The 72,089-nt window shown below is 39.6% G+C and overlaps 1 protein-coding gene across 1 annotated transcript; it reads right to left on the bottom strand.

Moving 5' to 3' along the window:
- Nucleotides 1-31,579: 31,579 nt before the first annotated feature.
- CNR1 (cannabinoid receptor 1) lies at nt 31,580-54,769 on the bottom strand. The gene is made up of 2 exons (XM_004580395.3): nt 54,609-54,769; nt 31,580-34,125 (listed from the first exon to the last, which is right to left on the bottom strand). The coding sequence occupies exon 2, from the start codon at nt 34,060-34,062 to the stop codon at nt 32,644-32,646; it is 1,419 nt and encodes a 472-aa protein (XP_004580452.1). The 5' UTR covers nt 34,063-34,125; nt 54,609-54,769; the 3' UTR covers nt 31,580-32,643.
- Between the last annotated feature and the right edge of the window lie 17,320 nt (nt 54,770-72,089).

The following is a 72,089-nucleotide window of genomic DNA, read 5'->3' as shown; positions in this document are numbered from 1 at the left end:
ATTGAATTTTTTTTTATTTCTGACACATAAAGAGTCCACCCCCCATCTTTTTCCCCCCTTTAGCTCAGATGTTATAGGATACAAATGGTTCATGTCTCCTCAGTAATGATTTAACACATGTTGAAGGCCATATATTACCCTTGCAACTGGTTCCACATGCTAGAGTTTTATATTGGCTGTGGAGCACACTCAGCTTGCAGGGAAACTAAAAATGCCAGACAGGCAATGCCTTACCATCTCCCCAAATGCATTGCCTAACCATTGAAAGCTAAGGACTTGAGGGAGAAATACCTTAGTTTCTTCATTGCTCAGTTGGGAAAACTTAGACATGTTCTGTTAAGCTCTGGTTGCTCACACTGGTAATCTATTTGGTATTACACTGTATAAAAGCTTTCTCTCCTTTCCCATGATTCTGCTTCCACTGATGATGCTTCCTTGGGCCATTGCCTAAATAACTGATCAGCACTCAAATCTGTATCTCAGAAACTGCTTCTGGGGTGCAGACAGCATCAACTAAAATATATCCTATATATTACCTGTCATCCCAAAATTCCTCTTCTGAGCATATATTCAATAGAAGGATGGATAAATGTATACCAAAAAAGTGAAAATATTTATCAATACATTCATAAAAGTCCAATATGAAAAGAACTAGAATGTCTAGTAATGATAAAATGATGGACAGATAATGAAAATTCCCACAATGGAATATTACACATAAAAATGAATCAATGAGCTACCACAAAATATAACAACATGGATGATTCTTCCAAGCATGTTGGATGAAAAAAGTATGACTCCAGTGTATACATTGTTAATTCACTAGATTTCTTTATCATTATTTTGGTGGTGTGTCATTATTGGGGGTAATAATATGCAATAAGGAGTACACTGATAAAATAAACAGAAAAAGAAATATCATATAATAATCTAAATAACTTGAGCAAAAGTTTATCTGAATTTTCTTCTCCTTAAACATGATCTATATTGTGCATTATGGTGTTTATGAATACATTGTTGTATGATTTGAGCCTTAAAATTTACAATACTTTCTTATGTACTGGATGTGCTTTATGGTGTTAATATCTTAGTTGTCCTTTTATTCTCAGCCTCTGGTTAATTACAAGCATACAATGACATCCATGCTATGGATGTGACTTTCATTTTAATTGATGTAATTAAAAATAATATGGCACAGATTTCTCAAATTTAACAAGCAGATATTAATAAATAGATGGTTCACATTTCTCAGTGATCAACATATCAAAAGGTAACCAGGGCAATTGCAGGTAACTTTTGGATGAGACAATTGGTTTGCCGTTCCACACTGAACCCTGTGGGGTCAACAATTTCTTCAGTATCCGTATTAGCATATTTTAATACCTGTTGAATCTGGAGACTCACTAATATGTTTAGTAAATGGAAGTACTATTTACAGTTATTAACATATCAAATCCTCATCCTAGATATAAGATTCTGAAAATAATAACATTTCTTTACAATAATGGAATCCCTGTGAGTGTCTAAGATCATTTTGCTGCTGAGCAAACAGGAAAATATACTCCTCTTTGCAGAGAGAACACTTAGCTTATAGATATATGCACCTATGAGGGTACAATAGAGTTATCTCAGTGTGGGCACAGAATCACATTGCATGAGCTTGCATTGTGAGCCCATTACTTAGTAGTAGGTCAATTTCAGGCTAGCTAATTAAATCAATTTCCTCAAATGTAAGATCAGAATAATAGCGATATAAGCTATTGTGAAAAACTGGGCACCAGCCTTAATCCTAGTAAAAATTCAAGAGAGGAAAAGACCTCTAGGAATTCCACCCCTGTAAATTACATTAAGGTGGGTACAAGAAGCTCCCTTTAAAGAAAAAGTAATGTCAAGAAAAAGGAAGCTATCTCCTCGTTCCTCATTCTTTATGTGTTCTAATTCTTTCTCCATTTCTCAAAGCATGCTTCCAACATGCCTAGGACAAGCATGGGCTGCATATATGAATATACCCTGGTGTAGCTATGTGGATTTTTAAATAGTCAGAACTGTAACTATGATATATATGGTCAGTTACAACAAAATATCTTAGCAGCGTTTTGAGAAAATTATAGAAATAAATTAGCCAAAGGGTTTTGCAGGCATCTCCAGAGGACATGGAAAAATTTAATTGCATCTCCTTGTCAGTGTCTGGCTTTTGGAGAATAACATCAGCTGCTTTTTGAATAAGAAACATTCCACACTCCATGATTCTCCAGGTAACTGGCCAGTTTCCACTGCTGAATTGATTTTGTTCCAACTTCTCTGTGCATATTAAATAAAGTGTGGTGACTCATTGTCTCTCAAGTTGTTTAAGGTTCACAGCCAAGACAAATTCCTCAGTTCAAGTCAATATGATTCTGGAGCCTGTCTTGCCATGTTCATGGCTGTGTTGTCCTTCTGTGTCTTGGGGCCACACATCTGGAATCTGTACGTCTCTAGTTCGGCCCTTCCTGACTGCATTCTGCCTTCTGTCAGGAAGCTGTGGACAAAGGGTCTAATGTGCATGAACACAACCACCAAGAACATTTTTGTTATCTCAGCCATTTACAAATAATTTAACAATTCAGGGATTATTTAAAAGCAATCTGGGTGGAATTCTCCAAATCTCCAATCATATCATGGTGCTTGCTATTTTCTCACTATTGGCTTTTTCCTATTGTCTTCCATATCAAATTCATGTCTGCCCAACCATAAATTGTGTGGACAACATGATTATTTCTTTCTTTATTCCTTCCTCTGATTTTGCTGTTTCAACCAGAATTCCACTGCAAATTACTTTCTCTTACCACATACCCTTCATCTTCGTCCTGGCTGCTCCTTTTTCCTTAGCTCAAGGAATAGCAAGTGCTATTCTGAACATATCTGAATCTGCTATATCTGAATTTGCATCTTCTGTCCCACAAGCACATTGCATTTCTTGCCTAGTCTTTGCTGCTAAATATCTTTCTCTCATCTCCTATCATACAGCCATATATTATCTATGTTTGCTTTTTTCTAGATCTTAGATTTGCTTTTGATCATTCAACAAAATCTGCTCTTCCTATCTCAACTATATCTATGAAAGGAATAAATGGAGGGATGACATACAAATGCAACACAAAATAAATTCCTCACTAGTGAAAATTCTACTATGTCTTCATGTAGCTACACAAGTACTCTTTCCTTGTGAGGACCCTTAGTCCATTAGAACACAAGGATGGGACCCACTGGTCTATAGTAGTGCAATATTAGCTTTGCACTTTCTGAGGAGGAAGAGGAGAAAGACAAGTCCCCCTCCACTTCCTAAGGCAGAGTTGTGCTTCCATCAATGTTAAAAGAACAAGGGATAGAAGATAGATAATTTACACATTTAAATTTACAAGGAGTAGACTGCAATGACTTCAGATGAAGAAACCTCAGCGTCAGAAATCTAATTTCTCATTCTCCACAATTTGAAAAAAAATGCTCTGTTTTGAAATTACTCAAGGTTCTGTGGAGACTGGTCTTTTTGTTGTGTGTATGTGTAAACTCTTGCTCTCAGAAAGTTGAATATATCTGAATTCAGTAAAAATGAAGAAACTCAGACTACATCTGCAGTTCCAAGTTGCCTCAGTTAGGGCTGCTCTAAGTAAGAACACAGGAAAGGCTGATACTGCTTTCTTATGGTTCTGAAGAGCGGAGAAGTCTAATATTAGGATGCTAACATGGCTGAGTTATGGGGAGAGCTCGCTTTCCAACTGATTGGTGATCATATTATTACTGTATCTTCAAGTGGGAGAGTATGATCAAGTGAGTTCTGTAGTGTCTTTTATTGTAACAGCATGAATCACATCATGAGAGCTCCACTTTTGTGATTTAATTATTTCCCTACATCTCGATCTCCAAACACCATCAGGCTAGGGAATACTATATGATTTTATGAATTTTGGCAGAGTACAAATATTCAGTCCATAACACTATCTCCCTGCTTAGGCTATTTTCACTGCCTGCTGACTCAGAAAATCGGGACTTTCGAAGCTGTCTTCATTCTACACATCCATCCATGCTGTGGCTGGCCCTGTCTGCCATTTGACTATCATATGACTGTCTCCCTAACACCATGTTTCGCTCTATTTTGTGCCTGTTTTTTCTCTATCTTGAAAACACCCTTATTTGTAACCTCACTTCCACCCCTACACCCACATTTTCTCTAATGATATTTGCAGCCAAACTTAAAAAACAAAGTTGTACACAACTCATCACTCCTTTCCTCTTTGTAACTGCAAACCAACCAAAATGATTCTCCGAAAGATCACAAAACCTGCTTGTCTCCTTACCTGATGGTTTCTACTCTCTCCTGCTGAACTTTCTGCAGCTTTCAGTGCCCTTGAGGGTGCTCATGCTCTAGTTGGCAGTCTCTTCTTCCAGTCCAGCACTCCCCTTCTTCATTCCACCTCCATCTTCTGTTGCCATCTTCCATTCTCTGTATGACTCTCTCTTCAGAATTATTCCTCCTCAAAAGCTCAAACAAGACTATCATACAGAGGGCTTTGCAATTTATATGTGATTTCTAAATACTTCCACCTACATCTCCCAAAGATCACCTTGAGTCAGTTTCACATCAAAGAAGTAAGATCTGTCCAGTGATGACCCTTCCTCATGTTCTCACATGAGATAATAGCATCAGGATCCTATACGTTTCTAAACTCAGTCTCAGACCCCTTTAGAATCTCTTTTTATTCCTCAGTGATGTAGAATTTCCCTTGATGACATCTTTTCTATATATAATTTTCTTTGTGTTTTCACTCATGTCTGGTGATTCTTCTATGATCTAGCTTTAGCTTATTTTCCTTTGTGTGCTAAATTCTTTTCACATGTTCCCCATCACTTCCTAGCTCATCTTGCTGAAAGACTGCCCCTCACCTTCTTATAAACATTTTCTGTCCCCTCATTGCCAACATAATGCAGCCCACCTTTCTAAGCCTTGCATTCAAGATCTCAGCACCAACATGAGATTACCTCTCCAGCTTTATCTTCTGCTTCTTTCATCCACAATCTCTATATACCTGAAATTTCTCTGCTTTTTACTTTTCAAAAGTACCTTGCACCATCATTCTTTCCTTGAGGAATCCTATTCCCCACACCTTTCAAGCTTCTTCTTCCAAGAAATGTTTCATGACCCTGACATCTGGAGGAACCTTAGTTCTATGAATACTCTAGGTTTCTAGGTATATCCCCCATTTAAATGTTAATATTATGTACATGGCACAACTCCCTCTTAAGTGGTCTCTTAAAATGGGGATTTGTAAAAATTCCTTTTCTTCCCAGTCACCCTGTAGGATCATATTCTCCTTAATACTTAATATATAAACTTTCACTTATAATTTAGTAATAACAATTTTGATGCTGTGCATACTAGGAGAGGTCACACAAAAGCCTTCATTCAGATATAAGAAGAAAATATCAGAAGTTCAAACGATTACTTGATCATGTTTATTTAAAACTTAGATTTTGTGAGTGTTTTCAACACAAATTCAGTATAAACATATGCATGAGGGTTGTCTGTGGTTGTATTCACCAGATGCAGCCTCAGGTGCCGAGCTGGATTCACAAAGACGTGTGGGGAGTGCTCTGCAGAGAACATCTTTGGGAATGGAGTAGGCAAGACCAGGCAGAAAGAGAAGATGATCCACTAGAGATCTCTGATTCTGGACTGGCCTTTTGCATTTTCCAGAATTAACATGAGGATGCTGGGCCTTTGTATCTTTGCACTGGCCAGACATTAACCAAGGACCACCTCCAGCAGGGACAGTATCTTGGGTGAGACAGCTGCCCTCAGCTTATTGCAGTTTCCTGTGAAGGCTATGACTGTGAGAATCAGTGTCCCACACTCTTGGCAGTGAGGGCCAGTGTGTTCTGTCCCTAAAGAAGGATATAAGTGTGGTACGACAGTATCCACTACAATGGCACATTCTCATATACTATTTTCTTTCTCTTTTGACATAGTGGTGGTGCTATCAGAAACTCTTTAGAGACTCGTGGATCAGAGGAACACTCGAAAAAAAAATGGAGTAGGAATACTAACATCGATTAATGATCTCTTTGTATTAAGTACCTTGCCAAGCATTATACATGCTCTGCTGTTCTACTTCAAAGCCTAAAGGGCAAAAAAGTATAGCATGATTGAGATTCCTTCAACAAGTTTCATGCTGCCAAGAAAAGTAGACTAGGCATTGAATTTGGTTTTCTAGTGATAGAGCTATATGATTCACATGGGGATGACTCAACAATGAAAAGTATTTAAAAGAGAGACAAGGTCCATTTGTATCAGTGGCTACTTCCCGAATTGTAAAGAAATGACCAGAATCAAAAGTATTCCCTAAAGGGGATACTGAAGTATTCAGTCAGGTGTGATTCAAAAAGCTGGTTCTTTCTACTGTGTGAGGGAACAGCTAGTGAACTGGAAAGTGTTTTCTCTTTTGAACAATTACAGGATCTTTTCATGTCCCAATCTTTTTATTCTATTCATTTTAACTTACATAACTCTTCAATCTCTATTCCAGTTCATATTTGGATAGGACAGTATAACATGGGGTTAGAGTGGAGACTCCCCAGGGAGATGAGCTCAGGTTTTAACTCCTCTGTAAATCCTGAAGTGGCTAGTTGATTTCTTTCATGACATTTACTAAGCTGTAAAAATGGAGAGAAGAGTAATATGTATCTGGACATCTGGGCCCTGCATGGTGGATCAACTGGCTAATCCTCCCCTTGGAATCCTGTATGGGTATCAGTTCATGTCCAGGCTACTCCACTTTACATCCAGCTTCCTGCTTGTGGCCCGGCAAAGCAGTGGATGGCCTAAAGCTTTGCAACACTACACCTGTGTGGAAGATCTGGAAGAAGCTCCTGGTACCTGGCTTTGGATGGGCCCAACTCTGGCTGTGGGGGCACCTGGAGTCCACATTGGACTTGATGCTTTCATTTCTTTGTTGCCATCCCCGCTCTTCTCCTCCCCATGAAACAAAAAGACACATCTCCTCTCATGGCATCCTTAGGTAGACCCTAGAGTTCATACCAGACACACTACATACAAAGAAAGTAAGAGAGAAAAAAGGGAAGACAGAGTAATTTTAAACACCTTTGTAGCTGTTGTGGAAGTTCCCTCAACTTGCTTGCATCTATTTTACAACTTATGCACCCTGGTTTCCTTGGTATTGTCTTCTCAAAACCCTTCCGGGGGGTGGGGGGGCGGTTAGGTTCTTATCAAGGTCTTTCAAAGCCTAGAAATCCAGAAACTTATGAGAATTTCCCTTATGATCCTTCCAAAGTGGCCAGCAATCCCGTGGCATTAACCAGATATCTTGTTCTGGTGCATTTATCAGAATACTTGTCAGTTTCATTCAGGAACCAGGAAAGAGGAGAAAAAAAATTCTAGTGTGAAGAACAGCCGTTAACCAGCTCTTTCTGACCCCCATTGGCCTCACTGACCCTGGCACACGTTGGATAGAGATGCATTGGACAGAATGCGCACAGACATTTGTCATCCTCCCAAGGGAGATTCTTAGACCCTTTGAATCAGGAAAACAACCATCTTGATCATCTTTTTAAAATTGATATACATCTTCTTCACTTTGTGTCACCTTACTCACCATCCGAACTATAAAAACATACAATTACCTAGGAACCTTGCTGCACTTTAAAAACAACATCTAATTAGAAAACCTCTACTGGGTGTTTGTTTAAATGATACAGTTGTAGCTTTTGTTTTAACAAAATGTTCAGTTCTTTACTGTTTATTGTCAATGCAATTTCCTTCACATAACACAAATTAATGAGGAGAGAAAAAAAGCAAATTTGTTTTTCATTAGTCACTAATTTAAGAATTTCCAAGCAGATTAATCAGAGTTCTTTCTACTCAACCGCCCGCCCCCTCCAGCTCCCATGCACGCAACTGATAAACCAGTTTTCTTCCAAGAATATCATTTGCAGTTAAGCATTTGCTTTTATTACTCAATCCATACTAATTTTCTATTGGTCTATATGTCTGCAATTGTCACAGTTTTCATTTCTCATCTTCTCTCTCCCACCTAACCACATTGTGTGACAGAAACATACAAACCCTTTCTTGCCCATTTCTTTAGCAAACCGCTCTTCTTTCTCATCTAATCTTTTAAAATCACTCTAGTCTTTTCTCTCTCTTTTTTTCTACCTTTGAATTTAGCTCAGTGGCCTCGAGGGAGGTATCTTTCAATTTGGAGTTATCTTCAGATATACACACAGGCAGAGATGATAGTTTTCTGCTGCTGGGCAGATTATTAACTGTTCATACAACTTCATCACAGCATTTTCTGGTGTTCTGACAGTTGATTGTGGAATTTGTGTTTTTCCTCAAGTTCTCCAGCAGAGTTTCTCTGATCCTCATGTATCTTCTGTTTTATTAGGTCCACAGGCAGACCCCACTTATTAATTGTGAAACACACAGGTTCCCAGTAGGTAGAGATCTCTTTACTTTCAGAGAAATGTCCCAACAAGGAATTTTCATGGGCGTGGGACCAGCACAATCTCACAGGGCCTGTGCCTATAGGGTCCCAAGCTTGATTTTATACTCCATTGTTATGGTCTTGAAAATGTTAATCATTTGTAACAAAGTACCCTACGTTTTCATTTTGCACCAGCCCCCATAAATATGTACTCAGTGCTTCTTCCCAAGTAGTAATCACTTCTTCTTCCAAATCAAATGCAACTCTGATGTGTGCAGGGCCTGGAATTCCATGTTACAAATCAACGGAAATCAGCCTGGCCTTCTGGCATCTGTGTTCCATGTAGGAGAAATAACAGGTTTGTTCTATCCCGGGAGAATCTCTGCTGAGTCATACAGGCCATGATTAACTTTTACTCCAACACATCCTTGTCTTTAGTCTTCAGCCTTGGTTTTTCTCTCCTTAGGATACCTCCTTTGAACTTTGTCTCACCCACTTCCGTGTTCAGGCAGTTTAACTTTAATAAGTGATTGGTAGTGACCCAAACCCAGTAATTCCATGGCAGAGAACAACAAACCTATTTTCAAAAACCTCTGAACCTGAGTTCTGAGCTCAAAAATACAATAAATCCTAAAAAGGGGGGAAGAGGATTCCTGGTAGTGACAAAAACACTGTCTAGAAGCGACAATAACCCAGAGGTGAACAGAGGGGACAAAATAAAACCAATGTTTAATAAGAAAAGTATTAAAGGGTGATTTAACTCCACAGAAATCATGAAATTGCTGGATCTAAAAAACAGGCACATATGCATTGCTTGTGAAGATCTATACAAACAAGCATACAAAACTAAGTGAAAAGAGACAGAGACGGTCTCCCAAAGAGCATAAAACTGATTGAAATGTCAACTGTCATCTCTGTTATTTATGAGCCTGTTGTGAAGAGAAACCTAACACCCCAGTGGAAAATAAATCAACAAGAATTAGACTCTTTCTCTTTTACACATACACACGCATATACACTCACACATGAATGCACACACACAAACACTAACAAAGGCAGCATCATTCCACTGACTTGTTCCGTTAGACAACTACTGTGTAGATCACAGCCTGTCTTTTTCTCTTAAGCACTGCTCTTTGTTACCGTTTTGAGTACTTGACACGCATGTGTTTTGCATGTGTTTTCAAAATACTTTATCAATTTGTGACCCTCCTTCTTCATTGACAATGACATACAAATGCAGATTCTAAAAGATTTTAAGAATACCAAATTTGAAACAGATTGGATTCAAATCTTTGCTTTGCTCGAACCAGCCCTGCAGTTTCTGACACATAATCTAAACATCTCTATGCCTCAGTTGCTCCATCTATAGAAGGGTTGTTGTTAGAATTCAGTGGGTGAATATACATAAGGCATTTAGAATGCCTAGCACATCCTAAGCACTCAATAATTGTCAGTTATTACCATTGTTGTTGACGTCCTTCTGTGTCCTGTGGGAAAGCAGGTTTGGCATCTGCAGGGTGTAGTGAGGAATTCTGTCCTGGGGTGCCAGAGCCACCTTTCTCGCTTCAGGCAGGGGTCATATTTCCCCCAGGGCATTGCAGAAGAATGGAGCAAAGCTTGCCGAGAACATACAGCTCAGAATACTCTTCCCCAGCTCTTTCCCTTCTTATGCAAAATTGATATAGCCCAGGCTTATTTCCTGAGGAGATTCATCAGGAAGAATGATTCTGACTGCTTCCATTCAGAGCAAATGACAGAAATATGACTGTGCCATGGGTAATGTGATTTCCAGGTATTGATTAAGCTGGTACTGTCATGGATGAGACAGCTTAATGAAGATGATATATCCAATACATAAGAAAATACAAAACCGAGTAAACTTGAAGAAAACTTCTCAAAGCAAAGAGAATCACCTTTTCCTCCGTCTCTCCCAGCCCTTCAAAGCAATAAAATTCAACTTATCGCACAATGATATACTTAGAATATATCATATTTTATTTTAACATGCTAACACAATGATAAACCTTGGCATTTTCTACTGCTTATAGTTTCCTTGTGGAAGCAATTCATCCCATTAGGTGCCAGCTCTCCTTGATACTAAAATAACATTTAACCTCTCTTCTTTGTTTCGCATACAAACCAGAGACATGTGTGGCTCACTTTCATAATGTCTAAAGCACTTGAGTTTTTAATTGATTATTTTTTTAGAACAGCCAAGCTTTCCATGAGATTTCTTTCAATTTTCAAACAAAGCCCAATGCCACAGAAACCCTGAAAAGTCTCAGAATAAAGCAATATTATATCCTGAAGAAATCATTTGATTTCAGAAGCAGCCAGGCTAACAGTCATCAACAGCCTCCTTCAGTGCCCCCAGTAGACAAACAAGAGTCGACTCCTGCTGTATGTAATTGTCATGGTGTGTGACCTTCCAGCTTTTTCTCCACAAGAGTCAGAGTTCCTGAATGTGCTTACCCACCAGAACCAGCGAGATCCCAAAGAAAAAGCCAAATTATCAGAAGGCAAATAGCTATGTGTAGTCGGTGGAGAAGATAAACAACATTTACGTCCTGTCTTGGCTTCCTGTTACAATGTCCATCTGAAGGAATCAGGCAAGAAGTCAGGGAGATGTTAACAGCAAGGTAGAGCCATCCAAGTCACTTTTGCTCCTGGAACACATTGCACTGTCAACAAGTAAATAGGCAATTGCTTAATCTATGCTTTTTGAGTGTTTTTCTGATGAAAAAAATGATCATAGTTTAAAAGAATAGCTTTTGATCCTCACATTCCCTAGATCACACTTGGGTGAGCCTTTCATTCTTTTTGGTGAAGCAGCTCATGATGATGAAGAGACGCCAGAGATACTGCACGCTGTGGGAGAGTAAGTAACCCCACATCATGTGACACTATGGAATACATTGCAAACATACTGATAGCAAACTATTCGCATGAACTATCCTTTGTTTCTAGCAATCATGCTATGACAAGTGTCATATTCAACAAGAAGAAAATTCTAAACACTCTATTTTGCTACAAGCATGTTTTGTTACTGCACAGAATTCTGTGGAAAAAAAAAAAAAACCCAAACCAATGTTTCTATGTAAAGTTGCCTTGCACACATTGACCTAAGGTAAGAGGAGCACAAAGACTGACTCACTAGCAAATGTTCTGAAGCTTGTACTTAGGATTACCTCTGCTTCTGACTTCCATTTGTAAATATTGTCATTTTTCTCTATAATGTGATATGAAGCTAGTGAGACTTTTTATTGGCTTTAGTAGTTTCATTTTTTAAAATGTTTGTTTGAAATGTAGATTTTACAGAGAGAGAAGGAGAGACAGAGATCTTCCATTAAGTGGTTCATGCCCCAAATGACCACAATAGCCAGAGGTGAACCCATCCAAAGTCAGGAGCTGTTTCCAGGTCTCCCATGTGACTGCAGAGTCCCCAAGGACTTGGGTCATCCTCCACTGCTTTCCAGACCATACGCAGAGCGCTGGAGAAGAAGTAAAAGAGCTGAGACATATGGGATGCCTGTTTCACAAGCTGAAGGATTAGCCTGTTGAAGCACAGCACCATCTGGTTATCCAATCATTAGGACTGTTGGTCAAAGGGCCACCTTTGACTAGTTAGGTATTAGTTGAACTGTATAAATCTATGGACATCAGTTTGTAGAATTTCAGGATAATTTAGAAGATCTGAGGGTTTTAAAACATTTGTATTCATATAAACAGAATAAATTTAATGTATTTCATAGGTACAATTCTGATAAATATTTCCCTCATCTACTTCTGATCCAGCTCCCTGCTTATGTGCCTGGAAAGATAGTAGAGCACGGTCCAAGTGCTTGGGCTCTTGCACTCATGTGGAAAGCCAGGAAGGAGTGGTTGGCTCCCGGATCTGGCCTGGCCCCTCTCTGCCTGTTGTAGCCATTTTGGAGGTGAACCAGTACATGGAAGATCTTCCTCCTTGACTGCCCTCTTGCTCTTTCTATAACTCTGTCCTTCAAATAACTAAATAAATCTAAAACAAAACAAAACTTAAGTGGGACTTCAAATAATATGGCTGATTGAGAAGACCAGGCACTCACACTGTTATAGATAGAAATGTTGAAAAAGCAATTCTTCACCAATTATTTAGTATGTAGATTTACCCAAAAAATGGAAAGGATAGCCTGAGTGGTAGAAATTGAGATAAACCCAAAGAAGACCAGTAGTAGCAGCTGACATTATTTTTCCCAGTGGGTTTCAGATTAGACACACACCAGTACCCAAAAGTTGTGGAATATATGTGGGCTTGGATCTGTGTGAAGTAGGGAGTTTGGAAAAGAAATTCTGTGCATCAAGTTTTGAATGACAAAAAAAAAACTTTCTTTTTTTTGAAAGAATATCTGCAAATACTTTTCTTATCAACTCAGAAAAATAAAGCTTCTTGTTTGTCTAATGCCTTGGAGGAAGAGGGGAGAGTTGCTTTTGAGGAATTTAAAACCATGTGTGGGTTGTGCCCAATGCAAATGTAGAGTCTGAATTTATTTACTAGGGAGGTACAGAAAATTTAAGCCATGAAATTAACATTAGAAGTGGTTTGTACTACCAAATGATTTGAGAGTCCCAGGGGAAGCATATCTGAAACAACTGAAAACTGCTTTTTTTTCCCCCTCACACTTTCAGAACAATCAGAATCTCCAGGGAAAAATAGGCCTTGCAGAAGATGAGTTCACAAATTAAAAAATTACACGCCACACGAGGAAATGAATCACCAGAAAGGAGATTTGGGACACAAAGACAAATGAAATTAGCTACCCAAATCTTGAGCACAATAATTTGAGATTAGTTAGACCTGAACTTCTGGAAATGAAGTGACTAGAGATTAAGATTTTTAAAATATAAAGAGTGTAAAATTTAATGTGACTAAAGGTTACATATAAAAAATGACATTTTAAATCTTATGAGAGTAAAAATTATTATACTGACATTTTATGTAATATTTATTAATGCCCTCTCTGAAGATATATATTAATTCCTAAAGATCCAGGATCAATTAAACCCTCCCAGTTCCTGAACTTACAGTTTTATTTAGGGCATAGCAACTGTAGTGCAAGCCAAAAGCATTAAAATGGTGCAGAAGAAAAGGGTACAATGAAAGTATAAATGAGGAACATCATGTCATCTCCTGGGGTTGGGCAGAGGAAAGCCAAAAAACTATAGAGTAGGTAATAGTTGGGATGAATCTTGAAAGTTCAGCAGGTGTTTTCTGGACACGTAAAGAAGAAAAGATACTAAAATAGAAGATGCATGCTAAGAATATAAAAAGTGAAGACAGGTTGCAGTATACATCTCTACTCCCAAATGAAAAAAGACTCCCAATGAAATAGTTAAGTATACCTTGACAGTATGATAGTATACTTTCTATCTTTGCCTGTACCTACAATGTCATAGTATACTTAACTGGTAGAATGTTAAACTTTTAAGTGTTACTAAAGGACTATGCTACTGTGATAATATGGGAGAAAATGGTGGAAAGGGAAAATAGGAAGGGAGGAATAAGAGAGGGAGGAATATCTATACCTACAAAACTGCATCATGGAAAATAATAATAATATAAAATATAGATGCATGCTCAAGCAAGATGTTGTATCTAAGGTTTTAGGTGTGAGGATGAAGGTAGGAATACTAGAGTCATATAAGGGAAGTGCAGTAGTACAGGACTGAAGATCTCAGTGTCAGATGACCTAGCTTAAATTTTGATCTTTAATGAATCTTAGTTTAAAATAACTAAATCACCTTATATTTTAGTTTCTCCAAGTGTAAGAAAGGGAGTAATAACATAAGATTTTCAAAATATTATTGGGATATTAAATGAGATGATAGGGAGTGAGTGTTTAGCTTAGTGGTTAAGACACTCTTATCCTGTGTGAGAGTAAGTTCTCCTCCTGGCTTTAACTATTTACCTTAATCCTCCCTCCCCCTCTATCAAGGCAGAGATTTGGAGGGGGAGTGGTGACAGCCCAGACTGTTGGAATCTTGTCCCCTATGTGGGAGATCTGATTATACTCCCATCTCTCAGTCTCAATCCCATCTGCAGACCAAACTGTGGTAAAGCTCTGAGAAATAAACCAGGGCAAAGGAACTGTCTGTCTCTTTGACTCTCAAACAAACAGAATTAACAAAGGGATGGTACATAACAGCACTTGGTATAGCTTCTAGTATATGTTAAGCACTTGATGATCATTAGCCCTTGTGATTACAATAATTAGTCTTATTAAGATGAAGAGGATTTCGAGCAAAATGGAGGTAGAGAAAAAGTAATAAACATCACAGGAGTTATTTTTTTCAACAAATATTTGAGATCCTTTACAAACCACTGGGGCTAGTCTAACTAATAAGATGAACTCTGTTCATGCCCTCAAGAGAGTTGTATTCTCCACCAAGGGGGAAGGGTATGGGGAGGGAATGGGGGAAACCCAGAGCCTATGTAACTGTCACATAATGCAATGTAATTAATAAAAAAAAAAAAGAGAGAGAGAGAGTTGTATTCTAAGATGGAAGATAAACATAGAATTACTAAGTACTATTATAATTTATTTTAACAAAAGATGCATACAGAGGCAGCAAAAAATGCATTGCCTTCATCAGCAGCAGCTGGAAACTTGTTAAAAATGCTGATTCTAAATTCTTATCCTTGACCAGCTAATCTGAAAACTCCGGGTTTGGGGCCTAGTAATCTGTGTTCCAACAAGTTCTTCAAATGATTCTAATGGAAACTAATGTTTGATAATCCCTGCACTGGGCTTTTATTTCTTTACATTAAACTGAAGGGACTCTTCATTGTAGTTGAAAACACTCCAACACCACCTGAAATGGAACCATTGCAAATTACTGGGCTCTAACTACTCACTTGTGCCTTTAGCTTTTGCTGGATTTTCTCAAGGACTAATTTAGGCTTAAAAGACTTGCTTCTTAAATTGCGCCTTGCTAAATCTTCAGAAATGAATCAATAGCTAATTATAGTCTGTTTGATTTCCCCTCCTCACAACCCTTGGGGAAATAAATTATGGACCTGCTATCCCTATAATGGGGCTGCACAATCATTGAGAGGCCAGTAGGATCAGGAGTGAAGGCCAGGCATAGCACAGGTCAATTCTGCAAAAACACATCCCACAGATAGTACTCATTACCTTGACACATTTATGCTGAGCACTGAAGTTGTTAGTCATAGAACATTCCCTAAAGAAAGTAGATCTGGTGAGTTGCAAGACCGACCATGCAAATTGGGGCAATGCTACTCAAGGCCTTCCTTTTCGAACCTCTTCTATAGTAAAAATCAACTTTCATCATAAATAAATGTTGAAGAATTATTTAATGAAAATCCATCCCAAGGCATGCTAAATGAGAAGTCTGCCCAAGGATATCATGAGTTCAGATCAGTTTAAAGGATATGTACAGTTCCATCTCATGGTTGGTTGAGAAACTTGGTCTACTTTCTGGGAATACCAGCCTTAATGGAGAGTCAAGCTTTTGACTTCATTGAGCATCTCTGAAGATGAAGTTGACCTACAGGTAATTTCTACTGCCAAAGTTGTTTGTAAGGTGGTTTTGAAGGAATTGTTCTATGGTTAATATTTAACTAGGTCAACCCATATAATGCTTGATGAATATCACTAATAATACTGCTTTAAGTAGACAGCAGCATCATCTACAAAGGACAAAGAGGAATTCATGTGAACAAAAAGAATACATCACCCTGCCTTAGCAGTAGCATCATTGGAAAGCAATTCTATGACTTGTAATTGGGCTCCGGGAAGGGTAAAGAAGCAAAAAGGAAGCTGAATTGCTTCAATAAGGATGCAATGTTCTACCTTCCTGAATCTGCCAAGTGGATAAAAATGCTTGATATCAAAGAGAAGACCTATCTTAGTGTTCAACATTGGAGCCCACATTCATCTTTAGAGTTAGATTTAAACAGAGGTGTAGAATGGATTCTAGGCAGTGAGTGACACATGGAAAACTTGGAACACATATGCTGAGACTATCTATCAATACAAGGTGTCTAACATTCTAATGTAAACTCATAAGCTCTGTTGAACTTTAGAACCAAGCTGTGACAAAAGTGCCCCTAATGAAACTTTGCCATCAGAAGAGGAGGATGCCATAAATCCAAAGAATTTAGTCTAGACATTTGCCCAAGGCCAGGGTATGTGTTGGTGCAACAGGGTAGGGTTAATCTGTCATGAAGTAAAGGCATATCCCATCACAATTTGAAGGCACACACCTCAACAGACTTCTCAGTAATGAGCTGATTAAATAGGAAGTAGGTATTTAAGATGGTACAGAAAGAAGAGTATGATTTGCTTGAAAAACTTCATATGATAATGTTATATTGCTCTGCATGTTTGAGGTCTTATCTACTCAAAAGTAATCTTTCAAGTAGGTATAAATAGAAAAAATGGAGGTAGAAATAAGTAACATACTCAAGGTCAGTCAGTGATGGAATGGGGTGTGAACCTGGGCATGCAGCTCCCAAGCATATGGTCCCAACCAGCTAACAGCCTCCCACCCCAAAATGAACCTCTTAGGATATATGGACAAAGGCAAAAGGAGGCACTAGTGCTTTGCAAAATAATCTGTCACAGACAAAGTGTCTCTGTACTCCAAACTTTACACTTCACTTCAATTACTTTGCAAATTAAAATATCATTCATTAAAATTGAGATAATGCCAATGCATTGATTTACTTTAGAAGAATCCCACTGAAATAGTTCTTGCTCTACTGTTTTCCACTCACTTTTCTGACCCATAATCATTCTGCTGTTTATAGAGAATATGGCAGTGCTTAGAATGTTTTAATTCTCAGAACTACTGTGTATTTGCACAACATAACCTTAAAGCTAAAGAATTCTCAGGTGGCTCCAGCATCTGCATTTGCAAATGGCAATATCTACAGCTGTAAATGGCAGGTAATGGCTATTGTCTGATGGGTCTTTAAAAAGCAATTTGTTTGTAAATGACTTTCAGCTTCTTGGGTCAAAGAATTATATCAATTAAAATAGAAAGGCTCTGTTGCAACCCCAATTATTACCGGGAAGTAAAAGGACCTATCTACAATAAGAACTGTGGAGATCAAAGGGCAAATGCATTCAAGTGAGTGAAGCAAATACATTACTGGGAAACACTTTTCAAGCAGAAAAAATGCCTTAGATATGAATAACAGCGTTAATAATAATTTTAAAAGAATACAGAATTTCTCACACTGGAGCCCATCAAAACCATCTTTAACCATTTTCACCTGGAAAAATATAATTTACTGCAATCTTGTATTTAGAAACTGAGTTTACACATGCAGAAGAAGCACTTATTTCATTGCCAGTTTTGCAAGGTTAAAAACATTAGACTAAAGTGGTGAAAGCAGTCTACAGACTTGCTCAGAAATGAGATCAGTCTATGTGCAAGAGTATTACCAGAAAAACCTGCTCCTCATCTGAAGGCAAGGCTGACAGTAGATCAGAATTTACATAGATGGCACTTATGGTTTAAACAAGGACAATAGATGCAGTATCGCAGATGCTAAATTCTCCTAAATACTGGAATCATATCGCTTTTGGATCTACCTAATGACATGCTAGTAACTAATGAGGAAAAAAATCTGCTTATTTCATAATCCAGACAGATTAAGAAAGATCAAAGGACTTCTGCTACTTCTAGTTCCCACCCAGATATACTTCATTCTCCAAAATTTTCTATGTCATGTAATTTTCAAATACAATATAGCTCGATAACTAGATATATTCCCTATATTAACTTGATAAGTAAATAGTGTAATCAGACATTCTCAGCTAATGTGCCATAAAAGAAATGCTGAATTGCTTCTCTTCATCCTGGGATTAGTCAGTAGGTTCTGAGGCTAGTGGTTTTCAGCCATGAGCATTTGCAGAGGTTTTTATGCTATTACAACATGTACATGATACCTTTCATGCCTGCTGTGACTTTTTAAAAGTTGGGGAAGAACTGTTCTTAGTATAATAGATGTACTGTTTAATTAAGAGTAAGGAATCGGGCCCGGCGGCGTGGCCTAGCGGCTAAAGTCCTCGCCTTGAAAGCCCCGGGATCCCATATGGGCACCGGTTCTAGTACAAGCAGCTCCACTTCCCATCCAGCTCCCTGCTTGTGGCCTGGGAAAGCAGTTGAGGACGGCCCAATGTATTGGGACCCTGCCCCCATGTGGGAGACCCGGAAGAGGTTCCAGGTTCCCGGCATCGGATCGGCGCGTACCGGCCCGTTGCGGCTCACTTGGGGAGTGAATCATCGGATAGAAGATCTTCCTCTCTGTCTCTTCTCCTCTGTGTATATCCGGCTTTCCAATAACAATAAAATCTTAAAAAAAAAAAAAAAAGAGTAAGGAATCACCTAATGCTAATTTAGGGAGCATTAGAATAGTATCCAACACATAGTAAGTAACATAAAAGTGTTCCCTTTAAAAATGCATGCAATTGAAGCTATGATTAAAAAGAATTTGCACTAAAGTATAAATAACTGATCCATTCAATATACCATGAGGGTGTTTGCTGTCTGGTGGAGAATTGTGTTCATCTGAATTAATATCTGAGTGGGTAAATCACAGCCTCCCTTCTCCTAGCAACCACCCATGCCCTTCATTATGCGGTCAGCCTGTCTCCACTGTGTGAACTAGTCCCATAAGGCTCAAAATGCACAGATCAATAGTGTTTCACAGCAGAAAGCCTCATGCCATCCATACCTCTGTAACACCTTTATAAGCGATTTTATATTTCATGGGATTTAGTCCAAATAGGCCTCCTTGGAGGAAGAACTTTAGTGAGTGTTCAAAATCAGAGAAATACAGTTCTCTGACTGCAGAGGGCCATTATGTACCATAAATTCTCACAGAATCACATACTTTCTGTGAAACTTTGAGTGATTTTTTCCCAGCATGAGTCATAGATTTTCACAATAAATGTTTATTACATGAATAACATAAATTTTAAAATTCTGGCTGATTATCATTAAATAATAAAATAAAGCAACCTGGTCTTTTCACAGTTTTTTAGCCTGGCTAAAAAGTCAAGGATAATGTAGCAATAGCAATTTCATTGAAATGTTATAACATGATATCTTTGAATTTTGAATCATTGTGCTACACTGTTGTATTTCAATAATCAAACGCAAAGCTTAAAATTCTCCATCTATATTGTACTGACTTCCAAAATTAGGTCTCAATCAGGGTGGCAATTGGGGATGTCAGGTACATTAAAAACTTTCAAATATGCCTCCAAATTCAGAAGAAGTAAAGGATTCAAGCTTTTGTTGATTTTAACTCTTTGTAACTATTTGATGTTTGGGAAAAACAATGTAGATTACAAAGAGTTTCGTATCAAGTGTAGGTTCTGTGCGCAGAGACTGCCTAACGCTGAGTTACTTGGGTGGCTGCAGTGAGGTAACACAGCATTGACTCCTTCCCACAATTCAGCTAGGTAGAGCACAGGTGCACCATGTGCATCAATTTTCCTTCAAACCCTTCAGGTTGGCAGTACCCTTGAACAGAGTTGGCAGGGGGATACAAACTCCATGAGTGGAGGCTACTTAAGGTATTGGGCTCTGTAATAGGCTCTTGACAAGGCACAGAACAGCTTATATTACTAGAATTATAATTTCATTTTATAAACCCTCCTGAATAAAACTTTACATTAATGCAGGACTTTATAGACCTCAAGATGTGAGCAAAGAGGCACTTTCATGAATCACAATGGTTGCCCATTATCCCTGTACAGCAGCCAGGTAAAGAATTCCTGGGGCTTTATACAAGCAGTAGGTAGGAAGTACAACCAGAATCAAATCCAGCAGCTGAGTCACTCCTTCAACCAGGATTTGGCATCCTTTGTATTACCAAAACAGTAACTTCACTGAATCTTTACAGCTGCCAGGAACCATTGCCTAAGGAAGAGCTGGCAGTAATGGTCACTCTGGGGAGGTCTAGGAGAGGGTCCAAGATACCCAGCTAGACTAAGGTGTTGAGAGCCTTCTTGGCATCCAAAGAACATGGATAAGAACATTGGTAAATAGCTGTATAAACTCCCTCTGGCTTGCATCTGCCTTGTTTGTTCACAGCCTTCTTGTTGTTTAAAAGCTAATTACACAGTCTGCAGAATATCTCTGCTCCCAGGCCTGTGCTGACTGCTCTCGAACCATTTTCCTGCCTGTTCCTTGCGTCAGAAGGCAGAGGTCAGTGCAAGAAGTCATCAGATGCTAATCAACCTCCTCTCCCACTTGTTAAACATCAGTGGCAAAACTCCTGATAAGGAAAGCGTGTTTTCTGCTTGGCTATCAAGCACTTGGGGACCTGGGGATTATTTATGGATTTCATTACTCACTTTATGCCCATCCACTATTATAGTGAGTAGCTGAGGTCTGTTTATAACCCTAACACTATTTCAGATTTGTAGAGGATCTTATGCCCGGAAGAGCTGACTGTGTTCAGTTCATCATATCCATCTGTGGCAAAGAATTCTTGGTTGCAGATTACAAAAATATGCCAGAAGCAGCTTTACAAGATTAAATGGCAGAATTAGTACAAACATCTCAAAAACTTGTGAGGGTTTTTTTTTTCTAAAAAGTTATTATAGACTGGAGTACGAACATTTACTTCCATTTTGAATCCACCAAAGGCATTGATAACTAAAGACTGCAGTGTTCAGTGTTCCTTCGGGGTGCAGAGTATTTATGTGAGAAAAGAATACCTTCTCCATTTGTCTGCTTTATGAATTTGAATTTTAAAATATCAAGTTGTCTTAAAACACCTGTATACCCACATCTGCCAAGAATATTTCATTGACTGGCAGACAGAGGGACTCACTCTCCCAGGAGAACACCACCAAGTGCCTGCCTGCTTCCACTCTCAAGGCTGAGAAGTACTTATCATAAACTGGGCATAAAGCTCTCAATGGGTCAGGCATGATTAGGTTCCCAAAATTCGTGGACACTTAATGCTCCACATGTTGGAGAAACTGGAGTGGACTAGTTCACAGAGCCAGGTTTAAAAGCACCTGCTAGTAGTGACATTCTGGGAAAAAAAAACCAAGCAACTGCTTTAGGAGATGTTAAAACTGTTCACTATTGCACTGATGTACATTTGGGTAAGAAGGGCCTACTTATTTTTTTGTTTCTAAATCTGCTATCTTTGCAAATACTTTAATCACTTGCCTACAGAATTTACATCTAGATCCCAGAAAATCAGGATAAGTTCATTTTTATTTAGACATTTCATTTTGTTTTCTGGTGCATTTGTTTTGTCTTTCTTTCCCATTTCTATGCAAAAGCTAGGGGTTTACCTCCCTTTTTCCAGCCGATGGCTCTGCTTCTGTCGTCATTTTTGCAGACAGCTTCAGAGTTCCAACACAAACATACAGTGCATGTAAAAAAAAATCCAGAGTTGGAAAAAAGCATGTTAATCAGAGTAAATTTGCTTTTTCCTACTACTATTTGAGTTTCTCTTGGCCCACTCCCTGGCATCCCTTAGGTACTCTCCAAATACTCTAGCCCTGGATGAAAATGAAAGAAGTTGCGTTTTAGCCTGGTTTGTATTGTTTCCTGTCAGAGATGATAGTCACAAGAACAATGGAATTCAGCCCTGTTGCCAAATCTCTTGATTCACAATACTTTCCTGGCTTTTAATATTCATTCTCATATTTGCATCTAAGATGAGAAATTACATTTTGGGTAATGACTATGTCTTTCTTCCCTGACCAGTCATTCTTGAAAACAGTGCTTTTGTAGGACTTTTCAGATGTCCTTTAACCCTAGAAAGGCAAGGCATGCACCTGTATTGATTACTAATCTCTAGAACAAGGCAGGCCAAAAAAGACTAGCATTTGGTAGCCAATTCCTTTGACTGGTACCACCTCGTGGTATTGTTCGTTTGGGGCTCTAAGGTACCAAGGGAATCTGCTAATCTGCACACAATGCCTTCAAGAAGCTTTCTGTTCTACTTTAGACATCTCCTGAGGCCACCTTGTTAAAGAATTTACAGTCATAATCAGTTTCTAAAAATCAATATTTCTTTTCCTATTTCCCTCTGCTTATATATATAACGTGATTAGAACAGTGCGCTCTCATGTTTTGGGGCTAATCAGAATTGTTGCTAAAGAAAATACTGTTCAACAGTCTGCTTCGTGTGTGAGCTCTGTTGGTAATATTGGGACAGTTGAGGGTAGAAAGTTACATGTGTCCCCATCTGCAGAGAGGACTGTCCCAGAGGGGCACATTGCGCTAAGATTTCTACATACCATCTTTATTGCCACCAGCATATGTCCCAGCACACACACACCTCTCATTTCAAGCTGTCCCTGGGAGACAGTGACCTTCTGCAGCAAGTGTAACATATTCCAGGTCATTCATGGTATATTTAGATATATTTGATCAATAATGATGGAATACTCAGGGGTTGCTCCCCTGTTAAAAGATGGAGAAAGTTGTTTTCCAGGGCTTTCCACCTCTAATTCCCCAATCAATGGGAAAGGATTAACACCTCAAGAATGACCAAGTAGGACAAATTGCTCATAATCACCCAGGTTATAAAGACTGAGATTTAACAAGGCGAACATTCAGGTACTGACATGAGGCTAATGTGTCTGTGTCCATACTTAGAACAACAAAATTTTGAATAAACAAGCCTGGAAAAAAATCTTACTTCTTTAAACACAATAAATTCCATGAAAATATATGGGAAAGCTCCCTTTTCTTTAAAAATTTACATAAAGAAATTGTTTATGATGAAAACTGTACACTAGAATATTGCAATTATTGTGAAAAAAGGTTAATTGCCAGAATATTGTTAAAGTTTAACTCCTGCCTATATTGCAGTTCAAAGATGTCTTCAGGTTTCCTCCTTCCTCCCTTTCTGAACTCAAACACCTAATTGAAAAACAGTCTGTGTTATCCAACATGAATGAAATAATTACACTTGGGTCAGGTGTAGGGTTGGGCTGCTTTGGACAGTTTCACGAGTTTCCCCCTTAGTCCTTATCTATTTGTTCCCTCAAGGATTTCTACATCCCTTCAGGCAAACCAGGCAGCAGCAGCAGCAGCAGCAGCAGCAATAATTTTATTTACAAAGGGGGCAGGAGGGCAGAGGTTTGGCGGCCCCACGGGCTGGTATTCAATAAGGTCCCTGTCATTCTGAGATCAGAGGGTCTGCCCCAGCCCAGGTGAATAATGACTGGGAACACTCTGTGACTGATGACTGCTCTGTTTGGGAAGCTAATTGATGTGTCCCTCCATTCCAAGTTGAATAATGCCCTTTCTTGCTGTGACAGTAACGTCATGAAGAGGGAAAACATACAGCCAGTTCAGACGGATACAGGATATGGAGCCTCTACTACTACCCCTAAATGCATAGCCTACAGAGCGAAACAGGAAGCAATGCCCATACATACGTATATAATGCTTTGTAAATAATCTTTTTGAATTAGCAGAACTAGGGAAAAGGCTATCTTGACTTTGATTTTTTGATTAATAGTATAAATTTACTCAGGCCTCTAGAAATAAAAATGAACATCCCCCAAGACAGCTGCATCTCCTTAGCATCTAAGACCCTTGGAAATCCACTTCCTGGACCTCAGGTCCCTCCTGATATCACATTCCCTGGAGAGAGAAATCTTCCTTACATCGTTTGCCTGTTGCCTTCACCCCACTAATATCTTTCTTTTTCACTTTTCTCTTTCACTTTATTACTGGAGAGTTCTCATCTGGTCTTCAGTACGCTCTTCAATGATTGCTTTTTCCTTCCTAAGTCATGTCGGGTTTCCAGGACCCTCTGTTTCAGCATTGTTTGAATTGCATTGGGATTTCCCATTTAAACTATCACCTTCTTCATTAGATTTTAAGTAATTTGAGTATTTACTTAATTAATTAATATTTATTTTGTAAATATTAATATTTATGGTAATAGTATTAATAAAAAATATTAAGTAATACCTAAACAAGGCAAAGGCACAATATGAGTCCTTAAATAAAAATCGGCTTATGGATCTCAATGGAGTAATCTGCTAAAAGTGATTCTTTGCTAGGTCACCTGTTAGCTGTTTGACCCTGGGTGGAATAGTGTGTTAAATTAGGCTAATACTCCTCAACAGATCAACTGAAGGAATTAAATGAGATGAGTCTTCTCCTAATAAATGAGATAAATGCTAACCATTATTTTTGGTGCCAAATACAATATAACTTCTTAGCAAACACTTACTTAATCCCATTGTACATTTTTGGCAAATTGCATTTTTGGTGTCTATTCAAGTATCATTTCCTAGATGCCTCATTCTATGTACAAATTAAAAATAAAAATATTTTTATTTTTAAAAATATTTTATTTTTAAAAATATTTTTATATTTTTAATTAAATTAATTAAAATGAAACCCTTCTTATAGAAAATGGCCAGAGGACTAGGGGAAAAAAGAAAAAAAGAAACTGTTACTGAAGACGGGATTTGCAATGTAATTGTAGTGCCCAACTCTGGGAATAAAATAAACCAAACTTTTCTTTAGCCATTCTTTCATCTACCCAAGATGAAACCCATGTTCCCTTGCTATGTGGTGTGATGGGAATATTTACAATTCAGAGTGAGAAGATTTCAAATTGAGCTCAAGAAAAGCAACATCATAAGACATAGGAACTGTATAAGACATGAAACCTCTTTGAACCAAATAATAACAGTACTTTTAAAAGTTCATGGAATGGACTAGCATTGTGGCATAGTGGGTAAAGGCTTCCTCCTGCGATGTTGGCATCCCATATGGGCAACAGTTCATGTTCCAGCTATTTCACTTCCAGTTGTGCTTCCTGCTGTTGATTGCGTGAGAAAAGTAGCGGAAAACGGCCCAAGTATTGGGAATCTGCCACCCATATGGGAGACATGAAAGAAGCTTCTGGCTTTGTCATGGCCCAACTCTAGCAGTTATGGCCACCTGGAAAATGAACTTGTGGACAGAAGTGCTCTCCCTGCCCCCACCTCCCTGCTTTTGCTTTTAAATAAATGAGTGAAAACACTTTGAACAATTCATGAAAAGTGAAATGGAAAAGCAAGTCTGGGAGCAGGCATTTAGGTTAGCAGTTAAGACACCTGCATGCCACACTGGCGTGTCTGGCCCTGAACCCTGATGGCAGCTTTCTCCTAATGCAGATGTGACTGGATGTGGCAGCTGAGCTCCTGACACTTACGCAAGAGACCTGGATTAAGTTTCTGACTCCTGGGTTTGGCCCTGGTTCAGCCCCAGTTATTGTGGTCATTTGGGATGTGAACCAGAGAATGGAATTGTTCCTGTTTGCCTCTCATGTGTCTCATCTCTCTGCCTTCTCCCAAATTTTAAGTTTCATTTAGTGCAAAACATTTTTAATCAATGCAGAAGTTCTTCACAGTACCATATTTCCATGAAATTCTTAAGGACCTCTCAGAAACAGACATGTGCTTCAAATGTACTTAAAGTATAGGCATCATTTTCACTAGGCATTCTGGTAGATACAGGTAAAGTCTTTCACCTTTGAGCTTGATGGCATGTGGGAAACGTTCAGATCAATATCTGTGGAATATATCATTCTTTAAAGTAACAAGTGTTACAGAAAGGAAAGCAGGTAGGCAATGTTGCTTAACAAAAATGATGTGGGCTTTGGGATCAGGCAGCTCTGGGTTCTAACTTCAGTTATGTGTTTTTTACTTCACTAAGTTTTTCTTTTGCCTACAGCATGAAATTAATTATATAAAGGGGAACATCAAGAAGTTTGTGGGTGCAAAGAGGAAATTTGAAGTCTATGAATGGTTTTTCTGATAACATGCATTTACAAGGAATTTTCTTAAAATCTGTTGTATACAGGATTGCTGTGAAGATAAAAGAGAATCAAGTGCTGGTATAATGCCTGCCACTTAGTAGTCACAACAAAATGTAGCTTCTTTATTTATCATTATCAGTTAAAGAAAGTGGTGCAGAGATTAACTGAATGAGATAAAGCCAAGAATTGCACACGTATTAATCGTAACACTTTACATTGGTGTAGTCTTTGACAGTTCTCAGAGCTCTTCAGAATATTTTCTATCATCTGATGCTACAAATATTTTCAGAGCTGCATTTTTACAGATGAGAAAATCCAGTCAGAGGTTATGGTCTGTCCAATTTGAAACAGCTAGAAGCTAAGTGATCCAGAACTGCATCTGGAGTTGAAAGATTCTTCCCCCAATGTTCATTCTAGCAGAACAGCTGCCTCCTTCTGTCAAAGCTCCATGCCTTTGGCATTTGCCATGCTTCTAGCATTAGCCAAAAAGATTGCATTGGGTTAGGAACAGCTGAAGATCCTTAAATGAAATCGGCCTGCCCAAAGCTGTGAATAATCCTGTTCTTATTATCAATATCAAAATAAACACTTAAAGTATTCAATTAGTCATCTGTTTCTTGGCATTAAGAGAAAAAAAAAGTATTTGCTCTATAGATATTTGATCAATCATTTTCAGAACAGTGAACAAGTGGAAATTCCACTGTCTCAGTTTTCCTCTTAATCAAAAACAGCAACTCTAATAATTCTTCCCATTTCCAGTTCCTTCCCATCCTTCCCTTCGTCTTTGAGTTTGCCTTGGGGAACTATCTGCCCTGTATTCTCTTATCCATGACTTAATTGAACTCAGAATCTCGAGAAGTAGTTAAGACAGCGGCCAATCACCTGGAACAATAAGATGTTTTGGGGTCCTGCCCATTGTACATGGTTCATCACCTTCTAAGTCGGTCAGACACACATATTCTGAATTTGCCCTCCAACATTTCAGGCATGGGAAACTGGGGAGATAATGACGACGTGTATTGTTCACTTCCCATAATTCAACTTGGAGCCAAGGACTTCCCTATTTCACCTTTAATTCAAGAAAATGCTTATTGCAGAATATTCTAGAGCTGGGGGAAGAATTCTCTGGTTGGAATCACATATAGGGTGACATTGTGAATTATCTGTGTGTCTCAGTTTGTTGTCTCTTCTACATAATTCTAAATGTATATTGCAATTTATGTGGCCACACATTGATTAGGAATCACTTTGGAGGTTTTAAGATGTTCCATGCAGGTAATAGGATTAAGTACCTTTCTCCCATGAAGTCTGAGTACAGAATTTAAGAGTTAAAAATAGATGTAATTTCCTTTTTGTTAAAAGCATTTAGCTTAAGTAGTTAGTCATAGTGTTTACTAAAAAAAAAAAAAAAAAAAAAAAAAAAAAAGCGGAAGGGCCAGTTTTAATTATAGGTATCAAAAACAAAACTTTCAAATGTTCATCAATCCATTATTTTTAAAATGTAAAACTTTAAAAATGTAGTTTATTTCAGACAATAATGTTTAACTTCAGTGTTATGCATTTTTAGTTCATTATAAGAATTTAAAGTATTTTCTGTTTTCAAGTAAAACTAAATTTTCATAAATTAATGTAAAGAACTTACCTTTTGCATGGATAGAATATGCTTGTAGATTCTATATCTAGATTTGTATTGGGTTATTTCTACAAAGTCCCAGTTTATGCATTGTGAATAATACATTTGTTTTAATTCACTGCAAAATCATTAAAATATTTAATAAAATACTTCTTTTTACCAGTATAGCAGCTATTTCTGATTCATTGTGTAAGTGTTTTTCAAGTTTTTTTCAGTGTTAAAAAGGAATATAGTAGGGCCCAGCGGCGTGGTCTAGTAGCTAAAGTCCTCGCCTTGAATGCGCCAGGATCCCATGTGGACACTGGTTCTAATCCCAGCAGCTCCACTTCCCATCCAGCTCCTTGCTTGTGGCCTGGGAAAGCAGTTGAGGACGGCCCAAAGCCTTTGGACCCTGCACCCGCGTGGGAGGCTTCGGATCGGCACAGCACCGGCCGTTGCGGTCACTTGGGGAGTGAATCATCGGACGGAAGATCTTCCTCTCTGTCTCTCCTCCTCTCTGTATATCTGACTTTGTAATAAAATAAATAAATCTTCAAAAAGAAAAAAAAGGAATATAGTAACCCAATATGTCCCCATTTTTCAAATAAAGTCTTAAGTGTTTGTTGAAAAACTAATTAGTTGTTTAGCGACCTTTTAGAATATAAATCCCAAGTATTTCATCATGTATTTCAGACTGTGAAATAAGGCAGAAATCAAAGGATGTTTGTGTTCTTTCTGATAATCTAGAATTTTTATTTGATTCAGGTAACTTGGGACAACAGACATGATGAAATGTTTTCTTTTTGAATAAATAACAGCTTAATTACACCAATGAAATAAAATATACTATGGGCTTAATACATTGTAAATATTACAGAAGTACTACTCATTATAGTAATTTAATGGCTGAAGCTACATTTAATAACAACTTACTAGTACTTGTATACAAAGCATTATACAGAATATTAACAAAGATATGCAGCAAATGCAAGGATGTTACCAGCTCAACAAACATCTAACAATACAATATTTTTCTAAGAGGAAAAGGATTAATGTTAGATTTACAGACAATTAAGAGTTGTTTTCCACTTGAAACACTGGAAAAAAGAATCCAGATAATCTTGCATCTTGAATCATAGTTTTACAAGAAAAGGTTTTCTTTCTTGGGGACTCTGATCCCCAGTCAGCCTAGTATAAGAAGTTTACACAAAGTTAGCTTTTAGGATGCCACAGCAACGTAAAGAAACATTTCTATCTGAAAATCACTGATTTGTAGGCCACTGCTTAAACATCTGACTTTTAAAACCTATTTACATACATTCAGCCCAAACCAGTAGATAGAATGTTTTGTCTATATTACAATAGGCATTGTTAAACATTTCATCAGAAGGCCAGTGCAAGACAATTGCTAATAGTCTTGGCTTGGCATTGAGGAGATTTTAAAATATACAAATATACAGTTATAGTGTGAGAAATTTGATTTTCTGTGTGATGTCAGTGGTCTTTTCTATAGTCATGGAATGGTACAAATTAATCAACAGGACAGTAACTGGCAAGCAATTCATCTAGGGCCTAATTCTCACCTATCAGTTGGGCCTGGCTCCTGCAAAGCAGGCTTAGGGAGCAAAAATTCCTTACCATTTAATACTAGATAGACCTGTCTCAAAGTGACACAGATGCTTGGAGAGCAACTTCAGTGCAGGCATATATCCGCAGCAGCTCCTGGGTCTGTATCTCTTTTTATAGACATTTCATATGTAATTTCCAAGTGAGAGGTTCTTGATGACAGCCTTGCTTGTGTACATGGAACTGTAAGTCCGGGACTGACTGATTCACCATCACAGACATTGCATGCGTTGGGAATCTGGCCCTTTCTGAAGATGTGATGGAGAGGTGCCTGTGGGCACAGCATATACATCATCCTCTGAGGAATGTACCCACCTCTGATGCTACATCTGACAAACACTTACATTTAAAGCATATCTAAATCAATGTGTCTAATTATGAAACTAATTAATCAAAGATAGTAATGAACTGTGTTTTCTAATGGTAACTCAGTGGAGGGAACATTTTCATCACTAGGATTAGGAAATGATATGAGTTTCAGAGTGAATCCAACTTATTTTAGATGTTCTTAAATGAAGGTAGTATAACACAAACATGTTATTTCACAGGTATTTCTTAGAAAATCAAGAAGCACCAAGTTTAGTGCTGTCAGCCCCATTGTCCCATGATTTATTATATATAATTTAGGTTGTGAGAGCACAATACACTATAAAAATTAGCATGGCATATGAACAAATACAGTTTCAAAAATGAATTCTGGAATTTTTCTACCAATCAGCAAGAATTTTGTTTCCACCAGGTCTTTGGAGCTAAGAGAGAAGAGATACTGCCCAGTGGATTCTGAAATGTGTGGATTAATATTCAGGATGATGCAGAACAAAACTCCTTCTGTTCTGAAAGAATACTAGAGCTTGGTCAGGTGGTTTTTTTTTTTTTTTCTGGTTAACTCTCTTCTCTCCTCCAAAATAAGTTTTATTCATTCTTTAGCACCTTGAACTTCCTCTGCACTTCACAGAGAGGTAAAGTAAAGAAACAAACAGGCAGATTCAAGCTGTATGGACAACTGAATGGGTCCACACTTGGTCCACAGGCCACTTTCCACTTTAGAGCATGAACTGCAGGCAGGGGGCTATCCTGACAGACTGCTTGGGTGTGCTGAGAGCTGAAAATCACCAGACAGATGCTTGTTCTCCAGTTTACTTCATGCTGTGCAAGATTTGGGGCCCTGGAGGAAGCATACATTGCTTGTATAAGGAGAGTGTTTGCAAGTGATATTTGAGAGAATCAGGTAGCTTCTTTAGCAACATCATTTCTTACTGCAAAGGGACCCAATTCTGATCATCCATGTTATCATTTAGAAATATGTGAACTGGGTTCCAGAAGAAAACCAACCCTGTTCCTCATTATGCCTTTGCGTATCTTGCCAATCACAAACAGAAGAGAAATGTGGTCTTCAGACCAAACTCACCTAGACAAGGCCAGGTGCTGAGCTGTCCCCAATTCCTCTTGGGAGACTCAGAAGCAGCACACTATTCAGGTCCCTATCCCAGATGTGTTCACTCCTCCCTGCCATTTTCTGTCTCACCTACTGTTTATTTCGGACTCTAACTGCATGGGCAAGGCCTCGTAGTCACCCTTTAGTACAATATCTGGACAGTGGCACCTAAACTAGAAACACACAATCCACAAGCACAATTGAAACTGTTACCATTAGAGAGCTTTAAGACCATCTTCCTTTTAATCACTAAAATATTCATAACCTCGCTCAAAACATTTCTCTTGATAATACCACTACAAACACAAACCTTCTCTCGAGTATATGTCTCAGCTTATTCCTTACTAATCACTTGTCTTATGTGATATCTAAAGAGTTAATGTCATTAAAACTTGACTCAATCTTTTCAAGGGGTATGCGTATGGTTGGGGAGGGGTAGTTCTGATTGATTATGGTAAGTATTTTTTATCAGCAAGATTTGTGGAAGAACTCAATTTTAGAAACTGAATTTATGTGCAAGAGGGCAGCAAGTGGTAAAATTTACACTGGGTCACAGTTTTCTCACTTAATGACATTACTATACAATTATAAAGCAGCACGCACACACACATCTATATTCACATTCACACACAGTATAATTTTACTGACTCAGACAATACTTTTTTTCAATTAAAAAAGATGAAAACTGTTGTTTGGCCACCCAGGCATGAAAGCTACTTAAGCCTGGAATATAAGAACACAATACTTGTCAAGTAAACAGCAACTGCACAGTGATAACAATATACATTAACATTGACACATGCTGTCATAAGAGGTCCAGTAATAGCTAAAGACTAAAGAAAGTCAGAAAGGTCAGCCCAAAAAAGTCAATAGGGCTTCTTACTTCCACTCTGAATATAGAATAGCTATAGTCCAGAAGCTAGTAAATGTCCTCCTATGGAAATGAAGGGCTAATAAAATTTTAAGTGTAAATGATTTTTGCTCAGCACTTTGGATAGTCTTAAAATTCTTCTTGTTGTAACAGAAAAATAAACCTGTAGAGTGACTGCAGCATCAAATTTAAATAGAGCTATTTTAAGAAATATTAGGGTTTCTAAAGTTATATCTAGGGCAATAATATAGAAAGGGAGGGTCTCATGGGCACAGTTCCACTGCACACATTCCATTATTTTCACAAAAGTTGACCTGTCAGTTTCACTGAATTAGACAAACACAGAGGACACCTAGTGAACACTGATACACAACTCACAGGACAGACACAACACAGTTTACAAAATGTCTCTACTACTATAGGTTGTAAAAATGGACACCTCTGATACTACAGATACACTTCACATTGTAATGAAAGTTGCAGTGACAAAGCCAACACTCATTTCTAGGGCTTCTTAGTCTTCAAGTCATATAGCCAAGGATTTCCGTCCTATTTCCTTAGTACTTTTTTTCAGTCACACAACCAACAGGTTGTCTTCACTACCAACAACCTGGGGAAGGGAATTTGAGTACCTACACTATTGAAACATTTGCAAACTGATGAAAGAGTACGGTGACAATCACCTTTTCACTGAGCGTGATGGACTTTAAAAATATAACCGATGAGACAACAGACTATCCTAGGTTTTGAACTTAAAAAAAAAAAAAAATTCTACTCGTGCTGCCAGAAGCATCAAGCTCACAAAGCCTCAGCAGATGTGTCTGTGGAAACAGACATGGTCACCTTGGCAATCTTGACCGTGCTCTTGATGCAGCTTTCCGCCGCCCTATGAACACTGGCCGCGTTGTTCGCATGCTTGTGCAGACAGTCCGAGTCCCCCATGCTGTTATCCAGGGGCTGCGCGGTGCCTTCACACGAGGGGAACATGCTCCGGAAAGCATGCCTGAGGTCCTTGCTCCTCAGAGCATAGATGATGGGATTCACGGTGGAGTTCAGCAGGCAGAGCATACTACAGAAAGCAAACACCGTCTTAATGAGTTTGTTCATCTTCCCAAAGACATCGTATACCATGATGGCAAGCAGAGGGCCCCAGCAGATGATCAACACCACTAGGATCAGGACTAGGGTCTTGGCTAGCCTGATGTCCATGCGGGCTTGGTCTGGCCGGGTCACCTGCACTTTGCCATCTTCTGACGTGTGGATAATGATGCTCTTCTGGGTGCCACGCTGAATCATGCGGACTGCGTGGCTATGAGCCTTCCAGAGAATATACATGTAGGCATACACAATGAACAGCAGCAGCACGCTGGTGACCCCGATCCAGAACATTAGGTAGGTCTCGTCAATGAGTGGGAAAATGTCTGAGCAAACAGATTGCAGCTTCTTGCAGTTCCAGCCCAGGAGAGGCAGCACAGCGATCACAATTGCTATGGTCCACATCAGGCAAAAGGCCACCACAGCCTTGGGCCTGGTGACGATCCTCTTGTAGGCCAGGGGCCTGTGAATAGATATGTACCTGTCGATGGCTGTGAGGAACAGGCTGCCCACTGAGGCAGTGAAGGAAGCTGTGACCCCGCCTAGTTTGAACAGAAACACGTTGGGGCTGTCTTTGCGGTGGAACACATGGAAGTCGACGAAGCTGTAGACAAAAATGACGCTCCCCAGGAGATCCGCCACCGCCAGACTGCCGATGAAGTGGTAAGAGGGCCGGCAGCGGAGGCTGCGGGAGTGGAGGATGACACACAGCACCAGCAGGTTCTCCAGGACCGTGAAGGTGCCCAGCGTGAGGGACAGTACAGCAATGGCCAGCTGCTGGCTGGGGTTCAGGATCATGAAGCATTCCATGTCCATGAAGTTCTCCCCACACTGGATGTTCTCCTCATTCTCCTTGTAGGAGGAGAGAGACTTGTTGTAGAACTCAGTCATGTTCAACGGGTCTCCCGGGACTAACTGGGAGCTGTCTCCTGCAGTCATCTTGTCTTGGAGGGGACTTCCCCGGAAGGAAGTCAATGGGAATTTTTGTGGGAAGTAGCCTAATTTGGACGCCATGTCGCCTTTGATGTCTTCGTATTGAATGTCATTAGTCCCCACGTACAGGAGGTCTGTGGTGATGGTGCGGAACGTGGTGTCTGCGAGGCCATCTAGGATGGACTTCATAACCTCAGTCTTCTATTAGGCCAAGCTCAAAATGACTGAGAAAGAGACCTGCAGGAGGGACTCCTAACAAGAGAAGAAAAACAAAAACAAAAGCAAGCTGAATTCAGAGAATACCAGAAGAACCACAGAAAGAATGCAGCACTGAATGCCTTGCAAATGTGTGGCATCACATTATTTCCCTACTGTCTCTGAACACACATCACGTTCTCATCAGATTCAGTCAACGAAAGGAGTCAGCCACTGAGAAGAGCACTTCAAAGTTTGGGGTTGGAGAAGAATGCATTGGAGACATAATGAGGTTCTTTTACTAGTGAAGCAGTCGGGATTGAAGCCATCACCTGAATGCTGTTTGGGCCTCCAGCGTTGAGAAAGTAAGCTAAAGCAAGCACTTGGGCACAATGTGCATTTCACAGTCATGTCAGGAAGCATTCAGCGTGCAGCTTCTACAGGGTGTCAGGCTGGAAGGGTTGGGAGGAGCACTGAGCTATCACGTGACCTCTGCTCTTGAAGACTACACTTTATCAGATGGACAATCTGTTGCTGAGTCATGCATTCGATGTGTTAAGTGGAAAGGAAAAGAAGGTTGTCAAAAAAGAAGGTAGCTCAGGGGTATGGTAGGAACATCTATCTGCTCCATCTGCTAGGTTCTCACTCAGGGAAAGGGAGGTTTGGGCTAAACTACAGCTGAGGGGAACTTCTAAAATGACTATCCAACTGAGAAAAATGTTGCCATGGTCAAACATGCATCAAGGCTTAAGACTAAAATCTCTAAAGCTAGGGTGAGTGACAGTGGAAAGTGCTTCCTGAGTGCATTCCTACAAACACAGTGGTGCTGCAGCATACCAGGTGCCAGCAGAACGGCCTGAGGGAGTTCAAGACTTTCCATCTGGACGACTCAGAGGAGGGGACCAAATTCTAAGCGCTCTTCAATTTCAAGCTAAATGACTTGGTTTTGTTTGCCCATTTAAAATTATGCTATTGGTGGGTATTTTGGTAGAGTGGTAAAGACACCTTGTGGGATGCCTGCATCCTGTATCTAAGTGCCTGGCATCAAGCCTAGGCTTTGATTCCAGCTTTCTGGTAATGTGAGCTTTACAGGTGATGACTCAGGTCCTTGAATCCATGCCAGTGTGAGACTGGGAGACCCAGATGGGCTCCTGGTGTCAGGCTGCTTGAATCCGAATCATTTGGAGAATGGGTCAGCAGATGGAAGATGTAACTCTCTCTATCCCTGCTTTTCAAGAAAGAAAATCCTTAAAAATTTCATATAAATGTACCTTTTCATCTCATTTGTTTATAAAAGATATTTGAAGCCTAGAGTGATATCTATCACAATTAATAATGCAATTTATTTTAAAAAATAATTGCTGTTTGTTATTTCTAGATCTAGCACAGTATACTGGGGGTGGAGAGAGAATATTTGTCTTGCAACACATGAAAAAGTTCTCAGTTCCCTTCTAAAAATGCAGAGCTTTTTGAATTCACAAATCATGCATGTGTGTGTTCAGCCAGTCAACAACTGATGCAGTACCCACTCTATGTTATGCACAGCACTAAGCATCAGTGTCTGGGCAGCATTAAGAAAGAGACCCGGCCTACAGTGTGGGGAGAGTGATGACGGAGACACATAGTCTAGGCGACTGAAGGAGGCTTCCCCAAGGAAAGAAGGTTTATGCCAAGAACATGCAGCATTCATGTGGGTGGAGATTGGAAACAGAACTCAAGAGGCACATTTTAAATTAATACTTTCAGTATCGCGATTTTTTTTTAAAGTAATTTGGAGCAGGCATCACGTGTTAAATGTGACCTGTCTTCCTACATTCTGCTGATCCAAATCCAGGCCAGTACCAATGCTCACCCGAATTACAGCTCCTACCTCCTGACCAGTTTTTCTTTTTCTGCTCCTATTCCCTTAGGATCACTTGTCACACGGCTGCTAGAGTGATCTGCATAAATACACTGCTGATTACCTGACTCCCTGATTCAATCTCTTTGCTGTAAAAGCCAAATATAAACTCTTTAATGAAAATTTGCTCTCAGGCCCACACATGGAGCCCTTGGTTTTGCCTTCTGTGTCGTAGCCCACCAATACTCCTTCTAGGTTTGAACTCTCAGCGCCTTGCCCTCTGCCCTATCCTACCCACATTCTGTTCTTCCACAACGGAAAGCATGCCACCTCCCATTACACACCCATGGGGTAAAGTTCAGTGAAAAACTTCCTGTGATACAGTCCCTGTCTTTCTCTCCAACTCTCCCCTTTCCAGCCCAACCTCATCATTAGGGCTGTACTATTGACCCAAGTCCCATAAGCATACTAAATTTACTACTTTTCAAATTGGTATCTTTGGGCCCACTCTTCTGCCAGGTTAATGCCTCCCTGGCAGTTTGCTGTCACCCCCTTCGGTTGCTCCCTGCTTGCCATGGTTGGAGAACTCAGAATACACAAATAGAGTTCTACCAGGGCACCTGTTAAATTTCCTAATATTTCCTTTGAAACTATTCTACCCCTTCCTCCCACCCACCAGATGGTAAGCTCATTAAAGACCCCTTTGGGAAACTTATTTATCTTAGTATTTACTTGGAGCATTTAGTACAAATGTTTGGCACATAGAAAGGTCTTTAAATAAGTTGGTTGGTATATATTTGTATATAACAGAATCACAACAGGTCTATTCTACTCAATGGAAGGGAGATATTTTCTCAGTCATAATGAGAAATAAGTGACTTGAATACAGGCTTCTAGTCTGAGGAGCTGCCTGATTCATTTGTGAGGAAAACTGTTCAATTTGGGAAAGGCTATTAGCATTCTGAATATAAGTGGCTACACAATGAGGACTTAATCTAACTACTCCGAGTGAACTCTATGACCTAGGCAAGTGGCCCTCAAGAAGAAAGCATGAATATTGGTCAGATGATACTAAATGATGAACAGAACAGAGCAGCCCCTCTCATGGTCCTAGAACCCTCTTACAGAAGGAGTATAGCCTAGGATGACTGTTGGAGGCACTGCAGAGCTGAGAGCCTGAATCTCCCAGGAGTAATTTTCATCATCAGCATTTTTCCTCAATGTGGGGTTTGGAACCAGTTCTTGAACTTTCACAGAATAACGCATGAAGAAATGCTCAAGTGCTTGACCAGAAACAGGAGTGCCTGGGTGCAATCCAAGGGATCTAACGTACAGTTAAAGGCTGTTACATCTAAAAAAATCAGGGTAAGATCCCAGGGGCAAAGACTGGCTGTTGAAGCTGTGGTGATAAAGGAAGCAGAAACAAAAGACCAAAGCCCGGTAACACTCCATTACCCAATGTGTCCGGGTTTCTTTCCAAAAACTCCCTCCTGAGTCTCCAACCTCAGCCAGGATGCAACTGTTAATTCTCACACATCCTTAGGTTCCCTGTTTCTGTTTGGCATCTCCTCGCTCACATCTTCCTTCCAGAACCCTATGGGTTTTACCATCGGCTATTTCTCAGGAGTCAACTCTGATTCTTTGTGTATTTGCTAAGCAACTCCATTCACACACAAACACTTTCAGGCACAAAGGGACACAGGACAGCCACAGGGTGGGAAATAGCTGTTCCTTATGTGGCACTGGCATATCCTCAAACCTAACTTTGGCCTCTCAACCCCACCCACTCTGAAACACACAGCTCACAGACCCATGGAAATAGCTAGCTATCATTGATGAGACTGTCACCCCACAACCTTCTCCTTCCTCCTGCCCTTCCCTCTACCTACTGCTCATTCCTGAGCTGTTAGATTCATCATCCCAGGCCCATGCCAATGTTACTTCCACATCTGAAATCATCCTGACCAAGTCCTGCCATCAATAACTGGTTTTCCCACTTCATTATTCACAGTAGTATTTCATCACATGTGTACATACTTATTTCCATAGCTGGAATGTGGTTTCCAAATACAGAATGGTGACTTTTTCCCTGTGATTTATCAACTTACTAGCAGAAGGGAGAGGGCTGGGCTCACATTCACATGCACCTAATGAGAAAGCAGTTAGATTCTATTAGCTGACACATTAAAACAGGAATTTAATTACTTATTTGCCTTTTCTTAAAATTAGAGAAGAGACAGATAATTAACTCAAGAATACATTTGGCTTGAAAACTAAAGCTTCAGCCCATATTTCCAAGTAGTTGGTGGAAGTCATCTTTCCTTAAGTGACTGCCTCTCCAGTCACACTTCCCAATTAGTAAATAATATAGAAACTTTGACTACCTCACTACTGAATTCATAAGATTCAAAATGCAAAATGTATAGAAAAATGTTTCTTAAGAAATTACTCTGATCAGGTTATCCCAGCCATCCAGTTTTTCTCTCAGGTACAAGTCTTCTGTTGTTTTTTCCAGAGACATTCCATACTCATTCAAATATCTATACGGAGGTCTTCCAATGTTTATGGGAAATGAAATTAAAAGATAAGCATGGGGACAGGCACTATGGTACAGTAGATTAAGCCAGTGGTTTGGTTGCCTTCATCTCATATAAGAGTGCTGGTTCAAGTCTTGATTTCTCTGCTTTCAATCCAGTTTCGTGCTAAAGCACCATGGAAGCAATAAATGATGATCAGAGCACTCGGGTCCCTGACATGTGGGAGACCCAGTGTAGCTTCTGGATCCCAGGTTTGGTTTGACCCAACCCCAGCTATTTAAGGCACTGGGAATTGAAGAACGTGTGAGTAGAATATCTCTCAGCATATACACACATGTACCTGTTGCTCTCCCTTTCAAATTTTTTAAAAATAAGTATTTTGTGACACCAAAAATGCTTGAATTTTATGCGCAATTTTTCTTAACATGCACTTTCCATAAACCCTTTGAAGACCCTGCTTATGGATTTCATGTTTTCTTATCCCAGTTTTCTGTTAATTTTCTAAGAACCTTCACACATAGGTACTCTTTACTTTCTTTTTAGCAAATAGTATTACTCTTCCATACCCTGATTTTCCTCTCAGAAGTATATACTGAAGACAGTTCCATACTAGTTTGTAAAACCTCCATCTTCAATAAGCAGCTGTCTTTGGGAGCTGTTAAACAAATGTGACCACTTGTGGGAGGTGCAGAGTATGTATCATATTTTGCTATTATAAATAATGCTGCAATGAGTTTATTATAACTACACCATTTTCCCACATTTCTCATGCTGCTTCGAGTAGTCGTTCTAGTCATCTAAGCTATTACCTTGGCCCTTCTGTGAGACCTCCTCCTTTGCTTCTACAATAGGTGACCACTAAGCCTTGAGGATTTTCCTTCTTTTAGGCACATACTGAGAGTTTTAAACGGCACTATAAGCCTTTCAACTCTACTATTTTTGCAGTGACCCCATGAGGTGGATACCATTACTATTCCTCTTTTCAGATGAAAGGCACAAAAAGTGGTAAGTAATTTTCCGTTACATATCTAACACATGGTATAGCCAGGACCAATCCCAGACGTTGGCCACATTTCAAGTGCTTTTAGCTATTGGCCACAAAGCTAGGCAATGCAGAGTCAGAGTCTTTGCTGTTAATCTTTGTGATACATGATCTCTTTAAGTAAGACAGGGATAGTACTCTCATTTTTGCTTTACCCAGTAATTCTAACTGAAGCACCAATCAACGGAGATAGCACTGAATTGACATTTAGGAGACCTAGATTGGTGTAAAACTGTATTTGGGAAGGTGCTACTCTTTTTAGACTCAGTATTTCATTTTCAAAATGGGCATGGTTATGATGATGATGATGATGTTGGAATCACAAAATGATCCTCAAAGTTATATGAAAATAAAAGCATATAATGCTTAAGACATTGTTTCACACAAAGGATGATGACATTATCTTGAATTAATATTTATAGCTTTACCAGGTGATAATTATATATTCAGAATATATTATACTAATTACAATTCCTACTAATATCTCAAGAATAACCATCGCTTTAACTAATGGATAGGTTACTTAATCCATTTTACTTCTGTCTCAGCATTTGAAGCATGAACCAAAAAGAAATATGTATGAGTAGGGGAAGGAGAACATTTATTGAACGTTATTGTGTTCAGACATTTACAAAACTACACATATTCCATGATTAAATTGTCACAACAACCCTGACTAGTACTTATCAGTTATCCCCATTTCACAGATGAAAACATATAGGCCATTAGATAGTAAGTAAATTGTCCAGAATCCTTATGAAACATCTATAGGTGAACCAATACTTTTCAGACTCCAGAATACCTGTTTTTAGCCGTTTATGCCATATTCAGGATTTGGCAGTTACTAGATTAAACCCATTTTACAACCTTTATTATATTCATATCTTCTACACTCTTAAATTAAGGCATTTTTCCAAAGGTAATTAAGGCTACCTCCTGCTAAATCACTATTTTCTATCTCAGCCCACCTAGGTAAATCTCCCAACTGGCATGGTCCCAAGGATTAAGATTTTACTCAGTATCCAAGAGCTATAAAGCTTTCTCAGTGAAGACAAAGGATCAAAGACTTTGTTCCAGTAATGCAAAAACATGTGTTTTTGTGATTTACTGTTTATTAAGGTCACCACATATGTGGTCACAATTTCCCATTTTAATGTAACCACGCATTTTCATTAAAACAAACCAGCTTTAAAATCTAAGCGAGGGCATGGCACAGTTATAAGATATAGAGTAATTTTTGTCCAATATGAGCCAACTTTAATTAAAGAGTGCAGTTTTTTTTAAAAGAAGCATGGATTTTGTGCAGTTCAACAATCTTCGTAATAAAAAACTACCACTGTGCACAGACTATTTTAACAGTTAATGGGATCATGGCAGGAAAACTGTGTTCTGCATTTTGGTAATTCTTTCCTTTATTTCTACATTTGGATTATTACAGTAATTTCCAGCTTATTATTTTTTGCATAGAGAGTTTTCTTTGAGAGTTCATTACTAATATAGATTAGGCTTTGGGGAATGTAGGTGCCATTAATTTTGTTTTTGTTTGCTACCAGGACAATTATAATTGGAAATCTCTAGCAAGATGCACCTATTAAAGAGGCAGTTGGTTTTTATTACAATTATAGTAAAAGAATGATTGAATGACTTTTTTAAAAATTTTTGTTGGAAAAGTAGATATACTGAGAGAAGGAGATAAAGCGAGAAAAATCTTCTCCCCACTGGTTTATTCTACAAGTGGCCGCAGTAGCCAGTGCTAAGCTGATCCAAAGCCAGGAGCTTCTTCTGGGTCTCCCTCACGAATGCAGGGTCCCAAAGCTGGACAGAAAGTGGAGCAATCGGGGCATAAGCTGGCACCCATATGGGGTCCTGGCACATGCATGGTGACGATTTAGCCACTAGGCTATCATGCCGGGACCAAGAACTTTTAAAAAAATAGAATCAATATGTTCTAACAAATTAAGTCAAAATCATGCCTTTTTAGTAATCATAAAAGTATTTTAATGCATAGATTCTATCTTTATAAAAATATTTTAAACTTTGAGAATAACTTCACCTGCTCCTTTTGTCCATTTTTCCATATCCACATCTGGTTTTCCATCCCAATCCCCAGAAAAATATATATACAGGGTACTTCAAAAGCTATTGAAAAAAGAAATCAGCAGATAAATTAACTCAGTGCAAATTTCTTTTGCAGATCCATGTGTGATTTATTAATACCATGCATCTTCATGAACTTTCTGAAGATGTCTCATATATGCATTTCAAATTGTTCTGCACCCACAAAGTTTACCTGTTAATTTTATTTTTCATGAACTTTCTGAAGTATCCTTGTTTATCAACTAGCAGCCTATGGTATCCTCAAAGAAGTGTTATGGTTTTTGAAGAAGCATTTAAACACATGTATTTTTGCAGACCTGGCATCTTGCTTTCTGTAAACATTATGCGCGTAAAATAGACATGCGTTAGGAGGTCGGCATAGTGGCATAGTAGGCTAAGCCTCAGCCCGCATCCCTGCAACCCATGTGGACACAAGTCCTAGTCCCAGCTGCTTCACTTTTGATCCAGCTCCCTTCTTATTGCCTGGGAAAACAGCAGAGGCTGACCCAAGTCCTTGTGTCCCTGAACCTAAGAAGGAGCTCAAGAAGAAGCTGTGGTTCCTGGTTTCAGACAAGTTCAGTTCCAGCCATTGCAGCCATTTGTTGATATCAAGCACCAGATGGAAGACATCTCTCTCTGTCGCTCCTTCTCTCTGTACCTCTGCCTTTGCAATAAAAATAAATAAATATTTAAACACCACATATACATACATGCTTCTGATTAGACTAAGCATGAAATACTGTCTTCAAAATAAGACTTCAAATAAAATCAGAACCATTTGTCAGTATGATTTAATACCATTTTAAATTTTCATTGCTCCACTGAAGACCTTTACTTTAAATAGACATTTCAGTATTTTAGGCACTTAGACTGTTGCCTCTGAAGTCAAATCCATGTAATTCTACTCTACATAGCCTCTCCGGAGAATAAACAATAGGTGGGGGATTTGCACTCTGCAGGGAATCATGTCCAGGAAAGCAGAACCCCACATAGAAGCATCAAAGGGTCTGGCAGATCTGTAGACTATCCTGGCCACCAAACTCCTTATCTACTATGTAAAGTTTATAAATGCTTGGGGAGAACTGATAGGGATCCAGCATATCAACTGTCCTGGCTTAACCCTGCTGTTTGCCCTACTTCACTTGCTCTGTGTTGTTCTGCATGGCTGGTTTCACACAAGAGTCCTGTGAAGGGTTCAAGAGAATGAAGGCCCCAGTGGATATATTTACTTGTTATTTTCCATTCATTTCTGGGAACAAGTCTGGTTTCTACTAATTTGATCAAGAAAAATACCTTGCTAATGTCTTTCTCCAAGGTTAGTAGGGAAAATTTTAGTTGACTCTTCTAACTGCATTATGTCCATGCTATGCCCTCAGAACACCCAGCACATCTCTTAGGCCAACAACATAACGCAATGAATGATGCTTCTGCTCCAGTGGAATGGGCAAAAGTTTTTTTCTCAATCTTGCCTAAATTAGAGTGTTGGAATTATTAAAACAGCTTTGTCATTTTTCCATCATTTTCTATGCAAAGTGAAACAACAAAGAGACTTAATTTTCCTTATAATTCAGGCAAAAAACCCTAATCCTTCTTCCTTGTTTAATATCAGCTCCTTTTCCTATATATGACGGAAAATTCCATTATACTTGTAATGCTTGGTTGGCTCTCAAAGCTTCAGTTCTTCATATATTTTGTAATATAAAAGTTACTATGGTTTATTCTTTACTACCAATGAGAATATTATATTTTTCATTAACATACATGAATTAAAGACATTAAGACAGTTATAGGTATATGTTCCTTTTCTAATATAATGCAAAATATGTCTAATTATTTACCTCTTAGAGAATATTAAAATTTAATTTCAAGGCTTAAGGAAAGCGTGCCTTGAAATTGTTCTGATTTAGGTACTTTTTGATAATAATGTTACAGGAAAAGTCCTATGCAAAGGTGAATTAATAATACGAATGAAGTATTTTGTTGACCTGACAAAGCCCTGCTTATCATTTAATTCTGTTCTGCTAGATATTTCCTCCTACTAGACATCATAGCCTTTTTTTTAGATAAATACCTTTTTTAATGCACTTTGTAAATAAAACAAGCGATTATATATACATTCCATAAAGCTGTCCTTATCTGATATATTAGATTTGGTCATTAACAGCAAAAATCAATATAACATATGATGACATACCCAGTAAAGATTCTCTTGTTTCTATAGTCCAGTATTAAGGACTATACAGCAGTGGTTGAAAGAATGTCAGCAGTTGTGCAGCACAACTTGCAAATTCTTCCATCATCGATCAATAAGGGGATATTTTATTTTTGAATTGAATTAAGTTCACCTGAAACCCAAATTTTGTTTCTCCAGATATTGAAAAACGAGTAAACATCCAACAGAAAATTGTTATTCTCAGATACTTCCATCTATGTAAAATCTGAATGTTTATCATGGGGCAGGCTTCCTGCTAAGTGCATATTTTATTTTTCTTTGTTGTTTAAATGAAGTAGTTGCTACTATAATCTCTATTCCATACTTAAGAAAACGAAGGCTTTGAGGTAAAAATGTTTGCCCAACATCTTCAACTGGAGGAGTCAGAGCTGGAACTTTAATCCATATCTGCATGACTCAGAAGTCCCTGTTGCTAACACCATTCAGGAGTCACTTAATTAGACATGTTTTTTTCATTTTTAGAGAAAAGGAAGAGCTGATTTGGGACAAATGAAGTTAAAACTGGCAGATGTCAGTTTTACATGGTAAGTCACTAAAACTTGAATGAATAATCTGTTGACAACAAAAAGGTTATCTCTGAAACTTAAACTATCCTTGACATATGGTAGTCAGGTTCAAAGTATGACAATTAACTATAGGCTAGAATCCCTGAGCTTTGATAAGCAGCTTGTTGGCATTAACTGTTGGCAAATAACAAATAAATGTAAGTTATCATTGTCACTATTTTGATTTAATCACTGAAGACATTTTTGTTGTTAGATTGTTTTGCTTCGTTACTCAATTATAAGAGTTGTGGATGGTTATAACATTTTCCAACACACCAGTGAGATAAGACAGGGGCATCTTCCATCGTGAATAAGATATGATGGCTGCCAATAAATAAGAGCTTGAAACATCCATTCCCTACCAAAAGAAATTAAACTTCACTTAGCATAACTCAACTTTCCACCTTGAGCAGTGCTTCAGTTTTCTTAGACCCAGAAGGAAGATGATTCCCTGTGGTCAGTTCCTAAATTCTCAGCTGGAATAAGGTAAGCAAACTAAATAAACAGGTATAATTCCAACAATGAGTGCTTGTTAAAGACTCAGATGCTCAGTGGGCATTAAGCTGTGTTATTACTACTACTATCAGCAACATGGCTGATAAATAAATATATGACTTCATTTTTCATCCATGAACTTTTATAGGGTACGTACTCCATGTCTAGCACACAAGACATATTCCAAACTTTGAATGTTTTTTGGCATATATACCTATGAAACATATTCACATTTCACATCTGTATAATCAGTATAGGGTGGGTAAAGCAAGCAAGGGAAATGATGAAAATGATTTCATCACACTCTGACAAGTAAAGCCTACCTATTTGTTCTCTTCCTCCCAAAGGAAAGAAAGGAAAAGGGTGTGAGAATGTGTAATATAAGGATACTTCAAACATTTACAGAAATGGAATTAAAGATAAGTTTATTTGGGGGCAAAAATTGTGAAATCCATGCATTAGAGTTGTTCTCAAAAAGTTAACAGAAAATAGACATTATGAAAAAATATGCATTATTTCAATTTTATACCAATGAAAACTTATTTTTCAATTCCATTTCCAAGGACATTTTGAAGTCCCCTCATACATACTTATTTTTTTTAGATTTATTTTATTTTTATTACAAAGTCAGATATACTGAGAGGAGGAGAGATAGAGAGGAAGTGGAGCTGTCGGGATTAGAACCAGCGGCCATATGGGATCAAGGCGAGGACCTTAGCCACCAGGCCATGCTGCCGAGCCCCCACCTCATACATACTTAAGAGTTTGTCCTGGGGAAATGAGGAATCCTGCTGTACCATTCTGTGCCCGACTTTGTGTCTAAACCCTCAAGTTCATGGAAACCTTGAGCTTCATACGCGCTTGCAGGTCCTTTGCCAGGCACAGTGCCCGACAGAGAGCATTCTGTTGACTAAAATCATGGTGGAATACATTAGCAACATGGCAGATTTAACTTAACAGAATGACATGTAACCCTGGATATCTTTCATTCACATAAACTCAATTGAGAAAGGTTTAAACCTACAAATATCCATCTACAAGAAAAGTGCCCAATGTAAAAACTAAATAAAATAAAGTCAGCAGTGATTGACTTCAGAGTTGTGAATCTCATCATAAAATGGAAAAGATATGCATTTAGTTTTCACTTTTATCCTTGTTTTGTCTGTATGTGCATTATCAACCGCATAGGTAGAGACACAATCTATGAAACGAACAACACTGAATGAATCCTAATTATACACTATTGGTAAACCTTTAAACACAATGAAATTATTATAAAGGACTTTCTCCTTCTCCTAAATGTATGTAATTCTGTCTTGATCTTTCCCAAATGGGTTAATGCATTTGCAAGTGTTTTCAAAACAACTTGTCAAGTTATGTAAAAATTCAACCACTAGATGGAGTGGCTTTTATAAGCGCTTAGGAATAAATTTGTTATTCTATTCAGTGGACACAGTTCTTGTTTTGGTTGAGCAACTTCTGCTCCTATAATATTTTATGAATTTACACTGAATTAATTAAAATATAAATAAAAATATGTTATGGAGCATTGGGAAGGATTATTGCAATTGCTTACAGAAAGTAAATATCTAATTGCTTTCTGAGGTAAAAGGGCACTGAGAAAACTTAATATATTAATAAAAATTAATTGTGGATATTTGGAAATTTGCCTGAAGAAAGTAATTAAGAAGGAGTAAAGTAATTCTACTGGAAACAGATATGTTTATACCAAGAGATGCTAAAAGTAAGAGGGGAGGTCTTGGGAGCCCAAAATCAATTCCGATAACAAACTCATCTCATTTCTATTTTATGAAGCATTTGGATTTTCAATTTCGAAATACGTAATCACCAATGTAAAGTCATAACATTAACTTCTATTATTATGAGGAATAAAATAGAATATCTCACAAGAAGTGAATATTGGTTCAAGTACGCATATAAATTAGGAACACAGTGACTTTCTAAATAATTCAATCTCCATCCTATTATTCTCTCATTGCAACAATGTCAAATAATGTTTCTGTTGTTGTTGTTGTAACTGTATAAATTCAGGGGTCCTCTGAACATTTTTTTAAACTAGGTGCTTAATGTATTACCGATTTCCATTGAAGTAGGAAATCCTCACAGTGTACTAAAATGGAAACCATCAACAGGAAAATACACAATCAAGATGCAGATGATTACACACAAACAGAACTGTGAGAACATTTGGAAATGTAGTTGTGAATAAGAAGTAAACATGCAAATTGGATGCAAGTATGGGACTTACACGTTATTGAAGCCCTGAGTTAGTACTACTGTACTCATTTAAGGTCAAATCTGTCCTAGAGTTTATGTGATACAGCTATGAGATTGTAAACGGAGCTGAGGAACTGGAAATGTTCAGAAAAAATGACATGAAGAGTGAGTTAGTAAGCAAGACAAGTACACATCTTAAGGAACAGTCTAAGGTGCAGATGTGTAAGTGCACGCTGGACTGCTCTGTGGGCCTGTGACACTCAAAGGGTCATTTCGCAAACAGCAACCTGGCGCCAGCTCGGAGTTTAGGAGAAAACAATGTCCTCAGGCTGCAGCTCAGCTCTTTAGAATCAGCACCTTCAGAGCTGGACAGCATCTGTGTTCTTAACAGAACTCCAGGACATTCTAACGCATTCTGAAATGTGTAGTACCACTGTAAAGATTATAATCTGCATACAGCCCTATGGGGAAGAAATAAATGCTGGGGGAGGGAAGCAGACAGAATAGAATTAACCTTTTAAAATAAACAAGGTTAGATAGAAATAAAGAATATTCCATGGTATAGGTTTTGAGATCATTGAAATGGATTGCTAAGGGAGCATGCCCAACCTGCAGTGTCTTCCTTCAGATCTCTAAAACTGAAGTACTCCTATTTGATTGAAATAATGTAGCCTCCATGAAAAATAAGCATGAAGAAGGTTTTTCAGTCTACAGCTTAGGACTTCTCTGGATTTTTTCAGGAATCTTATTGTTATGTATTTTATGCAGCACAGTTAAGTGGCTTGATGATGTAACACATTCTGATATAGTATATAGATGTAAATTAAGCACCCCACACAATTTTCTCATGATTCCATTTACAAAGCGTGTGCCAAGTCTTATAGGACTGCTAAACCTTTTCTTGAACATAATCATGAAGAAAACTGATTTTATTGAGCATAACAGGACAGTTTAAAAATGAAAGTGATTAACAGGTCAGTTTATTTTTCAAGCTACAAAATATTTCTATCTCTGTTCCTTTTCCCCGAATCATAAAATATATCATAAAAAATAAACACAGAAAGCAAAAGAATGGAAAAGGTAGAATTCTGCAATAGGCCCAAGTCATACTGACCTGCCGCTTAGTAGCTTACACAGAGTTGCTCTGGTAATTATACAATTTATACTACTGATTCATAGTTGGTCAGTATCTGTCAAAAATACCTAAAATGTATGAATATATGGAAATGTATCCCAAACTATTTACACGTGTGACTCTAAGAAAACTATTCCCTCTCTCTTCAAAAACAAAGCGGGCAGGGCAATCACAAGAACTAGTATAGTATATAGTATATCACTGTCTCTGAAAGTTTTTTTTAAAATAAACATTCACATACAATAAGGAAACCTAGGCTTCACAACTTTAGGTAAGGACTAAAATTATTCAAATGTTGGTCCTTTTTGAAAAAGTTATGTATAATTTATAAAGGTACTTCTATGTCTTCCAAAGGCAAATTTCCATAAAGGCAGAGATACAGAATTACTTGGAAAATCTTCTTTTTTGCTGTTGTGGTTGTTGTTATGTGCTAAGTTGTCTACCTTTCCCTTTTCTCTATAGGCATAGTGTTTGCTCTCCACAACTTACACAAAAGGAAGAGAAACCATTTATAAATTTACTGATTCTTATTGAACTAGTCTCAAATACTGGCAGCAATGCATTGGAATGCGTTGAAAATGTGGTGGTCAAATATAACCATCCCTGGAATGAATCAAAACACTCAGAGCACAGAAGCATTAAATTCTCTTATAAATAAATGTTTTAGTTTTAAATCTATCCTAGTTAAAATAAGCAAAGACATACTACCTAAATAATTGTAAATGAATGATATTGTTTTGGTTGCTGTATTGAAAACACCCATTAGTCTCTTGACCAATGTAATGAAAGCACCTGGTGTGCATGTCCAAATAAGTAAACAAAATTCATTTCAAACAAATTTTTTAAAAAGCAGAGTAGAAGGGCTGCTACTTCAGCACAGCAGGTTAAGTAAGCTGCTGCCCACTGTACTGGCATCCTGTACAGGTACTAGTCAAGCCCTGGATGCCCACTTTTAATACAGCCCCCTGCTGATGGCCTCCGTGTGTGGGTGGGGGTGGAAACACAGCAGAAGAAAGCCTAATTCCCTGAGACCAGGCCATTCATATAGGAGACCTGGAGGAAGAAGCTCTTGGATGCTGGATTGGCCTGGCCCAGCCCCCTTTGTTCAGTCATTTGAGGAGTGAACCAGCAAATGGAAGACCTCTCTTTCTCTCTCTGTCTCTCCTCCTATTTCTTTATCTCTTTAACTATGTCTCTCAAATGCATATATATATGTATATATATATATATATATTTTTTAAAGTAGACTGTAAGTTAGAATTTACCACCTGTCTGAATGTAAGCTTACTTACAACAACTCCATTTGCAGAACTCACATTGATTCCAATTTTCTTTTCTAAGGATGTGGTTAAAAAGAATGGATAGAATAGACAAAGAAATGAAGGAAAGAAACTGCCACATTTAAACATAAACTTTGAAAAATGTTATTTCCTAACTATATTGTTTCAATTATACTTAACTATATTATGGATATACAAGGTTTGTGAAAGCATTTGTCAGTATGTTAAACTACCACAACAGATTGCCTGGCACAACTTTGAAAAATGCCTCTGCTTTTCTTTAAAAAGCAAGAGCTAGTAGGAAAAAAATAGATATTACATTATCATATTTAGGAAATTATACTGCACCTTATCTTATGAAGTTAAAAAAATTGCTAAATGCTCTTTAGAGTTGATAATGATAATTAAGAAATCAAGCCAGTTACCAAATCTCTACTCTGTTAGTTCAATTCCAAATAATTATGAATCCAAATGAGACTGGAAAATAAAACATTAAATAACAAAATTTTGCACTATTAAGGAAAAATTATTTGCCATCCAAGCTAGAAGAAGCAGCGATTTAAATCCTTTCTTGCATTCAAACATGCACAATCTAAACAATAAATTCATGAAATTTATTTAAAAGCACAGAATGTAATACAATAACAAAGCAGGTTAAAAAAGGGGGAGGAATTTGGCTAAAAACAATGATTCCTATTTAATTAGTCTCAACTCACATATGCCAAAACTAAAGAAAACAGAACAAAGCAAAACTTTGAAAGCTTTCCTAAAGTGCAAATGTGCACATTTCTCCGATTAAGGCTAAGACAGGACTCATGGTACTCCCCGAACTACCATGATAACCATCCAGCCCATGGGCTCAGGGTTGGAGAACCACAAATGCATGCCTGAAAAGCTCAACCAAAGAAAATTCTGAATCTTAAGTCCATGACCACTAAGTTATGAATCTATCCAAAGGAATCTTTTGACTATTAAGAGCTATATGGAAAGTACTTCAAATGACAGTATAAGCCAGATCAGACTAAAACAACTATCCTACAAGAAAAGGAATGAACTTTTTCCATCACGTGGCACTGTTCGGTGAAGAAATATGACCCCAGAAAGTTCTTAGCAAATGTTTTGTTTGAGATCTAGAAGTAATCATACTGATGACTTTATGTAAGGGCTTCCCACTATCATTCTGTTTGCTATGTGGGAAAGTTTCCAAAACAAGTTCATCTAATGTCAAACAATGTGTTTAGAAGCAAGAGACGCCACAGGGACTACTGACAACCCTCGCTTCTCCGTTTAAAGACTTCCTAGAGGTGTCAGCATTATAATGCATTGTATATTAACAAATTAACACCCATTCTGTGATGCAATAAACTTGTATATTTTTGTCCAACAGGATAAGGCCTCATTTCCCAAAATAATAAGCAAGGTGGAAAAGTCTTAAACGCATCAACGTTAATCATAAAGTTGTGACTGACTGCAGCAATTCCCCTAGCCTACGTGTAAGATTCTTAGAACACAGAAGGCTGAAGTTGGTTTCCACCCATCCTGGAAAACAAGAACAGCCTTGCTGTCATTCCAAGTGGGTACTTCCTTTTGCTTTCAGCTTTCAGTGTCCATCTGCACAGCTCCTTTCAACTTGGACATTTTTAAAAACTTACAGTCTGAAAAGGATTCAAACATAGAAAGAAAATGTGTCTAAATTTTTATGCCTTATATGGAAAAGTTTGGTTATGCATTAGTGTGTTTATACATCAATTCATCTAAAATGATGCAATAAACAATTTGATATTACATATATTCTGGATGACACTGTTTTCTCTCATTTACAAAGTATTTTGGAAGCATCTGAGTTGATCTAGGCTATCAAGTTGATCCAATACAATCGAAGAATATAAAGATAAGAGTATCCATGGTTTTCAAAGCATAAAATAGCAATGCAGTGACAAATGGTACAACTCCACCTCACCAAATACAAACACATCAAACATCATTCAGGCAACTGAAACTAAATTAACCTTTTTGTAGGAACAGGATCATGAAAGAACTAGAGATGCAGGAAGAAAAGCATGATGCTAAAATTTTGCCAATAAAAAAATACATAAGTTGGTTTTGTGTCCTCTTTTTTTGTAAGTTATCTCACACTATTCAGTCAGTAAGAGAAAAATAAGCAGAGCTGGCTGCCTCTCAAATTACAAATATACAATATGTAAACCTGTCCCTAGCAGCTTTTCAAACAGTGTTGGATCCAGGCTGTTTCAGAGTCCAAAGCAGAAAATTATAAATAATTTAAACCCAAAGGCTGGTTTCACTCTAACTATTTGTCAGTTGAATTAGAAAATGATGAATACGAAAATAGAAAAGACAGACACTGGTAGAGACATGGTATTCTTTTTAGCAGAGGATGCAAGCTCTCATCTGTGTTCTTTATGCAACTGAACTAATATAATTATCACAGGAATAACAGCCAACAACCTGAAGGACAGGCTCCATCTTACTAACCAGATTCAAGAAGCTGTAACCAAATCTCTGCACTAATTACGTGTCATTAGGTATTTCCAAATTCAATTTGTTCACCCCTCCCCTTTTATTGTAGCATTCCTGGATAGCTAGTTGTAGGAAACTATTGCTTTCCTTATTAGAGTAACTGTTTTCTGGGAAGAAACATTTGGTAAGTGTAGTGAACTCTAAACTGCTATTAGCTCCATGTCATAATCATACATTCTTACCTAGCCAAAGAATCCAAAGTCCATAAGGATAATATCCACAAGACAACCAAGGTGCCTGTCTAAACTTCCTGGGTGGCTAAGGCTAATTCAGGGTCAAAGCAAAGGAGAATGTCACAGGACTTTCTGGCAAGAGTTTCTCAGGCATTGTGTTAGTAATTAACAACCTGCTACTGCATACTAAATACTTATCACCACAATCAATGGGGCTGCATCCTTCTTGAGCAAATCAGTAACCCGACGGGGGAGGGTTTTCTTCTGGGATAGACTGTACTATTCCACAAATATAGTGGCTCTTCTGGAGCATTTCATTCCCAGCAGTAGCATCTTGGTAACATTTAACAATTCCACTATTTTAACATTTTGAAATGCCAAAAAGAACACACTGATCCCGCAGCCCAGCTTATTAGAGAAGAGCTATCTCACAGGCAATATCGAGAGGAACACAGCCCATTGGGAAAAGGGTAACTGAAAGAGACAGAAAACAGCGGACAGCAGACAAAGCCAGGCACGACTCCGACGGGAGGCCTGCTTCTCTCCAGAATTAAAAACTTTGCACACTCAACAAATCACAGCACCTACAGTGTCCTGAAGATGCTCTTGGTAGCTTTCTTGCTATGTGCACATAGACTGATCCTGAAATGATATCGGGGGCCTGAATTTGTCTTACTAACAGCCAGCATACAAGCATGGTCATTTCCCTTTTGAGAGGGCAGAAGGGAACTTCCCCACCCTGTGGCACTATTTCACCCCCCAAGTAGGTTTGGCAGCACAAGGAGATCTTTTTCCCAGCACGCACTTCATACATACCTCAGCCAAGAGTGCTCTCACATGCAGAAGGAGACATCTTTGAGATAAACAGTCTATTTCCTGTAAGTTCTGCTGATAACCTCAGATGGATCAGTTTGTAAAAACCATGCCCACCATCAAGCCTCCCGCCCTGATCTGGTCACTGCTTCTGGGCCTACAAATAACGGTCTGCAGTCCCCAGTGTTGAAAAGGCTGGAGGTACACATGCATTCTGTTCCTCTGTGGATATCATCAGAAAACAATGTTCTGATTTAAGAAACTATGCACAGCCTTTATTTTAATAAAAATCACTCTTAACGGAGTTAGAGGGGGCTGGGGAGGGGGTAGCAGAGGAGAGACCGAACAAGAAAAAAAATCAATCAGTGTATCTTCCCTTGCAAACTGTCAGTAGAGTGGGATTAGAAAAGCAACACTTTAAATCAGATGAAGTCCTATGGGAACCTTAAAGGTTGGTTGCACTGAGCTTCTCAATATTCTGCAAAACAGACTGATGTCACCAGTGAACCCCCCCAACCTCTCAATGTCCACTGAGTTCCCCCTAACAAATGACATTTCCCTCATTGTTCCAAAGACGTTAGCATGGTAATAAACATGAGAAGTTATTTGACCCATCCAGATACCTTTCAGCACCCCCTAAAGCCAGTAAATCTGCTCTAATGTTATGGGATTAGAATGCCCAAGAAGGCTTAATGTATCAAGAAATCAACAACAAAGGCCAGGGTCACACTTATTTGGAGGAGGATTGAAAAGAAGGGGTGGGGGAAGAGGTGGCAAAATGGTTAATTCTCATAGGTTACTAAATATGTGGCTCTGTGCATCAGTTCAACCCCAAATCTTCCAGAAATAAATAATCTATTAGAATTAGAAACATGCACCTGGCTGTTAAAGTTTCAAATCATCAAACGGCAGCTTCTCACGTCTCTCACACAAACACATTTGCATCTGGGAGGTGATCCAGCTATGATCTGTGAGCCTGAATAAGAAAAGGCTTTTAAAACATCCAACATCAACTTTATTCACTTAATGGTCAGAGTCCCATAGTGGCATCAAACATTCATAATTCGGTAATCGCTACGAGTATGTTGCTCTTCCTCTAAAGGAAGTGGTTCCTGTGGCTATCTTTCTCTATATCCAAAGTTTATTATCTAACATAACGTTTCTTTACATGACATGTAATGTTTGACTTGAGTCTTTCTCTAGCTTGGATGCAGAGATCTGTGGATATCTGCGAAGCTTCAGTTGCTGGCAAGGTTTACAGGCGTTAAGCGCCGACTCAAGCGCCTGTTTTCCGAACATGCACAATTACACATTTTCTACAGATTGACAATGCATACAGAGAAGCAGGTGCACACACATTCAAGAAATAGTAAACGGTAGAAGCCTCCAGAAGTAGCACAGACCATAGTTAGCAGGTTGAGGCTCCAGAGCTAAGTAAACACCAACACACGACTCGCTCACAGGGCCTGAGAACTCCAAGAAGGACACTTGGGGACCGCACTGGTCAGTACCGGAGGGGGCGGGAGGTGGAGAAAAAAGAAAGTATTTCCAAACATAACTCTGTCAGGTCTTACCCTTCGCATGCCCCGGTCCTCAGGGAAGACGTTCCCTCTGCACCTTGCGCACAGCTCAGGGGCTGGTTCTCCGCTAGAACGAAATATGACCCCCACCCAGACTCTACCGAGAGCTCCGCAGGGAGCCGAGGCGCCCCGCCCGGACCTGGGGAAGGCACCGGTGTCGCGGGAGCCAAGAAGAGGCAGAGGCGGAAAAGAAGTGGAGAAGGAAGGGGTGGCAGAGGGAGTGGCGGGGGGAGGCGGCGCCGGGGCGGGGTGAGGGAGCCGGGTGCGCCGCCGGTGGTCGGTCAGTCAGTCCGCGTGCTGGCGGTCCCTGCCTTCAGCGCCCGCCCGCGACCGCGACAGCGACGGGGACTCGTGTCCCCTCGGCTCCGGCAGTCAACGGGCCTCGCCCCCTGGCCCGGCTCCTCTCCGGGTCCTTCGGCTCGCCGCGCCTGGCCCGTCTCCGCTGGCCTGAGCGCCGGTCGCCTCGCCTCGTTCGCGCGGTCCCTGCCTCTCCCTCCGCTGGGCGCTCTGGCTCTGGTTCCCTCTCGTTCCGGTCCCATTTATGAAGCGCGGTCCCATCACGTGTTAATGAGCCTTTGTCCTGCCCTGGCAGCGGCGGCGGCACAGACCCCGCCAAGGGAACTGCGCGGGAGGGGGACCTGCGCGCGGCGCCCGCGGCTCCAAACTTTGCTGGCGCGGGGCACACGCAGCGTCGCCCGCCGGGGGCCAGAGGGGACTACCCTCTGCGGCTTCGCGTCACCTCCCTCGCCGCTGCCGCCGCCCGCTCCCGGGGGACCCCGCTGCACGACCCTTGCTCTCCTCCCGGATACCCTCACACCCTGGTCCAGCCAAGACGGGGCTCGTGTCTGCGCCGCCCCCGACCTCTGGGCCATTAATCATGCGCGTCCCGGTTCGCGCAGCGCCAGCACCTCGCGCGGGGGGTCACGTCTGGGCCACCTGGCGGAGCCGAAACGGGTAGGGGAGCAGGAAATGAGGAGATGAGCCGCGCGGGACCGGAGGGGTGCGGCCTCGGCCCCACTCGTGCTACCCTCGGCCGTCCCCGCGGCGAGCAACAGCGAGCCCGGCCTGGGAACGGGCTTAGCCGGACAAACCCGCCGCGCGGTGCCCGAGGCATTTGCTACCTGTCTGCGGCCGTGCGGCCACCTGTCCTCCGCCCTCCGGGCGCCTCCAAGCGCCTTCTCCAGCCCCCGCCGCCTCCTCCTGGCGCGACCACTCTGGCGCGCCCCACCCGCCCATCCCCTGCTGCAAACAGTTCGGCTTCTTAGGCGGCTGGCTCCGCGCCTCCTTGGCTGGCGCGCCCCCTCCCCGGCCAACCCAGAGGTTCCCCGACCCGCCTCGCACCTCGGCGCAGGAGGAGGACGCCTCTCCCACCCCTCCCGCAGGGCAGGGCGGGCGGGGGGCTCCCGATGGTTGGGGACGAGCGCCTGGGGATCCGCTGTGCGCTCAGCGGCAGCGGCAGGAATTAGGGGACATGCTCGTTAATTGGTTCCACTATCAGCCGCCTTCTGCCTCCCGTGTGCGCGGATCAAACCTTAATTGGTCTTTACATTTATCATGGTGAATTGCGAATCTACAAACAAGCCCCAGCCGTGGCCTCAGCCGAGAGGGCTCGCCTTGCCCGCGCCGGGCCGGCGGGTGACGGCGGCGCGCAGGGTGATTTCCACGTCTCGGGGGCTCCCAAGCCGGATCGCCAGTTGGCCGCACCGCCGCCACCTGACGGCGCGCGCCTTGCCGGGGAGCGGCCTTCCACTGGGGACCGCCTTGGCGTTCGTTTCACGGCCCCTCACCGGAACCCCTAAGTCTGACCCGGACGGCATCCCCCACCACCCTCCCGCCTGGGCCCCGAGCCCGACGGTCACCAGCACAGATCTGGGCCCCATAATTGCGCTTCGTGGCGTGCGCCCAGAAAAGCGAGGCTCTCCAAATTGGTAGATAGGAAGCTGCAGATGGGTGGGTCCGAGGTCCCTGAGAGGGGGTAGGGGAAGGCTGGAAGTGCGGCTTTGGAAACCTCAGGCCAAATCCTGGCAAGGATTTCCGCAAAGCGTCGGTTGAGCCTTTGAAAATCCTCTTCGATTGTCAATGGCTAGAAACAGTATTCCCTGTTTCTTTATCAGGGAAGTGGCCCGCCTCTCTGGAGTCCACTTTTAAAATGATCGCGTTCTGCTCAATAGGCAGATGGAATAGGTTATAAATACAGATCGGATGAACCCATCCATAGATGGAGGAACGTGTGGAATTAGTTTGGGCCTTAAATCTGCTGCCTTGGAGAGAGTTCGATCTAGCAATTTTTAACTGGGAGACTTCTTTGGAGATTTAAAACGCAGCGGGTTGGTTGAGGGGTGCGGAGAAGAGGGTTCCGATGTTTGTGGTCTCTTTCTTTTAGAGAGTCAGAGCTGTTAGATTTTGCCCTCACCCCCCACCAGGATGGGTAATATTTATATAAGTTTGCTCTTCCAGACTCTTGACCAGAAATAGTATCTCCATGTCCTACCAGGCCTGGTACTGCTACTTAAAAGATCTAGGGCTAGACAGTTCTTCCCCTCCACGAGATAAGGAGTTCTGTCGGTTAATGTCCTAGAGTGCCTCCCGGTTGGGGGTTTGTTCTGGTGCTGTGTATGCTCTTGGAGTGGCATAGCTATTTAGGATCAGGCACATCCTGCCGCATGTTCATCTACTCTACTGGTGGCCAGCAACAGAGCAGAGGGTGGGCACAGTTTGTAGTCTGTGGACTTACTCCATGGAAGTCTCATCTCTCAGCCACCCCAAGTTGTGTCTTCGCATTAAGCGGGGACAAGCTACGGATCATAAGGGGCACCAATACATCTGAAATCTCTTTAGGTTAGTGGATTCTTCACTGAATTCTATGAAATCCCAAGCGGAAACCTGGGGTCCGAGTGGCTGGCAGTCTGTTGATTGATAGGCCAAAGTGACCTGTGGGCTGAGCCTGTCATTAAGAATCTAATCAAGCAGTGCCACTGGTGGCTCTGACTGTGTATCCTGGGATTCTGCTTGTTCAGGTAGGGGAGAGAGCTGGAGTCTGACACCTGGGGAACTGTCCTGACTTTCCACTTAGAGCTCAAGGATAATGCTCAGTAATGGAGTCAAAATTTGACTTGTGACCTGGCATTTTATCACTGCAAGTGCATGCTTTGTCAGAATGGAGAGTTATTGCGTTGTTTGGAAAACGCTGCTGTTGTGAGCATGTATGTACATCTTTAAAATGAATCTGTCCAGGCTCATCAAGGGATTGTATTAGACTGAGAGTCAAAGAGCTGCTGTGCTTTTCTGCCTGAAAAAGGGCTGGCAGAGGACAGCATGAAGGCAGGATGCACTTGGTGTTCACGTTTCGTGAGAATCAACTTTATATGGGAGGAAAAGATTTAGTTTCCACATGTGGCTGGCCATCTACTCTTGAGTCAGTAAGAATGACAAACGCAAGCTGTCAGCATCCGTAACAGGCACATTCTGTTGAAGACACATAAATTTAACATACACACACACAGAGACACACATAAACACACAAATGCTGAATGGTCCTTTATCACTGCAAACCTAGGTTGAATTTGAACTCATGAGTTTGGAGGGAAAGACCCTGACAGTCCCTTCACCAGCTTCTATAGTCACGTTCAGTGTTAGGCTGTCTGATGTTGTAGATTTTTATCCTTTTAAAATTAAAACAAGGCAGTGATGAACCAGTTTACCGCCATTAGGTGTAATTTAGATTATTCACTCAATGAAATGTTGAGGAGAGAGCACAGTTAAGGCTGCATCTTTCAACTTCAAACAAAGATGTCAATTCATGCCCTGCCATCATGCTAATAGTTACACTGGATGTAGGACATGAAAGCAGCAAGCCTGCCTCCATGAAATAGCTGTTGATCTGAAAGGAGTTACCCTTTGAGCTTTTCTTTTTTCACTTGTCACGGTATGTCCTGCCTCTATCTTGCTCCCCAAAGGGCGGTCTGTTGAGAGCCATGAGTAACGATTTCCTGATTTGGGAACTGGTGAAGCAAACACATCACTCTCTTTTAGAGTTTTGGGTGTTCAGTCCAAGTTTGGCCCTCTTGTTTGATTTGGTATTTTCAATGTGAGGCTCATGCCACAGGGCTGGAACGCTTGCTGATTAAAGACATTTTTGGAATGATATTATGACTACATGATTTCATTCTAATTCGGAGCATTGCTTTAGACTTTTGACAGCTGTTATTGGCTCTCCTTTGAAGCATTAAAGCATTTTGTTTTTCTGTAGCTGTGCCTTGCTAGATGGAAGCATTTCCTCCTTCCTTCCCAGTCTAAAAGGTGTCAGTAAGGCTGCAGGCTGGGCTGGGGCTGTCATCTGCAGCATGAGAGCTGAAATGCCAGCCCCTGAAATGCCCCACCAGTGATGCAAGCAGCCTAAACAACCTCCCGCACCGCTGCTGCACGCTTCGCAAGAACCACAAGTTGGTGATGAGCAATGAAATTCTTTTCACTCCACCATCAAAAATTAAACTTCGTGAAACCTGCTGCCAGTGAAGAAGCTGGTTGCCAGGACAGGGACTGGATGGGTGAGGAAGGACGGGTGATAAGCTGCTGCTTTGACCTTGGGGGATACTATGTGAGATTAGGCACAAAGAAAAATCACTGTCACTCCTGAGTGATCTTTCCATACAACTAAACACGCGCTCATTAGGCCCTTTTTTTTTTTTCACCTTCTCACCTTCTTTCATTAAACCCCAATCTTTAACATCCCAGCTGAGCAGCGGCAGGGAAGACTGAGCAGTGACAGGAAGGCATTTTTCCTTTGTTCATATGTTTTGTTTTGTTTCTCGTCACCAAGCAGAGGACCCGTAATGAGGAGATGGATCATCTTTTCATTTCAAACCATGTGAAGAGTATGCTGTAACAGAGAATAAACAAGCATATAGTGCAAATAAGGGGAGGGGGAGGAGAACAGGGAAGAAAGCTTTTGTTCCCTCTTGATTAAACTCACAAACTAGACATAAAGAACTCTATCTTCAAAAAGGCTCCTGCAAGTATTATAAGCCTAAATGTTTCACTTGTTAAAAATAGAGCCAGCAGAAGGAGTCTAGTATCATAAATGCTACAAATAATAGAAAAATAATGCTAGGAGATATGTACTCAATTCATAGTTACCGGGTCTTCCTTCTGAGTAAACTCTCTTCCTGGTGTTTGCCATGATTGATTTCAACTTGAGGTGGAAATTTGAAACAGAAAGGGAAGTGTTCATCCGTCTTGGGCTGGGAGTAGTAAGTAAAACCCTGGACATAAAAGCTCAGTGTGGTGACTGGAACTTAGGCACTCAATAATTGATAGCCGTTTTCATTTCTCCCTGGACTTGCACTTCACTATGGCTGCATCTGTATTAAGTGTATGGAGAGGACTGCAGCATGGCTGAGGCTCTTTAATTCTCAAGCCAGAGGGTGAGCAGCTGATTTGTAAACAAAGTGCTCACATTTGGAGAGTTTCTTGGGGCTCAGCTGTGACTTCTCGGCTGTCTCTCCCATTCAAAACAGATGTCGTAGATTAGCTGCTTTGCACAGTGGTGTGGATGTCCTGATACTTTTGAGAAGCTCCCATTACCTACTCCCTCTATATAGTTCACTAGCTTTTCCTTGAAATGCAGTTGCCAGTAAAAAAAATAATAATAAGGATTGGAAAAAGCCAAAGAGGCGGATTATTCGTCTGTGAGTTCATTGTTCTGTTGCATCCAAACCCTTGATAAAGCAGCAGCTACGGCCCAGGCTTTATTGGAGAATGGAAAGTATCACATCCTAGACAGTTTATTTGAAAAACTATTCATTTAGACAGCAGGTAAGTGAGACTTGAGAGCAGATCGTGTTGGGGACAGAGCTTTCACCTGCCTTGCTGCTACCCCTGCTCCCTACAGCCATAGTGCTGTTGGCGTATATGCCATCGAGCATTTCTGGACTTCACTTTTCTGTGAGATGGAAATGACATTACTCTAACTTCTACTACACCACTTTTGGGGGATTGTGCAATGAAAGTAGAAATACTTTGAGAAAAATTCCAGTGGAAGGTTTTATTACCAGTACTATATTTGATTTAATACTCCACTGAATTCTTAGTTATGTGGAATTACATTGACTAGCTTAAATATTAGAATCATTTCAAGAGAAAGTAAACAAAATGGAGATCTTGGAGGTTCAACGTCACTGATTCTGTATCGAAGGACCGGAGGAAAGGATATAAAGTATTAATAATCACACTGAAGATTCTTCAGTAAGAATGCTGGACATGTATCATGATGATGAACATAGAAATGGAATTTTAGTGCATGATCTGATGTTGCACCTCTTCAAACTGGGAAATGGGTAAATAGGTAAATCTTGGTAATTCCTGAAAATTGACATCTTAAAACCTAACCACCTAAGGAATTAAGCAATGGAGACTTCTGGCTGGGTGCCTCTGTGAAATGAAAGGAGCTACCCAGAGCCTTCTGCCACAAGAAGACATATTTACCCCTTCCATTACACCTTAATGTTGGATTTACTGAAGTGTGAGATAACTTCTATCATTTGTAAATGACTAGTCTAAAGTATTTTGTCACAGTAGTCTGATCCACTTACCTGTCACTACTGCTTGCCCACTAGAGATTATTTTTGCAGCTTAAGAGCCCATAATGTTCTTGTATGTAGAAATCTAGGAAATCTATGATTGAATACCCTTTATAGATATCATTTTGCTTAGAACTGATTGTTGAGTGTTAAGGTTACATAACTCATGTCCCTGTAGTTATAATGTAACAAAAATAATGGGAACTTCATGTCTGTGTTTTTGTGTGGCTCGCAGGCGTCAGAGAACTCTAAACACAGAAGTCGCATGTGAGGAGTTAAGAAGCTTTGAACAATTTCCCAGGTGTGGTCTCATTTATTATCTCAGCATAACCTTGTAGAAAAAAAAAATCAAGTGACAAGTCTGTTGAATGTATTAAAAGACATTAAGTGTGGGGATATGGTATAAATCATTGGTACCTGCTATTTAAAAAAAGTCTTCAGGATAAGCCTTTGTCCACGTGGTTAAGAAACTGCTTGGCCGCTAACATCCCACATTGAAGTGCATGGTTTGAGCCCCTGCTCTGCGTCTTATCCAGCTTTTGAATACTGTGCATCCTGGAAGGCTTGGGATTCTGACATCTGTGTGGAAGACCCAGATGGATTTCTGTGCTTTGTCCTGGCCCAGCCTTGGCCAATGTAATCTTCTAGGAAGTGAACCAGAAGATGGACAATCTCTCTTTCTGCCTTTCAAATAAAAATTAATAAGCACCGGTTCTGAGTTTTCTGTCATGCTCTGTTATGAGAAGAATCCTAAAGACAAGGTCCTGTCTCTTGCATACTAAAATCTTTTCTTTTATATCACTTTCTGACGCAGGACTTTATCTTTGCTCTGATTCTTTCTCCTTTTAGTAGCTGTTTTTTTTTTTTTGTTAACAGAGAGCCCTAAGTAACGGGCATGTGTGGAAATCTAATAAGGAAAAGTAAACAGGAAAAAAATAAGTAAGAAAAAATAGGGAATAAATAGGAATTTTTTAGACTATTCCCATCTCTTAGAGACCCTTAACTTGAGATGATCTGTGAAATTTCTGACCTGAGGCTTTGACTAATTTGAAGCGATAATGGTGCTTGGCTTTCACAGGGCAGCCCCAAGAGTCTGTCTTTGGAGAGTTTCTCTCAGAGCCTGATGGCAGACCCCTGCTGAATTCTGGTCCAAAAGACCTCAGAGAAGCAGACTATTGCAGAATTGCTCCTGAAAGCTACAGTATATTGGAATAAAGAATGGATGTTTAATTTTTTAATTTTCAAAAATCATGTAATGTCATGATCACATCATTAGACACCCAGTGGTAATATGTTGGGGCTACTTCGCTTCAAAGGATTGAATCATTAAATGAAGACATGTGTTCAGAAATCAGGTTGACCACTCCATTTTCATCCATTTATTATTATTTTGAATAAAAATAACATTTTATAAAACCATTTAGAAATATACAGTAAGAAAAACTATGTGATTGAAAGATAAAGTGAAACTCCCCAATCCTTGCTTCATTTCTCTATTCTTTACTCAGAGAAAGTTTCTATAGCATTATAGGTCCACACTCATGATGTATATCAAGTCTTTCCAGTAGATTTCATCGATGCATATAAGCATGTGACTACATTCAAGTGAAAACCCAACTGGGCCCCCTAGCTAGGACATCACTTGGTTATCTTGAAGATGGTAGTGCAGGGTGGAGAACCTCCCCCAGAGCTTTAGTAGTTTAAAGGGACTGGGATATGATATTGTGACCATGATTGGCATGGTAGAATACAGTTTTACAATATTAGACATGAGGAATATACAAACAGTTGCACACAATTAAAAATTGTCCATTGTCCCATTGAATTTACAAATATTTTGGTGGGTATTCAAGTTAGTGAACAACGTGCTTATTATTTTGGGTCAAGACTCGACATTACAATGTAGAAGTCATAGGATGTGATTCAGAACTTGCATTCTTTTTTTTCTCTTTTAACATATTGGTTACTCAATACCATGTCAACTAATTCCATCACGTTATAAATTGTTGCTGATGTAATGTCGGGGCTTTTAATTGATCGGGATGATACTCTGCTGGCTCTACCTTCAGACCAGAGATGGTCTCCCCAAGAAACCGTTGAACTTATCTGGACAATAAGATGCTGGACTTTATGCTTGGTAGATGCTTGCAATGAAAGACTCTCAACTGAATTTGAAATGTGGTAATGCAACAAGGTGGCGGAATCCACAATGGGGGGGTTTGGGGAGGAGTTGGGGGAATCCAGTGCCTGTAAAACTGTGTCACATAATGCAATGTAATCAATAAAAAAAGACTCGACATTATATATATATATGTCCTAAGTAATTTTTTAAATCATGATGTTAAGATACTTTTAATTTTTCTTATTTTAAACATTTATTTATTTATTTATTTGTTTGTTTTTTATTGGAAAAGCAATTGACAGAGAGAAAGAGATACGGAGAAAAAGATCAATCTTCAATCCACTGGTTCACTCCCCAAATAGCCGCAACATCTAGAGCTGAGCCAATCTGAAGCCAGGAACCAGGAGTTTCTTTTCGGTCTCCCATGTGAGTACAAGGTCCCAAGGCTTTGGGCCATCCTTGACTGCTTTCCCAGGCCACAAGAAGGGAGGTGGATGGGAAGTGGAGCAATGGGGACACAAAACAGCCCCCATATGGGATACCAACATTGCTCTAGGCCCTATACTTTGAATTTTTAAAGAACATAACTACCAAGTAGGTTCAAACTTAAATGCTTTGGAAAAATCACATTACTGGGGCGTTTAACCTTTTATCCAATATGTCAGTCTACATTTACAACTAGTTCATTCATAATGCTTCTGTGTATAATCTGACTGCTATCATTGTATCCAGGACCATGGCATATGATACAGTATTATATAAATTGCTTTTCTTTCAGTTTATTTTGCATTTATGGCATTATAATGACTTTTTAAAAAAATTTACATGGACTATACTTCATTATCTATTTTGTTTCACTGTGGTTTGGGTTATACTGTAAATTATTTGCTATAGAAGAGTCTGACTATATTGAAACCCAGTGTTCTGGAAAGCATCCACATTTCCCTGTTCAGATAGGCTGTGCCAGGTCACACAACCTCTAATTCTTTGTCTCCTCTCAGCTTGCCCTTGAGAGCCTTTCCTACCCCTCCCCATCCTAGAACTCACAGGTATGGAGTTGCAGCGATGTTACACGATAGCCTTAAACAACACAATCCACACAGGTCAACTCTGCCCAATACCTCTGAATGAAAGGCAATTTGTGGGCAGAAAAGCTTTTTTTTTTTTTTTTTTTTTGATTCCTAGGACAATGTCAGTTAGCCAACCCTAATGACCATGAAGCACAGAGAAGGGGAGTAAAAACAAGAGGATCCACAGCTCCTGCCTGTTTCACTCTGTGTGATTAAGGTACAAAGGCTACAGACTTTCATGTTCAACTTCTTTCATCTCTAATCTAGTGAACGCTAATGGCCACCAAGATTCAGTGTTGTTCTAGGTCACTGCTACACAGGAATGTTGCACACATTTTCCAGTTATATGTATCTTTAGGAATCATGAAATCCATATTCATTTCATTCTTGACACTGGTTTGTTCTCTGGGTGTTTTTGGTTTTTGGTCTTTCTTTTGTAAATAAAATCTATTCTTATTTCATTTTAAATTTATGTGAGTAATCCAGTGAGGTCCTGTTTGTTGTTATCTACTGGGTAGCATTACAGAGTCTGTGGACACGGTTCGTTAACCTTGGTCACCTATGCTCAGGGTAATATGCCCTGAAATAGGACAGGGCAATTCCCTTTAACCTGTGCTGTAACTGGTATGCTTTTCCTGTTATAGGTATGGAAAAGTGCAAGTGGAGGTAAACTGTTGATTTGGTATTGTACCCAGTATGCTGTGTGTTTTATCAAAGGAATATATGTGAAAGACTAATTCTCAATCCATACAGTTTAAAACAGAATGTTGCTGACAAATCAAGAACATCCATAGAAAAGCCTAATTGATTCTAAAAGAATCAGCAAATGATAGGCCCTCTTTCTGTGTTTCTTCATGTGTTTATTCATTCTTTAAAGATATCTCCTGAGAACAATCTTTTTTTTTTTTATATATTTATTATTTAACTTCAGTAATTACATTGTATTATGTGACACAATTACATAGATACTTGGGTTCTCCCCACCCCTCCCCAAACCCTCCCACCATGGTGGATTCCTCCACCTTGTTGCATAACCACAGCTCAAGTTCAGTTGAGATTCCCCCATTGCAAGCGTATACCAAACATAGAGTCCAGCATCTTATTGTCCAGTCAAGTCCAACGGCTTCTTAGGTATACCCTCTCTGGTCTGAAGACAGAGCCAGCAGAGCATTTACCATCATGCTGTAATCAATTACATTGATAACAAAGGTATATGCAGAAACAAAGAAGATGAGGAAATGAGGCTCCTGGACTTGAAAATTTTAGCATGGTAGACATAGAGATATGGATACAGAGACTTTTATGCAATAGAAGTTCTTACTTTGGTTACAGAGTTTTTAGAAACAGAAAACAGGTAATTCTCGTAATGAGAGTTGAGTGATTGAAGAAAATTTACAAAAGGCTTGACAGCAATGAATATGATGCTAACCTTGAAGAATACAAGTTCAACCAACACCCAGATTACAGACAACACTGTATGTAAAGTTTAGAAGTTTAAAGAAAATGATATAATAGTGAAGGGAAAGTTGGGAGTACCTAAAGAAAATAGTGCTGAAATGAGAGAGAATATGAGGCAAAAAAACGGCAGTTTAGAATCTTTCTTAAAGATTATTATAAGCTAATCAAATATATTTGAACTTAAGGATTTACTAATTATGGAGAAAAGACATACCGAGGATGGAGATCATTATAGAAAGCTTTAGGAAAAAAGAAAAGCCTTGGGAGGAGAGATAACAAGGGCATCAGCCTAGAGCCCTGGACTGCTTTAGAACTCAATAGCCTTTCAGGCTCTTCATTCTCTTGAATAATCAAAGTACGTAGAATAAGACAATGGACGAGTGGAAAGATCTGGAAACTACCAAGTACTTAGAAGTACCCAGATTCAATTTAAAAAGTAACAGTGATGAGGGCAACATCATCTGTGTTTCTTTAATAAAACTTACCGAGAAGAAGATTGCATCTATAGGTGTGTTTGCCACACCTTCATCAATACGGAACTATCTCTTTATCCTTTTATATCCTTTTCTAATAGAGAGTTTCCTTGGACTTCTCCAGTGGATCATGTTGGTGGCGTTCAGGCATTCTGAATGTCTAAGACATTTGGTGCTTTCTGAACTTCTGTTTCTTCAGTGGAAACTAGCTTCCACTTGTTCTACCTTCCTCTTCACAGGGCATTCCACATTCTTCAGTTTCTAAATGAAATAACATTTTGTCTAAAACACAATACATGGCATTGCCATCATCATAATAACAACTAAGGTTTGCACAGCATTTCATAGTTAAAATTCCCTTTCATCCTTTTTCTGGGGGGGGAGTAGATGAGGCAGATTTTTGGTAACAACATTGAAACTCCATTTAACTAACTTGTGAAATTTAGACAACTATTAGGATCGAAGTGGAGATTCAGACTTTTCTTCCTAAATCAATTTTCTCCTTTCTTGACATCAGCATGCATCCCATGGCCTACTTATAAGTTGGATGCCTCATCTGCATATTTGTTCTGTCTCAGTACAGAGAAAACACATATTGATTCAGAATTCAGAAAACAATAGCATTTTAATAAAAATGACACTTTGGAACTTAAAAACATCAAATTAATCTGTTTCTTAAGCCCTTAATTCTATTATATTGGCAGTGTATTAAGAGCACGAATATTTAAAAGTCCAATTTTTTCTTAATGTGGAAAGTTTCCTCCAGTGCCTATATTAAAATATTTTGAACTTCTCATTCATTCATTTGTTCATCCATTAATCAACACTCCATTGCCAGTAGCATGTTAAGAAAGTGAAGAAGAATAAAACATGATCATTGAGAGCAATTCAAGTTCCAGGGTCATTTCTGAAACCCTATATGCTAGATCCAATGACTGATATTTTGTGAAACTTCTTCCTTTAATCTAGACCCTGATACTCCTCTGAAAGAAAGATTTGGAAGATGCTCACATTAATTTTTGATAGAACACATCAAAAAATTACTTAATTGTAAGCAAAAATTGGGAGGCATGTAACATCCTCTGAATGATGGGAAGCAGAAAAATCATGCTCTGTACCAATGCATTTTTTAAAATCAAAAAGAAAGATGGAGGAGATTAAACACAAAGAACAGACATTTTTCAGCAGACTGTTTTGAAAAATAACTGGTTTGCTTTCTCATTAAGATTCAAAGGGGAATTGGATTTATATAACTTGAATAAACAATTATGAAAATTTGAAGTAACTAAGGATTGCTTGAATTTGAAAAACATGAGTAGCAAATTTAAAACAGAGATAGAAGCAGTCCATTGAACGGCTACATCGAAGGAAATCAATTAGCAGAAGTACAAAAGAATTTGCAAAGCTCTCCCAGAACACAGAACAGTTAAAAAGATTAAAGTCATGAGAGCTATAATAAGAAATATTGGCAACGATCATACAGAGCCAACTAAGGAATTTAGAATTCCCAAAAGGGAACTGAATAGATGGACTAGAAACAAAGTTCAAACTGTTAATGGAAGAAATTTAATCCAAAGAAACTAAGTCTAGACATCTAAATGTTAAAAACAGGAATATTCCCAGGCAAATGCCATTAACAAATCAACAATTCAACCATTTGGGAAGTTGCAGCTATTCAGAAAATATGAAACTGCTAGATATTTTCAGCAACACCCTCCACCACCAACACACACACATACACACATTCAACAAAACCAACAACTTATCAAGTTACCTAGTATTTCAGGTGGAACCCCAGTAGCAAGTGGCTTTAAAGAAAGCATCACTGACAGGAAGATTAAATGTACATGATTATAAGGCATTGAGCTTAGTAAAAATGAAAGTTGTTGATGTGTCTTAAGTTGAATAAACGAGAAAAAAATTACAGTTAGCACAGCCCACCAAGCCTGAATCCTGGAATAAGGATCCTGGGTTTGTTCTAATATTGTGGAGAGACTGTACCACCACCAGAGATGCTGCGGTGGGTAGAAGGAAATGGAAAAAATACACTTCTGATCTTTTTCTCACCCCACTCACCCACCCTCTAATTTTTAGCTGGTACCATCTATTGACTGAAATCCAAGCAGGAACCAGCCAGCAAGTATTAGTATAATACTTGTATAATACTTGGCAAAAACCAAGTATTAGCCTTCTAGCGATCAGAGCTGGCTAAAGAAACAGGATGGGTTTGGAGGATATGATAGGGATTGGAAAGAGTAATTGGTATATATATCAAGGAGCAAAGAACTAATTCAATTGAGAAATATCTAATTAGTTTTAAGGAGGAAAAAGACTGTGGTGAATGGATTCTATGGCCAATTAATTTACTGTTCACGTGTGAGTGAAACTTTAAAAAATCAAATTCAAGGATAGTTATGGGCTTAGGGACTCATCTGTAAGCTTCAGTGAGTGTAATACAGAGTTACTCTATGCTCTTTAAGTTTATAGTCACTTACAATCAAGCTATAATTTAAAAAAGGAAATCAGAATTTTACTGATCAATATCAGACATAAAGAATTTCAGCAGACTGAAAAGTGGTTAGAATTTTCTTGCTTCAGTGCAATTGACAATCTTCACTTAATAATGCTACATTTTATTTCATAACATTAAGGGATGACACTAAAAAGCATCTCAGAAAGAGATATGTTTGTTGCTTAATGAATGCATAAAAGTCCGTTACTGCCCTTTAATAACTCAATAGAACAGAGTTATTTCACATTGTTCTACTTTGTGCATAATCACCATTGTGGAATATGCTATTAAATATAATGCATAGTGTTTTCAATTATTTTGTTATTTCTTGACCCTTGAAATTAAATTTGAAATCAACAACAACAAAAGCCCACTAATTATAATATTTGCCACCAGGAAAAACTTCTTTTCTACTTAAATTCTCAGGGTTTCCATATCAGTCAAAAGGAGGGACAGATGTTAGGCTTCAGAGGATGGAAAGTTCCGATGAGGGTTAGTTACGCAGCTTGGACCACACTTCTGTTAAAGGCCAGTGCCTTCCTAACTAGAGGCCTCTCCAAATGGTGTTTTGTGCAGTTGACTTTCATGAAGCTCTAATTAAATAAAGAAAAATGGGATAAGATTTCTATGTTTTCTGTAGCTCAGATACTATCACTTTGAAATAATCTCTCTACCACTTCCAGGGTGATTGGTCTTTTCACAAGGCTATGAAAGCAGAAACCCAACGTACTATGGGAACAACTTAGAGGGGAATAACCAAGTGCAGCACAACTGGAGCGATCTCAGGAGAAAGTGAGATTTCACCTAATTCTATTTGAAGAGCAGAGAGACAAGGATATCATCACTTTCCAAATGCTTGCAAGAGCTACAACAAGGGCAGTTTGAAGATAGGAGCTGCCAGCTCAACTTAGGTCCCCCATGTGTGGCAGGGACCCAAATATTTGAGTCATCATTTGCTGCCTACAAAGCACATTTTAGTGAGAAGATAGATGGGAAGTGGAGGATCCAAAATTGTAACAAGGCAAGCTGATCTGGGATGCAGATATTCCAACCAGCACCTAAACCATTTTATCAAATGCTTGTTCCCCAAAATAAGTAGATGCTAATCAGACAAAACATCTAGGGAGAAATCCAGGAAAAGAGATTTGCTATTTGTCAACTGTGATACAAGAATGAATTAAACTAACCTAATTAAAAGCCCTAAGAAAATGTTCATAGGGAACTGATGTCACGCTTACGTTCAAGAAGCATTCACTGATCATCCATTACAGACAGCTGGCACTCAGAAGACAAAAGCAAATAAAGCATATTCAGTCCTATTTTGACTGAGCAAATAAGGCGTATGCAGTCTCATTTGGACTGAGCAGTCCCAAAGGGAAGCAAATAAACAGAGTAACCTTGGATGAGAGCTGTGTGTTCAGAGCACCATATGGGACAGTAGATGCTTCAAGGGACACCTATCTTTTCACACATTGTGCAAAAGGTTTTATTTGCTGTGTTGCACTTGACCCTCAATCGTCTCGTCCTCAGATTTTTGCTACTATACTTGAGGGGTTCTAAAGTGTCAACAATAAATTTCATGTTAATGAGAATTGCAGAGAAAAAAAGGTTTCTCCCTTCACAGAGACAGAGCTATTGTCTCTGTAGGCTATGTTCATGGTTGAGATTTCTATAACAAACAATAGATTAGGAAGAGAAAAACACACAAATTTATTTAATATGTTTTATAAAACATGAAAGTCTTCAGAAGTGAAGACCCAAAGGAACAGGGGAAAGAGTGTGTTTGTATATTAAGTTCAGTGAGAATAGTTGTCAGATTTTTTGGACAAATGGAGTACAATGTAATGATGATCAATTGGGGGAACTTGGCAAGGTCTCCTTATTCAGGTTCTGCTCTGTGTTCAGAGGTCAAGTGAAGGTCTTGTAGCCTAAGGTCAGAAACTTTGTCCTGAGCTAAGAAAAATTAATTACCTATCTGTGATGCAGAGAGGTAGAGAAAGAAAGAAAGAGAAAAACAGAAAGAGAACAAGAGAGAAAGGAAGGAAGGAAGGAAGGAAGGAAGGAAGGAAGGAAGGAAGGTAGGCTAGGAAAAAAGAAAGAGAAAGAGAAAAGAAGAGGAGGAAGGGAGGGAAGGAAGGAAGGAAGGAAGGAAGGACAGAAGAGAGGAAGGGAGGGAGGGAAGGAGGGAAAGAAGGAAGGAAGTGGCTTCCCATCTGCTATGCCTCAGAGAAAGAATTGTTAAGAGATTAAAGTTAGCCCACCGCAACTCCCTTTGGTTTGTGTGGAAGACAGGGCTGGAAATAGAACTGACCCAGAAGTTGCAACCACTAGCATAAGCATAAGCTGATTGAGGTGACGGACTGTGCTGGATCCTATATAGGCAAGTACACACAAGAATCAGGTCTGGGTCACTTCAGATGCGGATTCTTTGGGGATCCATCCCTCCAATCAAACTCCAACCATGAAGAGAAGTGCAGGTTCCATGATCTGATCATGGAATGCATGTGTCAAAGCTGAGACTCCTCAGAGGCTTAGGCTGAGCAGTGGACAGCATATCCAGGTGCACATGGAGGATATGGCAGTCCATCAGAACCTGCAGAGGACACCTGGTACCACAACAGAAGATGGAGGACAGAAAAATAAACTACCACAGCCATGTGTTGGCACTGAAAATCTGGGCAAAGAGAGATTCTAAGGTGACCTGTGTCAGCCAATGGATTCTGAAGAGATTTCATTATGCTTGGAATGGCAAGATTGCCCGCAATTCAGAACTGTTGAATTATCAAAACAACTTGAGCAGGACCCTCGGAGCATCTCTCACATCAGGGACCTGGGTTGGGTGGGAGGCTGGGTGGGGTTTCTTTTTCTTTCCCCTTAACCCAGATATAGGAAAAAAATTAGCAATAATAATAATAATAACGTGGAAACAAAGGTCTTACCCACTTTCCTGTAGCCCTTGACCCTTTGTGCTCTAATCAACTATGTAAAGATTGCCAAAATAAAATAATTGCCAAAAAAGTAACCCAAATGTTCAGAAGAAATAATACCATTTTAGGCATTACATGAGCATCCCTAACTTCTTCATAATCTCCCATCAACTGAATTCTGCACCTTGGCTATAAATTAAGATTTTTTTAGTTGCATTTGCAACTTATCTACTTTTCTAATCTGCTTTTTATACCATTAAGCCCTATTAAAGCAGTTCTTCCACCCATCCTATGGTTCTGAACCAAATCTGCCTTACTGTCTAAACAACTATCAA

This window comes from Ochotona princeps, chromosome 1, assembly GCF_030435755.1.
Source record: "Ochotona princeps isolate mOchPri1 chromosome 1, mOchPri1.hap1, whole genome shotgun sequence".
NCBI lineage: Eukaryota > Metazoa > Chordata > Mammalia > Lagomorpha > Ochotonidae > Ochotona > Ochotona princeps.
The sequence above is the reverse complement of the archived record's forward strand: the minus strand, read 5'-3'. Positions and strand labels throughout refer to the sequence as shown.

Bases quoted from the DNA above. Each gene is read 5' to 3' on its own strand.
- CNR1 (XM_004580395.3), bottom strand. From the start codon at position 34,062: ATGAAGTCCATCCTAGATGGCCTCGCAGACACCACGTTCCGCACCATC.